The 71857-nt window shown below is 38.4% G+C and overlaps 10 protein-coding genes across 10 annotated transcripts; 2 read left to right on the top strand and 8 right to left on the bottom strand.

Annotated features, from left to right (window-relative positions):
* Positions 1-9428: 9428 nt before the first annotated feature.
* LOC127192872 (keratin-associated protein 20-2-like) lies at positions 9429-9608 on the bottom strand. The gene has a single exon (XM_051150220.1). The coding sequence runs from the start codon at positions 9606-9608 to the stop codon at positions 9429-9431; it is 180 nt and encodes a 59-aa protein (XP_051006177.1).
* A 10492-nt stretch (positions 9609-20100) lies between these two features.
* LOC127192873 (keratin-associated protein 20-2-like) lies at positions 20101-20633 on the bottom strand. Its single transcript, XM_051150222.1, has one exon. The coding sequence runs from the start codon at positions 20536-20538 to the stop codon at positions 20362-20364; it is 177 nt and encodes a 58-aa protein (XP_051006179.1). The 5' UTR covers positions 20539-20633; the 3' UTR covers positions 20101-20361.
* Positions 20634-24776: 4143 nt separating this feature from the next.
* LOC127192877 (keratin-associated protein 20-2-like) lies at positions 24777-25054 on the bottom strand. Its single transcript, XM_051150226.1, has one exon. It carries the CDS (start codon positions 25052-25054, stop codon positions 24878-24880), a length of 177 nt encoding a protein of 58 aa, XP_051006183.1. The 3' UTR covers positions 24777-24877.
* An 8649-nt stretch (positions 25055-33703) lies between these two features.
* On the bottom strand, positions 33704-33880 carry LOC127192874 (keratin-associated protein 20-2-like). The gene has a single exon (XM_051150223.1). The coding sequence runs from the start codon at positions 33878-33880 to the stop codon at positions 33704-33706; it is 177 nt and encodes a 58-aa protein (XP_051006180.1).
* A 6384-nt stretch (positions 33881-40264) lies between these two features.
* LOC127192871 (keratin-associated protein 20-2-like) lies at positions 40265-40444 on the bottom strand. Its single transcript, XM_051150219.1, has one exon. The coding sequence runs from the start codon at positions 40442-40444 to the stop codon at positions 40265-40267; it is 180 nt and encodes a 59-aa protein (XP_051006176.1).
* Positions 40445-43257: 2813 nt separating this feature from the next.
* Positions 43258-43718, bottom strand: LOC127192870 (keratin-associated protein 20-2-like). Its single transcript, XM_051150218.1, has one exon. It carries the CDS (start codon positions 43676-43678, stop codon positions 43499-43501), a length of 180 nt encoding a protein of 59 aa, XP_051006175.1. The 5' UTR covers positions 43679-43718; the 3' UTR covers positions 43258-43498.
* Positions 43719-51366: 7648 nt separating this feature from the next.
* LOC127192879 (keratin-associated protein 20-2-like) lies at positions 51367-51824 on the bottom strand. The gene has a single exon (XM_051150228.1). The coding sequence runs from the start codon at positions 51822-51824 to the stop codon at positions 51660-51662; it is 165 nt and encodes a 54-aa protein (XP_051006185.1). The 3' UTR covers positions 51367-51659.
* Positions 51825-56653: 4829 nt separating this feature from the next.
* LOC127192885 (keratin-associated protein 20-2-like) lies at positions 56654-56844 on the bottom strand. The gene has a single exon (XM_051150233.1). The coding sequence runs from the start codon at positions 56842-56844 to the stop codon at positions 56701-56703; it is 144 nt and encodes a 47-aa protein (XP_051006190.1). The 3' UTR covers positions 56654-56700.
* Positions 56845-65465: 8621 nt separating this feature from the next.
* On the top strand, positions 65466-65817 carry LOC127192876 (keratin-associated protein 20-2-like). The gene has a single exon (XM_051150225.1). It carries the CDS (start codon positions 65481-65483, stop codon positions 65655-65657), a length of 177 nt encoding a protein of 58 aa, XP_051006182.1. The 5' UTR covers positions 65466-65480; the 3' UTR covers positions 65658-65817.
* A 2907-nt stretch (positions 65818-68724) lies between these two features.
* On the top strand, positions 68725-69235 carry LOC127192878 (keratin-associated protein 20-2-like). The gene has a single exon (XM_051150227.1). The coding sequence runs from the start codon at positions 68775-68777 to the stop codon at positions 68940-68942; it is 168 nt and encodes a 55-aa protein (XP_051006184.1). The 5' UTR covers positions 68725-68774; the 3' UTR covers positions 68943-69235.
* The last annotated feature ends 2622 nt before the right edge of the window (positions 69236-71857 follow it).

Raw genomic sequence — 71857 nt, 5'->3', positions numbered from 1 at the left:
ACACCTTTAATCCCAGCACTTGGGAGGCAAAGACAGGCAGATCACTGTGAGTTTGAGGCCAGCCTGGTCTGCAAATTAAATCCAGGACAGCAAAGGCTACACAGAGAAACCATGTCTCATAAATTTAAAAAAAGCCAAATGCCAGGAATAGACTACTTCTTTTGCATTTTTGACCAGTGGAGTCCCAAAGATCACTAAATATTACAGATTACAGCCAAGGCTGTTTTTCTTTCCAGAACCTGACACTAAGACTGTTGCTGAAGACACAGTTGAATCACAGATCCTGGTGAGCTCAAACTTCCACTGATCTGGAAGATATATCCCGATCGCTGAGCGTTCTTAGTGCCATAAAGCCTTATGGACATGACTGGAAGATAAAATACATTATCAGTTTTAACTCACTGTAAACTCTGTGATCTACAACAATGACTGGTCTGTCAACTGACATGCCCATCTGTAATAGGGACATGAAGAGCTTGGGTGCAATCAACTCCTTTCAGATTGAATTTAAGTTTCATTTAAAAAGATGCAACCAATACATGGCACCATTATTCTGTGAGGAAGTTGTTGATGAGTAGGTCTGAGACCCAAGGGCGAGAACCTACTGGTAGTGTTCTGCTAAATAGTGTTGATATTAAGTGATCTTGTTTATACCCAAAGATTAGTGCACCTCTTAGCTTTTGTCAGAGACATGCCTATTTACATACTTATTTACAGTGGATAGTGATTATCACAGAGATCCAAAACTGGTCAAAATGCACAGAAGGAGAGTATGGGATAACCAGCCACAAAGAGGACACACATACACACACACATAGTGCTGGGAGAAAGAGGAGTAGATCACAAACATCTGAAGCACAATGGATCATTGATTTTTAGACAGGCCAAATCCATGTATAAATTCAAAGCAAGCTCAAGCAAGACAAATTCTCAACATTAAGTTGGATAATGGTCATAAATTCCTACTCTTTTTTTTTTTAATTTATTCTTGTTACATCTCAATGTTTATCCCATCCCTTGTATCCTCCCATTCCTCCCCCCCCCATTTTCCCATTATTCCCCTCCCCTATGACTGTTCCTGGGGGGGATTACCTCCCCCTGTATATTCTCATAGGGTATCAAGTCTCTTCTTGGCTACCTGCTGTCCTTCCTCTGAGTGCCTCCAGGGGACATGGTCAAACGTGAGGCACCAGAGTACGTGAGAAAGTCATATCACACTCTCCACTCAACTGTGGAGAATATTCTGACCATTGGCTAGATCTGGGAAGGGGTTTAAAGTTTACCTCCCGTATTGTCCTTGGCTGGTGCCTTAGTTTGAGTGGGACCCCTGGGCCCAAATCTGCCTATCATATTGTTCTACTTGTAGATTTCTAGGACCCTCTGTATCCTTTTATTTTGCTATTCTCCCATGCGTCTCTCATTTAGAGTCCCAATAGGATGCCTTTCCCTCTGTCCCAGTTTCCTGGTAAGTGAAGGCTTTCGTGGGACATGCCCCTTGGGCTAGTATGCAGATATAAGTGAGTATATACCATTTGATTCTTTCTGCTTCTGGGTTAACTCACTCATTATGATCATTTCTAGCTCAATCCATTTATCCACAAATTTCGGGAATTCCTTGTTTTTAATAGCTGAGTAGTATTCCATAGTGTATATGTACCACAGTTTCTTTATCCACTCTTCTATTGAGGGACATTTAGGCTGTTTCGATGTTCAGGCTATTATGAATAAGGCTGCTATGAACATGGTTGAGCAAATTTTCTTGTTGTGTGCTGGAGCATCATCTGGGTAATTTCCAAGGAGTGGAAAGGCTGGGTCTTGAGGAAGCCCTATTCCCATTTTTCTGAGATAGCACCAGATAGATTTCCAAAGTGGCTGTACTAGTTTGCATTCCCACCAGCAATGAAGGAGTGTTCCTCTCTCCCCACATCCTCGCCAGCATGTGGTGTCACTTGAGTTTTTGATCTTATCCATTCTGATGGGTGTAAGATGGAATCTCAGAGTTGTTTTGATTTGCATTTCCCTGATGACTAAGGAGGTTGAGCATTTCTTTAAGTGTTTCTCAGCCATTTGATACTCCTCTGTTGAGAATTCTCTGTTTAGTTCCAAGCCCCATTTCTCAATTGGGTTATTCGGTTTGGTGGTGTTTAATTTCTTGAGTTCTTTATATATTTTGGATATTAGACCTTTGTCAGATGTAGGGTTGGTGAAGATTTTTTCCCAGCCTGTAGGCTGTCGCTTTGTTCTCTTGACAGTGTCTCCTGCCTTACAGAAGCTTCTCAGCCTCATGAGGTCCCATTTATTAATGGTTGACATTAAGGCCTGGGCCGTTGGTGTTCTGTTCAGGAAGTTGTCTCCTGTGCCAATATGTTCCAGGCTCTTTCCCACTTTTTCCTCTAAGTGGCTAAGTGTCTCTGGTTTTATGTTGAGGTCTTTAATCCACTTGGATTTGAGTTTTGTGCAAGGTGACAAATATGGGTCCAGTTTCATTTTTTTACACATAGACCTCCAGTTAGACCAGCACCATTTGTTAAAGATGCTATCCTTTTTCCATTGAATGGATTTGGCTTCTTTGTCAAAAATCAAGTGACCATATGTGTGTGCATTCATATCTGGGTCTTCGATTCGATTCCACTGATCAACCAGCCTGTTGCTGTGCCAGTACCATGCTGTTTTAATTACTATTGCTTTATAGTACAGCTTGAGATCAGGTATGGAGATTCCTCCAGAGCACATTTTATTGTACAAGATTGTTTTAGCTATTCTGGGTTTTTTGTTTTTCCATATGAAGTTCAGAATTGAACTTTCAATGTCTTTAAAAAATTGTGTAGTTATTTTGATAGGGATTGCATTGAATCTGTAGATTGCTTTTGGTAGGATGGCCATTTTTACTATGTTAATTCTCCCGATCCATGAGCAAGGAAGGTCATTCCATCTTCTCAGGTCATCTTCAATCTCTTTCTTCAGAGTTTTGAAAATTTTTTCATACAAGTCCTTCACTTGCTTAGTTAGGGTAACTCCTAGATATTTTATATTGCTTGTGGCTAATGTGAAGGGTGTGGTTTTCCTAATTTCTTCCTCTGCAAGCTTGTCATTTGTGTATAGGAAGGCTACAGACTTTTTTGAGTTAACTTTGTATCCAGCCAATTTGCTGAAGGTGTTTATCAGCTTTAGGAGTTCTCTGGTGGAATTTTGAGGGTCACTTATGTACACTATCATATCATCTGCGAATAGGGATAACTTGACTTCCTCCTTTCCCATTTGGATACCCTTGATCTCCTTTTGTTGTCTTATTGCTCTGGCTAGAACTTCGAGTACTATATTGAAGAGATATGGAGAGAGTGGGCAGCCTTGCCTTGTTCCCGATTTTAGAGGAATTTCCTTGAATATCTCCCCATTTACTTTGATTTTGGCTATTGGCTTGCTGTATATAGCCTTTATTATGTTGAGGAAAGTGCCTTGTATCCCCGATCTCTCTAAAACTTTAAACATGAATGGGTGTTTGAATTTTATCAAATGCTTTCTCTGCATCCAAGGAGATGATCATGTGGTTTTTTATTTTCAGTTTGTTTATATGGTGGATTACATTGATGGATTTCCGTATATTAAACCATCCCTGCATGCCTGGAATGAAGCCTACTTGGTCATGATGAATGATATCTTTGATGTGCTCCTGTATTCGTTTTGCAAGTATTTTATTTAGTATTTTTGCATCTATGTTCATAAGAGAAGTTGGTCTGAATTCTCTTTCTTTGTTGAGTCTTTGTGAGGTTTAGGTATCAATGAGACTATGGCCTCATAGAATGAATTTGGTAATTTTCCATCCATTTCTATCTTTTGGAGTATCTTGAAGAGTATCAGTATTAGCTCACCCTTAAAGGTCTGGTAGAATTCTGCACTGAAACCATCTGGCCCTGGGCTTTTTTGTTTGGGAGACTATCAATGATTGCTTCTATTTCTGTAGGGGAAATGGGACTATTTACCTTGTTTATCTGTTCTTCACTCAACTTTGGCAAGTGAAATTGTTCAAGAAAACCACCCATTTCCCTTAGATTTTCAAATTTTGTGGCATATATGCCTTTGAAGTAGGATCTTAATGATTCTTTGTATTTCTTTAGTGTCTGTTGTTATGTCTCCCTTTTCATTTCTGATTTTGTTGATTTGGATACTGTCTCTCTGCCTTTTAGTTAGTTTGGCTAACGGTCTGTCTATCTTGTTGATTTTCTCAAAGAACCAGCTCTTGGTTTTGTTGATTCTTTGGACTGTTTTCTTTGTTTCCAGTTTATTAATTTTAGCCCTGAATTTGATTATTTCCAGACCTCTACTCCTCTTGGGTGTTTCAGTTTCTTTTTTTTCTAGGGCTTCTAGTTTGTCGTTAAGATGCTTATGTGCGATGTTTCCAATTTCTTTTTAAAAGCACTTAGTGCTATGAATTTTCCTCTTAGCACTGCTTTCAATGTATCCCACAAATTTGGGTATGTTGTTTCTTCATTTTCATTGAATTTCAGAAACTCCTTGATTTCTTTCTTTATTTCTTCCCTGACCCAGGTGTCATTTAGCAGAGAGTTGTTTAGTTTCCACGTACGTGTAGGCTTTTTGTTATTTCTCTTGTTGTTGAATTGCAGCCTAAGAGCATGGTGATCTGATAGGATACAAGGTATTATTTCAATCCTCTTGTATCTATTGAGGCTTGCTTTGTGACCTACGATGTGATCAATTTTGGAGAAGGTTCCATGGGGTGCAGAGAAGAAGGTGTATTCTTTCTTGTTTGGGTGAAAGGTTCTATAGATATCTGTTAGATCCATTTGACCCATGGCATTGGTTAATGATGTTATTTCTCGGCTTAGTTTCTGTTTCAATGACTTATCCTTCAGTGAGAGTGGGGTGTTGAAGTCTCCCACTATTATTGTGTGGGGATCGATGTGTAGTTTAAGCTTTATTAGCAGATCTTTTACAAATGTGGGTGCCCTTGTATTGGGAGCATAGATGTTCAGAATTGTGATGTCATCTTGGTTGACTTTACCTTTGATGAGTATGAAGTGTCCTTCCTCATCCCTTTTGATTAATTTTGGTTGAAAGTCTATTTTGTTCGATACTAAAATGGCTACGCCTGCTTGCTTCTTGTGACCATTTGCTTGGAATATTTTTTTCCAAACTTTTACCCTGAGGTAATGCCTTTCATTATGCATGAGATGTGTTTCTTGAATGCAGACGAATGTTGGATCTTGTTTATGTACCCATTCAGTTAGTCTGTATCTTTTTATTGGAGAATTGAGGCCATTGATGTTGAGAGATATTAATGACCAGTGACTGTTAAGAGTCTTAATTTTGATGTTGTTTCCAGTCGAGCGTTTGTGTAGTTGTGTTTTTGCCATGGGATAGTTATCTATTTCCTGGGTAGTTTTGGTTGTAGCTTGACCCTTTGGGATGGAGTTTTCCTTCTAGTACCTTCTGTAAAGCTGGATTTGTGGATAGGTACTGTTGGAATTTGTTTTTGTCATGAAATATTTTGTAGTCTGGCCTGGCATCTGTGTTCTCTCAGGGTTTGCAGGATCTCTCCAGGCCCTTCTGGCTTTTATGGTCTCTGCTGAGAAGTCAGGTGTAATTCTGATAGGTTTACCATTAAATGTTATTTGGCCCTTTTCCCTTGCAGCTTTTAATATTTTTTCTTTGTTCTGCATGTTTTGTGTTTTGATTATTATGTGGCGGGCAGTTTTTCTTTTCTGGTCAATTCTATTTGGTGTTCTTTAGGCCTCTTGTATGTTTATAGGCATTTCTTTCTTTATATTGGGGAAAATTTCTTCTATGATTTTGGTGAGAATAGTTTCTGGGCCCTGGAGTCTGATGTCTTCTCTTTCTTCAATGCCTATTATCCGCAAATTTCTTCTGTTCATGGTGTCCTTAATTTCTTGGATGTTTTGTGTCAGGAGTTTTCCAGATTTGGCATTTTCTTTAATGGTTGATTCAATATCTGTGATTGTATCTTCTAGCCCTGAGATTCGTTCTTCCATCTCTTGGATTCTGTTAGAAAAGCTCACCTCTGTGTTGCTCACCTTCTTCTCTGAGGTCTCCCGTTCTTGTTTTTCTTCTGTCTGTGTGTTTATCATTGAATCCATTTTCATTTTCAGATCTTGAACTGATTTTTTGATTTCTTTCATCTGAATTTTTGTGTATTCCTGAGTTTCTTCCATTGCCTCTTTATAGGTCTTCAGAGCTTGAACCGTTTTATTTATTTCTTTCATCTGGTTGTTTGCATTTTCCTGCAATTTTTCCAGTTCCACTCTATGTGCTTCTTTTATGTCTCTCACCTGTTTGTCTGCGTCTTCCTGTATTTGATTACGAATTTTATTTATTTCCTCCATTATCATCCTCATTACTAAGGATTTGAGGTCATTTTCTTGTATTTCTGTTGTATTTGCGTTCTCTGGGTTGTTTTCTTTGGGATAGTTGGAAACTGGAGATGCCATGTTGTTTTGGGGTTTTTTGCGTATGCTTTTTCGTTGTCCTTTAGACATCTTGCCGTCTTTGTTTTTGTTGGGTAGCTTCCAGAGTTGTTTGGAGGGTGTCTGACGATAGATTCACTTATTTTCTCACGATTTCCCTAGGCTGGGAGCTCAAAGCTTCACTGGTGTGGATGTTAGGAGGTTAGCCCTGTTGTTCTGGTCTCTCACAGCCAGTGATCTTCAGCCCCCCTGTGCTGTGGAACCTGCAACTGTTCTGGGTCTCTGAATGAGCGTTGGGTCAGGCCAAGGTATCCACAGCCTTTTGTGTTCCCTGCCAAGTCCAGCCAGGAACACTGGGCCCGAACCACGGGCTGAACTCAGCTAGATTCTCATGGCCTGAACTGTCTGCCGAGCTCAGCTAGGGATTCTGAGCCCAAAATGCGCACAGGGTCCAGCCAGAATTTTTGGGCTGGGACTACTCACCAAGCTCCGCTAGGGCCTTTTGGCCCAAAGTGCGTGCTGTGGTCAGTTATTGACTCAGGGCCCGAACTGACCACCAATCTCAGCCAGGAACTCTGGATTCAAACTGCACACTGTGTCCAACCAGAGTCTTAGAGCTGGTGGAACCGAGAGCTCTGTCCAGCCTGCGCCACAGCAGGAGAACTGCGGGTGCTCTGAGTTAGCACCAATGGTGGAACCAATTGCTCTGCCCTGACTGTGTCACTGCAGGGGAGCTGCCGCTGAGCTGAGGTGGTGCCTAGGGTGGAACTGAGTGCTTGGCCAAGCCTGTGCCACAGCAGGAGAATTGCGGCTGCTCTGAGTTAGCACCTGTGGTTCAACCAAGTGCTCTGCCCAGACTGTGTCACCACAGGGGAGCTGCCGCTGAGCTGAGGTGGTGCCTAGGATGGAACTGCGCACTCCACCAAGCCTGCGCCACAGCAGGAGACCTGCAGCTGCTCTGAGTTAGCGCCTGTGGTTCCACCAAGTGCTCTGCCCAGACTGTGTCACTGCAGGGGAGCTGCCGCTGAGCTGCGGTGCTGCCTAGCATGGAGCTGCGCCCTCAACTAAGCCTGCGCCACAGCAAGGGAGCTGTGGCTGAAGCTGAGTTAGTGCCTCGGGCAGAATTGCTTGCTGGGCTGGGCCAGTACCCGGGACTCTGGGGCCAAACTGTCCGCCGAGTCCAGTCTGGGTCCAAAGGCACCACGCGACCCAAATCCTGCCCCGAGTCCCCTCTCCCGCAGCAATTCCCACCAGCCACCACACCAATCACCTCCACCGGAAGGCTATGAGCTGCAAACCTCAGCCACCGCTGCTGGTGCCGCTGGTGCTGCTGGTGCTGCTGGTGCTGCTGCCTCTGCCACTCCAATCAGAGAAAATCCACACTCCTCCGGTGTGCAGGGGCACGCAGGTCCTCTGCACCCTGGTCCCTCCGAACCATGGAGCACTCCCGCTGCCGTGATGTCCGGACCTCGGTGTTCCTGGCTCAGAAATCTGTGCAATTCCCTGAATTGTTCACTGGAGCCTCCAAACACGGTCCACACTGCTCGCCGCCATCTTGAAAAAAACCTAAATTCCTACTGTTAACTAAGGTGATGTTTGATTTGATAGCTGCCAGTATGTGGACAGTGGGTTTCTTTAGGGTTGTAGCTCTGGATAGGTCCACCACGCTCCAAGTCACAGCTACCAATCCTAGAGATTATAGGCACTATAAATTGGACTTGACAAGTTTACAAAGAAATAAGTACACAAAGTAGGTAGGTATTAAGGGAGTTGTCTTGACAAGAGGTAGAGGCAACCACTAATTTTACCTAAATACAGCATACACAGTTCAAAGTTCCCTAATAATTACTGACAATGAGGAATCCATAGTGGGAAAGACTCTGCTTATTCTCAAAAATAATTGAATTTGACTTTTTAAAAAAGATTTATTTATTATGTATACAGCATTCTGCCTGCAGGCCAGAACAGATGGTTGTGAGCCACCATGTGGTTGCTGGTAATTGAACTCATGACCTTTGGAAGAGCAGTCAGTGCTCTTAACCTCTGAGCCATCTCTCCAGCCCCTTGACTTTAAACATACACACAGGAACAGTTAAAGAGTGAAGTTGGCTTGTGCCTATCTAAAAACTGCACAACAAGTCAATGCACACACTATAGCCAATAGCCAAATGTTATGTGGAATATCTACAAATAAAAAATGTGAAGAAAACCAATAGATGTTTCGTTGTTACAGAATTATCAGAAACCCTTCCCCCCCCCCAAAGGAGAATCTATAGATCACCAAGGGTAGATTTTCAAATTTTAACTGAAATTCACAGTGAGATTGTTCTCTACAGAGAAATATCTGCACTCCTAAATTCGTTGTGACACCACAATAGCAGCAACATGAAGATAATAAAAATGTCTACCAAAGGAAGAATGTTTAAAGAGAACATTTTCTTTCTGCCCTGTCTTTCTCTTTTTTCCTTTTCTCTCCCTCCTTCCCTCCCTTACTTTCTTCTTTCTTTTATAGTTGTCTGTCTGTTTGCCTGACTGTCTGTATATCATCTATCTAATGTATATGTTTTATTTATTTATTTATCGTTTGTTCATTTTTACTTTCTTTTCATCTTTCTTTCATCTTCTCCTTATCTCCTTTTCCTTTTATATATATTCACACATATGACACCAAAGACATATAAATATATAAACATTCATCCCACATTTAGGAAATCTATAGGAAACTATATTTTCAAGATAATAGTTTATTTAAAATCATACATGTTCATAACAAGCATAAGACTGGAAGTACATTTTTGAAGCCACTATGATGACAATGAATTGCTTCTCTGCAAATGTTCATGCAGTAAAATTAAAGATGAGGAAATAGATGAGCATGTGTTTTTTTTTTATTTTTCCTCAAATAATGTAGTATAAGGTTGGAACTTATGAAAGTATTAAAGGAATTCTCATGTGAAGAGAATTGGGATGAGTAGCTGCAGAAACTCCTCAGTAGAAGCCATAGGACCAGTATCTTCTACAGCACAGAGGGCGGCAGCAGCCATAGCCATAGCCACCAGAGCCACCGTAGCCACCATAGCCACCACAGCCATAGCCACAGCCATAGCCATAGCCTAGGCCACCATAGCCACAGCCCAAGCCTCCATAGTATCCACCATAGTAACACATATTGTCACGAGTGGAGTGTTCAGAGGAAGACAAGCAGTAGGTTCCTTGAGTCTGGGTGTCACCATCTGCCAAGGACCTTTTATACACCTGGAATGTTGTTGGAGAAATGACAGGCATTATAGTGTCACACATACCTGCATTGTGCTTCAGAAAACATCACGAGTGTTGTGATTTCCTGGACACACAATGCTGCATAGCTGAGATTATTGTGCTCCTACCTCATGATTGCAAAGCCAAATTATGGATTTGATATAACTTTTTGGTCTCTAGGTTTTTCTTCATGCGGTTTACAGATTACAGCACATAATTTTGTCAGATAATATAAATCATTACATAGTTTTTCCTTTTACAAATGTAACATCTTCATTACCTGAATTAAAAGTCATGTTTTTTATTCTTTTTATTTATTATAAATGAATATTATTATGAAGATTACTTTTCTTAAGTCATTCTCATGAACAATAAGTTAAATACTGGGTTTTCTTTTCTTTTTCTTTTTTTTGTCACTTGGTAGGTAGTTGCCATCTTATGTTAATGTGTTTAGATGTATTCCTTGGCAATTTGTTTTGTTACTTCTTTTACATTTAACAGAAAATATAAGACCATTTACATGCACAAATTATACGTGTTATGTATTTCATTTTGAAAGACCATGTGAAGGTTTGTAGGAGTAACTGTGAAAGGCATTGTGGTTGAGGGGTTGGGCCAAGTTAAGTACTTATAAATTTCTTTTTAAATTATGATCAAGCTAGTTTTGTAGAAAAACTGGAGACAATTAACCTTATGTTTATCCAGCAGCTGGGAAAATGAGTCAGCGGATAACATTAATTTCTGTACAAGCATGAAGACATTGTTAAAAATCCCCAGAGCCCATGTATGCACATTCCACTGTCCAGTAATACATGGGTAGAATACAAGAGGATTAATGTGACTTACATATTGGCAGCCTAGCAAACTGTTCCATGAAAGCCATAATCTCATGTGAATACAGTTGGTAGATAAAACAAAGAACATGACACCAAGGGTTCAAGCGGCAGCTGCACATTCATTCACTCACTCAAGCACATATGAGTATATACCACACATATACATGCCAAAAAAACCCACCCGCCTACATCCCTGCATACATATATACATGCATATCTACATGCATGTACACATACAAAACTTATGCATATATATATTCCTAATGGAAATTCAGTGGATAATTTCCAGAATATGCATACATAGGATGTAAACAACTTTATATGTCATTGTCAGTATACTTTAGTCAAAAACAAAGCAAAATAAATGAAAAAAATTAGCAAAAATCAATTTTGCAGAGTCTTTTAAAAGTTCAACCAAGCCATGTGCACTTTGTCTCAGTTTATCACTGATGAAGAGAATATTAGTATGAAAGGAGAAAAGCTTCACTGAAAGATTAAAACTTTGAACTTTTCACAAATTCACCAAAGCACATGTTGTACAAACTAAAATAATTGTAGCTATGTGTTTATTTAGGGAGTTTGAAAAGAGACAAGCTTATGTAAATGAGGTGACATGGTAAATGTAGGTTTTGGACAATTTTATAAAGAGATTTCCCTTTGATTTTCTAGTGTCTAACTTGAAATGTTTTGGACCCACAAATATTGTCAGTGGTATAATTGTTATCCTTAAATAGGAAAGCCAATCATTTCTTTCTTTCTTTCTTTTTTTTTGTGGAGGGGTGGTTTATTTCTTTGGTTTTTTTTCTAGAAGAATTCCTCTGTGTAACAGAGCCCTGGCTGGATTAGTACTAGCATTGTAGACCAGGCTGGCCTGAAACTCATAGAGATCCACCTGCTTCTCTCTCCCAAGTGCTGAAATTATAGGTGTGCAACCTTATGTCCCTTACAAAACCAGCCTTCTCTATGTAAATATGAAGAAATTTACTGCATTGGAAACCACATATAAAATTTTAAATGAAAGAAATAAACATAAGCTTGAATCTACAAAACTACTATGATCTTACATGAGGTATTGCAAAGAAATGCATATGTGAAGATTCAAATCTAACATCAGAAAATACAAAATATGTGACATTTGACTTTTATGTCTACATTAACTCAAAGGTCCATCTCTCCATATTCAGCTGCAATTTTCACAATTTCATAATTTTCACTTTTTGTTATCTCAGTTTTTTCCTTTTCTTTCTTCCTTCTTCTTTCTTTCCTTTCTTTCTCTCTTTTCTTTTCAAGAAAGTGTTTCTCTGTGTAGCCTTGGCTATCCTGGACTCCTATGTGGACCAGACTGGCTTCGAACTCATAGAGATCCACTTGCCTCTGTCTTGTTGAGTGCTGGGATTATAGGTGTGATCAACCATGCCTTGTTATTTCATAATTTCTTAACAGTTGGATTATGTTCTCTTGTGTAAACATAACATAGTTTTAATATGCATTACTATGTAGTTGGACATCAGGACTATCTTTGTTTCCTGGATACACTGAATAGAGCAGCAATCATCATGGGTATGCAAGCATTATAGGACATAGTGGTATTTATGTATATGTACAAGCATGGCATTGCTGTATCATATAACATGTAGTGGATCTAAGATCTGTTTTTCTTTCCTGAGGAAGATCAACACATACTTTCATAATGGCTGCACCAGTTTGTATTCTCGTCCACTTCAAATAAATGTTTCCCCTTCTCAAAATACATACTAGCATTGTAATCATGTGTGCATTTCATCTTAGCCACTGTGACTGAGGTTAGAAGAAATCTCCATTTAAACAATGTTTCTCAAGCATTTACTTTTCATCATTTCAGAGACACCTGTATATATACTCACTTATATCTGGACACTAGGCCAAGGGGCATGTCCCATGAAAGTCTTCACTTACCAGGAAAGTGGGACAGAGGGGAGGACATCCTATTGGGACTCTAGGAGAGAGAAGTGTGGGATATGGGAAATGGAAGCATCCAGAGGGTCCTAGAAACCTACAAGAAGAACATTATGATGGGCAGATCTCGGCCCAGGGGTTCTGCTCAAGCCATGGCACCAACCAAGGATGATGCATGCAGTAAGCATCAAATCCCTATCCAGATCCAGCCAATTGACAGGATGTTCTCCACAGTTAAGTGGAAAGTGGGGACTGACTTTCACATGAACTGTGGTGCCCCATATTTGATCACGTCCCCTCGATGGGGAGGCCTGGTGGTACTCAGAGGTAGGATGGCAGGCTACCAAGAAGAGACTTGTTACCCTAGTATCATCCACAGCAGCAGGAGGTCCTCCTTAGTCACAGTTATAGGGGAGGGGAATAGGGTGAAAACGGGAGGGAGAGAGGAATGGGAGATTAGAAGGGATGGGATAACAATTGAGATTTAATATGAATATTATCAATAAAAAAGCTAGTAAAAAAAGAGACCAAAGTACACCATAGGGGAGGGGAATAAGGGAAAAATGGTAGGGAGGGAAGAATGGGAGGATAGAAGAGATGGGATAAACATTGAGATGTAACAAGAATAAATTAATAGAATTTTCAAAGTAATAAGTTAAAATCACAATGGGATTGTTCCCTATAGTTAATTATAAAATAGACTTTAGAAAGACAGTGGGTGTTAGTGGACACATGAAGTAAGGAGAAGTCTGTACAGTGAGGATGTGTATTGTGACCCTCATTATAGAAGATACTGTGGAGGTTACAGCATATTTACAGAACTACTTTCTGTTAGTTCTTCAAATTTAAGTACCATACAGAAGAATTTGAGGTCAGAGAAATACCCATACTCGCAAACTCATCATGGCATCACAATTGCAGCACCATGAAGAGAACAGAACTGTCTACCAATAACAGAATGGTAAAGAGAAGGTTTCTCTCCACTCCTGCTCTTTCTTCCTTCCTTCCTTCCTTTCTTTCTTTTGTTTTTTGTTTCGTTCTTTGTTTATTTGTTTCTTTCTTTCTCCATTTACTGCTCTCCCATTTGTTCACAAAAAGTCTCACATTTACAACCAAACAGAATAAATTCACAAACATACAAATTGCATTTAGTTAAATAAAAACAGAAATGGGCTTTCAAGGAAATACTTTATTTAAAAGCATACATATACCCACACAATGGGAAGTGATGCAAACAGATGACATTTCACAGGAATTGTGAGGACAATGAAGCACTTGTTGCAAATATTTATTTAATCAAATTGAAGAGGAGGGATGGGGTGAACATGTTGTGTTTGATTCACTGTTCCTCAAGGATTTTAAATTAAAACTGGGTTTTACATGCTTATTTAAGAACATTTAAAGTGGAGAAAAGATGGAATGAGCCGCAATTTCCTCAGTAGAAGCCCATAGGACCAGTACCTTCTACAGCAAGTGGGCGGCCGCAGCCATAACCATAGCCACCATAGCCACCATAGCCATAGCCACCATAGCCATAGCCACAGCCACAGCCATAGCCTAGGCCACCAGAGCCATAGCCCAGGCCTCCATAGTATCCACCATAGTAACACATGTTGTCCGGAGTGGATTGTTCAGAGGAAGAGAAGCAGTAGGTTCCTTGAGTCTGGGTGTCACATCTGCCAAGGGCCTTTTATACACCTGGTTGTTTGTTGGGGAAACCACAGGCATTATAGTGTCACACACACCTGCATTGTGCTTCTGAAAATATCATGAGTGTTGTGATTTACTGGAGACACAAGGCTGCATAGCTGAGATAATTATCTTCCTTTCTCAGTATCCCATGGTCAAATAATCAACTTGATATAATTTTCAGGCATCTAGGTTATTCATCGTGTAATTTATTTAATGTGGACCATAATTTTGCCAGATGATAGAAATTATTACATAGTTTTTCTTTTAACATATGGTGGTTTTTTTTTTTTTTTGGTCCAATTTCTTACTGTTATGTCAGAATCCCCAAGACTGGGCATTTATAAAGAAAAGAGGTTTATTTTGGCTTATTGATTTGGAGCCAGTGAGTCCTTGGTCTAGAAGCCCTCATGGGTCCTGCGAGGGCTCCAGGCTGTATCAGCCCTTGGGTGAAGAAGGAAGAGTTAGTGGGCTCCTGTGGAAGAAGGATGAAGGACGGGCAGTCTCTCTGAGAGTTTACTGATACTTTTTTTATTTAATCACTTTTTTTATTAATTTATTCTTGTTACAGCTCAATGTTTATCCCGTCTCTTGTGTCCTCCCATTCCTCCCCCCTTCCCCATTTTCCCATTATTTCCCTCCCCAACGACTGTTCCTGAGGGGGATTACCTCCTCCTGTATATGCTCATAGGGTATCAAGTCTCTTCTTTTTTTTTTCTTTTTTCTTTTTTTTTATTAATTTATTCTTGTTACATCTCAATGTTTATCCCATCCCTTGTATCCTCCCATTCCTCCCCCCCCCTGATTTTCCCATTATTCCCGTCTCCTATGACTGCTCCTGAGGGGGATTACCTCCCCCTATATATTATCATAGGGTATCAAGTCTCTTCTTGGCTACCTGCTGTCCTTCCTCTGAGTGCCACCAGGTCTCCCACTCCAGGGGACATGGTCAAATGTGAGGCACCATAGTACGTGAGAAAGTCATATCACACTCTCCATTCAAATGTGGAGAATATTCTGACCATTGGCTAGATCTGGGAAGGGGTTTAAAGTTTACCTCCTGTATTGTCCTTGGCTGGTGCCTTAGTTTGAGCGGGACCCCTGGGCCTAAATCTGCCTATCATAATGTTCTACTTGTAGGTTTCTAGGACCCTCTGGTTCCTTTTATTTTGCTATTCTCCCATGCGTCTCTCATTGAGTCCCTATAGGATGTCCTCCCCTCTGTCCCAGTTTCCTGGTAAGTGAAGGCTTTTGTGGGACATGCCCTTTGGGCTAGTATGCAGATATAAGTGAGTATATACCATTTGAGTCTTTCTGCTTCTGGGTTAACTCACTCATTATGATCATTTCTAGCTCAATCCATTTATCCACAAATTTCAGGAATTCCTTGGTTTTAATAGCTGAGTAGTATTCCATAGTGTATATGTACCACAGTTTCTTTATCCACTCTTCTACTGAGGAACACTTAGGCTGTTTCCATGTTCAGGCTATTATGAATAAGGCTGCTAATGAACATGGTTGAGCAAATTTTCTTGTTGTGTGCTAGAGCATCTTCTGGGTATATTCCAAGGAGTGGAATAGCTGGGTCTTGAGGAAGCCCTATTCCCATTTTTCTGAGATAGCACCAGATAGATTTCCAAAGTGGCTGTACTAGTTTGCATTCTCACCAGCAATGAAGGAGTGTTCCTCTCTCCCCACATCCTCACCAGCATGTGGTGTCACTTGAGTTTTTGATCTTAGCCATTCTGATGGGTGTAAGATGTAATCTCAGAGTTGTTTTGATTTGCATTTCCCTGATGACTAAGGAGGTTGAGCATTTCTTAAGTGTTTCTCAGCCATTTGATACTCCTCTGTTGAGAATTCTCTGTTTAGTTCCAAGCCCCATTTCTCAATTGGGTTATTCGGTTTGGTGGTGTTTAATTTCTTGAGTTCTTTATATATTTTGGATATTAGACCTTTGTCAGATGTAGGGTTGGTGAAGATTTTTTCCCAGTCTGTAGGCTGTCGCTTTGTTCACTTGACAGTGTCTCCTGCCTTACAGAAGCTTCTCAGGCTCATGAGGTCCCATTTATTAATGGTTGACATTAAGGCCTGGGCCGTTGGTGTCATATGTTGGGTTTTTTTATTATCCACACACAATATCAGGTTTTATTCTATTTTTGTTATTTTTTAAATGAATCTATCTTGAGGATTAGGTGTCTTGATTATTTCTCATGAACAATAAGCTTATTATTGGCTTTTATTCATTTGTTATATTGTGGGTAGGTTTAATCTTTGTCATGTGTTTGAATTTATTGATAAGCACTTTGTTTCACAACATGTTGCCTATGAAATCAACAGAACATATAAGACCATTTACGTGCATAAATTATATGTCATGTGTTTCCGTTTGAAAGACCATGTGAAGGTCTTGTAGATGTTACTGTGAAAAGCATTATGGCTGAGGGGGTGAGCCAAGGTATTTGTAAACTTCTTTTTTAGTCATGGTCAAGTTAGCTTTGCAGAGGAACCATAATCATGTAACTTTCTGAGTTTACTCCACACCTGGGGAAATTCATCAGTGGGTAAGAATACTTGGTGTACAAGCATGAGGGCATTTAAAAATCCCCAGAACCAAAATAAAATGTTGGGCGTATTCACATTCTACACCCCAGTGCTCCAAGGGTAGAATACAAGAGGATTGCCAAGATGTACGATTGTTAGCCTAGGAAATTGTTTCACGGGAGAGCCAATCTCATGGGAATATAGTTGGCAGGTGGAGCAAAAAGAATAACACAGTGTGCTCACTTTGCATCTACACACATGCATTAATTTACACAAATACCTGTGTGCTAACACCACACACAGATATGACACAAAAATACCTGCCTACATACACAGATGCATACATATACACATGCATACATGTATGGGCACATTCACATCCTTATGTGCATACATACATACATACACACAGAGACACATGAGCATACATATATGACACATATGAAAATACACACACCTACTAACTGAAATCTTATGAACAATTGCCAGAGTATGCTTCAGCCTATGCATACATATCCTGCACACACATTTAGATAGAATGCCCCATGTACCTCACTCAAAAACAAAACAAAACAAAAAGCAAAAAGCAAAACAAAACAATTGTCTAGACTCTTTTAAAAAAGACCAAATAATCCTGTGTCCTTAATCTCAGTTTGTAGCTGATGGAGAGAATATTGATACAAAAGGTGAAAAGCCATCTTTCTAAGTTTTAAACATTGAGCTTTTCACAAATTTACCAAAATACATGTTGTATAAAATAAAAGATGTGTGATTAAAGATTTAGTTGGGGAGTTTGACAGAGACAAGTCTATTTAAATGATATGACATTATGGCAAATGGACAATTTCATGGAAAGATTTCCCCCTGATTTTGCAGTGTCAAACCTGAAATTCTTTGGACCCACAGACACTGTCAGTGGCGTTGTTATGATTCTTAGATAGTTAAACTAGCAAATTCTTTTTATTTTTGGCATTTTTTGAGACAGGATTGTGCGTGTGTGTGTGTGTGTGTGTGTGTGTGTGTGTGTGTGTGTGTGTGTGTGTGTAAGAGAACATTGGATGTCATGGAATTCACTTTGTAAAACAGGCTGGCTCCAAACTCAGAGATCCTCTTTGCTTCTGCCTCCCTAGTGCTGTAATTACAGGTGCGCATCACCATTGTTGGCAAAGAAAACAGTCTTACATATAGACATATGATGAAAGTGCCTGCATCTGGAAGCATACACAACATTTAAATGAAAGAAATATATATATTTACACACACATACATACACACATATATGTATAAATACACATATTTGTACCCACAAACCTACTGTGACACTGCAAGAAGTATTGCAAAGGGAACAGGTATTTGTAGATTGAAATCCAGCATCTACAAGATACAAGTCATGTGACATTGGATCTTAGGTCTGAATTAACTCACTGTTCCATGTTCGTCTATTCAGCTCCAATTTTCCCAATTCACTTTTGTCAAGAGCTAGATTGTTTTCCATTGTGTAAACATAACACAGTATTTTACAGCACGAACCAGTCCCCTCCCTCCTCTCCTCTCAGTCTCATCCTCATTCCCTCTACTCCATTCCTGGGTCTCCTTCTTGTCAGAGAAGGGGCCACTGAAGGGGTACCAACTGACCATGGCACCTTAAATCACAACAAGACTAAGTGCATCCTCTCCCACAGACAAGGCAGCACAGCAAGGGAAATGAAATCCAAAGGCAGGAAACAGAGAGAGATGGCTCTGTTGTTAGGGGATCCCCAATATGGAGGGGGTCTAGGACCTGCCTATGCAAGGATTTTGGTTAGTGGTTCAGTCTCTGTGAGCACTTGTGGACCCAGGTTAGTTTACTCTGGATCTTCTTGTGGTGTCCTTGACTCCCCAGGCTCCCTTTATCTGTAGATGGACACCAGGGCTGCTTCTGTTTCCTGGATACATTGGATGGAGCTACAATGATCATAGATAAGCAAGTACGCAGGACATAGGGACCTTTATGTATGTTCCCAATCAGGACAGAACTGGATTATGTATTAAACATATTTATAGGGTTTTTTTCCAAAAGAAACTCTACACCAATTTCTGCAGTGGCTGTACCTGCTTGTAGTTCTTTTTTTTTTTTTTTTTTTTTTTTTTTTTTTATTCTTGTTACATCTCAATGGTTTTCCCATCCCTTGTGTGCTTCCATTCTTCCCTTCCTCCCATTTTCCCATTATTCCCCTTCCCTATACGGTTCCTGAGGGGGATTACCTCCCCCTGTATATGCTCATAGGGAATCAGATCTCTTCTTTGTAACCTGCTGTCCTTCCTCTGAGTGCCACCAGGTCTCCCACTCCAGGGGACATGGTCAAATGTGAGGCACCAGAGTATGTGAGAAAGTCATATCACAGTCTCCACTCAAGTGTGGAGAATGTTCTGTCCATTGGCTAGTTCTGGGTAGGGGTTTGAGGTTTACCGCCTGTATTGTCCTTGGCTGGTGCCATAGTTTGAGCGGGACCCCTGGGCCCAAATCTGCCTATCATAATGTTCTTCTTGTAGGTTTCTAGGACCCTCTGGATCCTTTTATTTTGCTATTCTCCCATGCTTCTTTCATCTAGAGTCCCAATAGGATGCCCTCCTCCGTCCCAGTTTCCTTCTTAGTGAAGACTTTCATGGGACATGCCCCTTGGGCTAGTATGCAGATATAAGTGAGTATATACCATTTGAGTCTTTCTGCTTCTGGGTTAACTCACTCATTATGATCATTTCTAGTTTAATCCATTTGTCCACAAATTTCAGGAATTCCTTGGTTTTAATAGCTGAGTAGTATTCCATAGTGTAAATGTACCACAGTTTCTTTATCCATTCTTCTACTGAGGGAAACTTAGGCTGTTTCCATGTTCTGGCTGTTATGAATAAGGCTGCTATGAACATGGGTGAGCAAATTTTCTTGTTGTGTGCTGGAGCATCTTCTGGGTATATTCCAAGGAGTGGAATAGCTGGGTCTTGAGGAAGCCCTATTCCCAGTTTTCTGAGATGGCACCAGATAGATTTCCAAAGTGGCTGTACTAGTTTGCATGGTGGGACACTCATTATTTAAAGTCCTGTGGAGATTGCAAGACATTTCAGGAATTTACCTTTTTTAATTCTCCATAACTAAGTAGCATACAAGAGGACTCAATGTCAGAGAAATGTCCACACTCCCCAATTCATTATGGCATCACAGTAACTGGAATGTGAAGAAAATCAGATGCCACCACAGAGGAGTGCCAATGGGCAAAGTCCCCTTCTCTCCCCTCTTGCTCTTTTTCTCCTTTGCTTCTCTCACATTTATTCACAATCACACATTTATAACCAAGCAGACACGAAGTCACAAACATATATCTCAAGTTTAGTAAAGCAGTAAGAAAACAATATTTTCACAGAATTACTTTATTTTAAATTATACATATATATTCACAGAATGGCAGATGATGAAAACAGATAACATTTTCCAGGGTATTGTGATGACAATGAAGAGCTTTGCTGCAAATACTTATGTGATCAAATTAAAGAAGAGGAATAGGCTGGGTTTGTTGCATTTCATTTATAATTCCTTAGAGACTTCAAATGAAGGCTGGAATATATGGAGATATTTAAGAACATCTGAAGTGGAGAAAGTTGGATTGAAGAGTTGCTGAATCTCCTCAGTAGAAGCCATAGGACCAGTATCTTCTACAGCACAGAGGGCGGCAGCAGCCATAGCCATAGCCACCATAGCCACCGTAGCCACCATAGCCATAGCCACAGCCACAGCCATAGCCATAGCCTAGGCCACCATAGCCACAGCCCAGGCCTCCATAGTATCCACCATAGTAACACATGTTGTCAGGAGTAGAGTGTTCAGAGGAAGACAAGCAGTAGGTTCCTTGAGTCTGGGTGTCACCATCTGCCAAGGGCCTTTTATACACCTGGGATGTTGTTGGAGAAACCACAGGCATTGCAGTGTCACACATCTCTGCACTGTGCTTCAGAAAACATCACGAGTGTTGTGATTTCCTTGACACACAATGCTGCATAGCTGAGATTATTGTGCTCCTACCTCATGATTGCAAAGCCAAATTATGGATATGATATAACTTTTTGGTCTCTAGGTTTTTCTTCATGCGGTTTACAGATTACAGCACATAATTTTGTCAGATAATATAAATCATTACATAGTTTTTTCCTCTTACAAATGTAACTTCTTCATTACCTGAATGAAAAGTCATGCTTTTTTTCATTCTTTATATTTATTATAAATGAATCTTATCATAAAGATTACTTTTCTTAAGTCATTCTCATAAACAATAAGGTAAATACTGGGTTTTCTTTCTTTTTTTTTTTTGTCACTTGGTAGGTAGTTTCCATCTTATGTTAATGTGTTTAGATGTATTCCTTGGCAATTTATTTTGTTATTTCTTTTACATTTAACAGAAAATATAAGACCATTTACATGCACAAATTATACGTGTTATGTATTTCATTTTGAAAGACTATGTGAAGGTTTGTAGGAGTAACTGTGAAAGGCATTGTGGTTGAGGGGTTGGGCCAAGTTAAGTACTTATAAATTTCTTTTTAAATTATGATCAAGTTAGTTTTGTAGAAAAACTGGAGACAATTAACCTTATGTTTATCCAGCAGCTGGGGAAATGAGTCAGCGGATAACATTAATTTCTGTACAAGCATGAAGACATTGTTAAAAATCCCCAGAGCCCATGTATTCACATTCCACTGCCCAGTAATACATGGGTAGAATACAAGAGGATTAATGTGACTTACATATTGGCAGCCTAGCAAACTGTTCCATGACAGCCATAATCTCATGTGAATACAGTTGGTAGATAAAACAAAGAACATGACACCGAGGGCTCATGCGGCAGCTGCACATTCATTCACTCACTCAAGCACACATGAGTATATACCACACATATACATGCCAAAAAATACCCACCTGCCTACATCCCTGCATACATATATACATGCATATCTACATGCATGTACACATACAAAACTTATGCATATTCCTAATAGAAATTCAGTGGGTAATTTCCAGAATATGCATACATAGGATGTAAACAACTTTATATGTCATTGTCAGTATACTTTAGTCAAAAACAAAGCAAAATAAATGAAAAAAATTAGCAAAAATCAATTTTGCAGAGTCTTTTAAAAGTTCAACCAAGCCATGTGCACTTTGTCTCAGTTTATCACTGATGAAGAGAATATTAGTATGAAAGGAGAAAAGCTTCATTGAAAGATTAAAACTTTGAACTTTTCACAAATTCACCAAAGCACATGTTGTAGAAACTAAAATAATTGTATCTATGTGTTTATTTAGGGAGTTTGACAAAGAGACAAGCTTATGTAAATGAGGTGACATGGTAAATGTAGGTTTTGGACAATTTTATAAAGAGATTTCCCTTTGATTTTCTAGTGTCTAACTTGAAATGTTTTGGACCCACAAATATTGTCAGTGGTATAATTGTTATCCTTAAATAGGAAAGCCAATCATTTCTTTCTTTCTTTCTTTTTTTTTGTGGAAGGGTGGTTTATTTCTTTGGTTTTTTTTCTAGAAGAATTCCTCTGTGTAACAGAGCCCTGGCTGGATTAGTACTAGCATTGTAGACCAGGCTGGCCTGAAACTCATAGAGATCCACCTGCTTCTCTCTCCCAAGTGCTGAAATTATAGGTGTGCAACCTTATGTCCCTTACAAAACCAGCCTTCTCTATGTAAATATGAAGAAATTTACTGCATTGGAAACCACATATAAAATTTTAAATGAAAGAAATAAACATAAGCTTGAATCTACAAAACTACTATGATCTTACATGAGGTATTGCAAAGAAATGCATATGTGAAGATTCAAATCTAACATCAGAAAATACAAAATATGTGACATTTGACTTTTATGTCTACATTAACTCAAAGGTCCATCTCTCCATATTCAGCTGCAATTTTCACAATTTCATAATTTTCACTTTTTGTTATCTCAGTTTTTTCCTTTTCTTTCTTCCTTCTTCTTTCTTTCCTTTCTTTCTCTCTTTTCTTTTCAAGAAAGTGTTTCTCTGTGTAGCCTTGGCTATCCTGGACTCCTATGTGGACCAGACTGGCTTCGAACTCATAGAGATCCACTTGCCTCTGTCTTGTTGAGTGCTGGGATTATAGGTGTGATCAACCATGCATTGTTTTTTCATAATTTCTTAACAGTTGGATTATGTTCTCTTGTGTAAACATAACATAGTTTTAATATGCACTAATATGTGGTTGGACATCAGGACTATCTTTGTTTCCTGGATACACTGAATAGAGCAGCAATCATCATGGGTATGCAAGCATTATAGGATAGAGTGGTATTTATGTATATGTACAAGCATGGCATTGCTGTATCATATAACATGTAGTGGATCTAAGATCTGTTTTTCTTTCCTGAGGAAGATCAACACATACTTTCATAATGGCTGCACCAGTTTGTATTCCCATCCACTTCAAATAAATGTTTCCCTTTCTCAAAATACATACTAGCATTGTAATCATGTGTGCATTTCATCTTAGCCACTGTGACTGAGGTTAGAAGAAATCTTCAAATACTTTTGGGCTGCATTTTCCTGTTGTCAAAGATGCTGGCCATTTAAACAATGTTTCTCAAGCATTTACTTTTCATCATTTCAGAGACACCTGTATATATACTCACTTATATCTGGACACTAGACCAAGGGACATGTCCCATGAAAGTCTTCACTTACCAGGAAAGTAGGACAGAGGGGAGGACATCCTATTGGGACTCTAGGAGAGAGAAGTGTGGGATATGGGAAATGGAAGCATCCAGAGGGTCCTAGAAACCTACAAGAAGAACATTATGATGGGCAGATCTCGGCCCAGGGGTTCTGCTCAAGCCATGGCACCAACCAAGGATGATGCATGCAGTAAGCATCAAATCCCTATCCAGATCCAGCCAATTGACAGGACGTTCTCCACAGTTAAGTGGAAAGTGGGGACTGACTTTCACATGAACTGTGGTGTCCCATATTTGACCACGTCCCCTCGATGGGGAGGCCTGGTGGTACTCAGAGGTAGGATGGCAGGCTACCAAGAAGAGACTTGTTACCCTAGTATCATCCACAGCGGCAGGAGGTCCTCCTTAGTCACAGTTATAGGGGAGGGGAATAGGGTGAAAACGGGAGGGAGAGAGGAATGGGAGATTAGAAGGGATGGGATAACAATTGAGATTTAATATGAATATTATCAATAAAAAAGTTAGGAAAAAAAGAGACCAAAAGAACACCATAGGGGAGGGGAATAAGGGAAAAATGGTAGGGAGGGAAGAATGGGAGGGTAGAAGAGATGGGATAAACATTGAGATGTAACAAGAATAAATTAATAGAATTTTCAAAGTAATAAGTTAAAATCACAATGGGATTGTTCCCTATAGTTAATTATAAAATAGACTTTAGAAAGACAGCGGGTGTTAGTGGACACATGAAGTAAGGAGAAGTCTGTACAGTGAGGATGTGTATTGTGACCCTCATTATAGAAGATACTGTGGAGGTTACAGCATATTTACAGAACTACTTCCTGTTAGTTCTTCAAATTTAAGTACCGCACAGAAGAATTTGAGGTCAGAGAAATACCCATACTCGCAAACTCATCATGGCATCACAATTGCAGCACCATGAAGAGAACAGAACTGTCTACCAATAACAGAATGGTAAAGAGAAGGTTTCTCTCCACTCCTGCTCTTTCTTCCTTCCTTCCTTCCTTTCTTTCTTTTGTTTTTTGTTTCGTTCTTTGTTTATTTGTTTCTTTCTTTCTCCATTTACTGCTCTCCCATTTGTTCACAAAAAGTCTCACATTTACAACCAAACAGAATAAATTCACAAACATACAAATTACATTTAGTTAAATAAAAACAGAAATGGACTTTCAAGGAAATACTTTATTTAAAAGCATACATATACCCACACAATGGGAAGTGATGCAAACAGATGACATTTCACAGGAATTGTGAGGACAATGAAGCACTTTGCTGCAAATATTTATTTAATCAAATTGAAGAGGAGGGATGGGGTGAACATGTTGTGTTTGATTCACTGTTCCTCAAGGATTTTAAATTAAAACTGGGTTTTACATGCTTATTTAAGAACATTTAAAGTGGAGAAAGATGGAATGAGCAGCAAATTTCCTCAGTAGAAGCCATAGGACCAGTACCTTCTACAGCAGAGTGGGCGGCAGCAGCCATAACCATAGCCACCATAGCCACCATAGCCATAGCCACCATAGCCATAGCCACAGCCACAGCCATAGCCTAGGCCACCAGAGCCATAGCCCAGGCCTCCATAGTATCCACCATAGTAACACATGTTGTCCGGAGTGGATTGTTCAGAGGAAGAGAAGCAGTAGGTTCCTTGAGTCTGGGTGTCACCATCTGCCAAGGGCCTTTTATACACCTGGGTTGTTGTTGGGGAAACCACAGGCATTATAGTGTCACACACACCTGCATTGTGCTTCTGAAAATATCATGAGTGTTGTGATTTACTGGAGACACAAGGCTGCATAGCTGAGATAATTATCTTCCTTTCTCAGTATCCCATGGTCAAATAATCAACTTGATATAATTTTCAGGCATCTAGGTTATTCATCGTGTAATTTATTTAATGTGGACCATAATTTTGCCAGATGATAGAAATTATTACATAGTTTTTCTTTTAACATATGGTGGTTTTTTTTTTTTTGGTCCAATTTCTTACTGTTATGTCAGAATCCCCAAGACTGGGCATTTATAAAGAAAATAGGTTTATTTTGGCTTATTGTTTTGGAGCCAGTGAGTCCTTGGTCTAGAAGCCCTCATGGGTCCTGCGAGGGCTCCAGGCTGTATCAGCCCTTGGGTGAAGAAAGAATAGTTAGTGGGCTCTTGTTGAAGAAGGATGAAGGACGGGCAGTCTCTCTGACAGTTTACTGATACTTTTTTTATTTAATCACTTTTTTTTATTAATTTATTCTTGTTACATCTCAATGTTTATCCCATCTCTTGTGTCCTCCCATTCCTCCCTCCCCCATTTTCCCATTATTTCTCTCCCCAACGACTGTTCCTGAGGGGGATTACCTCCTCCTGTATATGCTCATAGGGTATCATGTCTCTTCTTTTTTTTTTCTCTCTCTTTTTTCTTTTTTTTTTTAAATTAATTTATTCTTGTTACATCTCAATGTTTATCCCATCCCTTGTATCCTCCCATTCCCCCCCCCCATTTTCCCATTATTCCCCTCCCCTATGACTGTTCCTGAGTGGGATTACCTCCCCCTATATATTCTCATAGGGTATCAAGTCTCTTCTTGGCTACCTGCTGTCCTTCCTCTGAGTGCCACCAGGTCTCCCCCTCCAGGGGACATGGTCAAATGTGAGGCACCATAGTACATGAGAAAGTCATATCACACTCTCTATTCAAATGTGGAGAATATTCTGACCATTGGCTAGATCTGGGAAGGGGTTTAAAGTTTACCTCCTGTATTGTCCTTGGCTGGTGCCTTAGTTTGAGCGGGACCCTTGGGCCCAAATCTGCCTATCATAGTGTTCTACTTGTAGGTTTTTAGGACCCTCTGGTTCCTTTTATTTTGCTATTCTCCCATGCGTCTCTCATTTAGAGTCCCAATAGGATGTCCTCCCCTCTGTCCCAGTTTCCTGGTAAGTGAAGGCTTTTGTGGGACATGCCCCTTGGGCTAGTATGCAGATATAAGTGAGTATATACCATTTGATTCTTTCTGCTTCTGGGTTAACTCACTCATTATGATCATTTCTAGCTCAATCCATTTATCCACAAATTTCAGGAATTCCTTGGTTTTAATAGCTGAGTAGTATTCCATAGTGTATATGTACCACAGTTTCTTTATCCACTCTTCTACTGAGGAACACTTAGGCTGTTCCATGTTCAGGCTATTATGAATAAGGCTGCTAATGAACATGGTTAAGCAAATTTTCTTGTTGTGTGCTGGAGCATCTTCTGGGTACATTCCAAGGAGTGGAATAGCTGGGTCTTGAGGAAGCCCTATTCCCATTATCTGAGATAGCACCAGATAGATTTCCAAAGTGGCTGTACTAGTTTGCATTTCCACCAGCAATGAAGGAGTGTTCCTCTCTCCCCACATCCTCACCAGCATGTGGTGTCACTTGAGTTTTTGATCTCAGCCATTCTGATGGGTGTAAGATGGAATCTCAGAGTTGTTTTGATTTGCATTTCCCTGATGACTAAGGAGGTTGAGCATTTCTTTAAGTGTTTCTCAGCCATTTGATACTCCTCTGTTGAGAATTCTCTGTTTAGTTCCAAGCCCCATTTCTCAATTGGGTTATTCGGTTTGGTGGTGTTTAATTTCTTGAGTTCTTTATATATTTTGGATATTAGACCTTTGTCAGATGTAGGGTTGGTGAAGATTTTTTCCCAGTCTGTAGGCTGTCGCTTTGTTCACTTGACAGTGTCTCCTGCCTTACAGAAGCTTCTCAGGCTCATGAGGTCCCATTTATTAATGGTTGACATTAAGGCCTGGGCCGTTGGTGTCATATGTTGGGTTTTTATTATCCACACACAATATCAGGTTTTATTCTATTTTTTGTTATTTTTAAAATGAATCTTATCTTGAGGATTATGTGTCTTGATTATTTCTCATGAACAATAAGCTTATTATTGGCTTATTATTCATTTGTTACATTGTGGGTAGGTTTAATCTTTGTCAATGTGTTTGAATTTATTGATAAGCACTTTGTTTCACAACATGTTGCCTATGAAATCAACAGAACATATAAGACCATTTACGTGCATAGATTATATGTCATGTGTTTCCCTTTGAAAGACCATGTGAAGGTCTTGTAGATGTTACTGTGAAAAGCATTATGGCTGAGGGGGTGAGCCAAGGTATTTGTAAACTTCTTTTTTAGTCATGGTCAAGTTAGCTTTGCAGAGGAACCATAATCATGTAACTTTCTGAGTTTACTCCACACCTGGGGAAATTCATCAGTGGGTAAGAATACTTGGTGTAAAAGCATGAGGGCACTTAAAAATCCCCAGAACCAAAATAAAATGTTGAGCGTATTCATATTCTATACCCCAGTGCTCCAAGGGTAGAATACAAGAGGATTGCTATGACGCACGATTGTTAGCCTAGGAAATTGTTCCACGGGACAGCCAATCTCACGGGAATACAGTTGGCAGGTAGAGCAAAAAGAATAACACAGTGTGCTCATTTTGCATCTACACACATGCATTCATTTACACAAATACTTGTGTGCTAACACCACACACAGATATGACACAGAAATACCTGGCTACATACACACATGCATACATACACACATGCATACGTACACACATGCATATATACACAAATGCATACATACACACATGCATACATACACACATGCCTACATACACACATGCATACATACACACATGCCTACATACACACATGCATACATACACACATGCATACATGTGCGGGTACATTCACACATACACACAGACACATGAACATACATATATGAGACATATGAAAATACACACACTACTAACTGAAATCTTATGAACAATTGCCAGAGTATGCTTCAGCCTATGCATACATATCCTGCACACACGTGTAGATAGAATGCCCCATGTACCTCACTCAAAAACACAACAAAACCAAAAACCAAAAACAAAATGCAAAAGAAAACAATTGTGTAGACTCTTTAAAAAAAGACCAAATAATCCTGTGCCCTTAATCTCAGTTTGTAGCTGATGGAGAGAATATTGATACAAAAGGTGAAAAGCCATCTTTCTAAGATTTAAACATTGAGCTTTTCACAAATTTACCAAAATACATGTTGTATAAAATAAAAGATGTGTGATTAAAGATTTAGTTGGGGAGTTTGACAGAGACAAGTCTATTTAAATGATATGACATTATGGTAAATGGACAATTCCATGGAAAGATTTCCCCCTGATTTTGCAGTGTCAAACCTGAAATTCTTTGGACCCACAGATACTGTCAGTGGCGTTGTTATGATTCTTAGATAGTTAAACTAGCAAATTTTTTTTTGGCTTTTTTTGAGACAGGGTTATGTGTGTGTGTGTGTGTGTGTGTGTGTGTGTGTGTGTGTGTGTGTGTGTAAGAGAACATTGGATGTCATGGAATTCACTTTGTAAAACAGGCTGGCTCCAAACTCAGAGATCCTCTTTGCTTCTGCCTCCCTAGTGCTGTAATTACAGGTGCACATCACCATTGTTGGCAAAGAAAACAGTCTTTCATATACACATATGATGAAAGTGCCTGCGTCTGGAACCATACACAACATTAAAATGAAAGAAATATATATATATATACACACATACATACACACATATATGTATACATACATATCTTACCCACAAACCTACTGTGACACTGCAAGAAGTATTGCAAAGGGAACAGGTATTTGTAGATTGAAATCCAGCATCTACAAGATACAAGTCATGTGACATTGGCTCTTAGGTCTGAATTAACTCACTGTTCCATCTTCATCCATTCAGCTCCAATTTTCACATTCCTGGGTGTCCTTCTTGTCAGAGAAGGGGGTGGTGCACTGAAGGGAACCAACTGACCATGGCACCTTAAATCACAGCAGGACTAAGTGCATCCTTTCCCACAGACAAGGCAGCACAGCAAGGAGATTGAAATCCAAAGGCAGGAAACAGAGAGAGATGGCTCTGTTGTTGTTAGGGCATCCCCAATATGCAGGGGGTCTAGGTCCTGCCCATGCAAGGATTTTGGTTGGTGGTTCAGTCTCTGTGAGCACTTGTGGACCCAGGTTAGTTTACTCTGTGGATCTTCTTGTGGTGTCCTTGACTCCCCAGGCTCCCTTTATCTGTAGATGGACACCAGGGCTGCTTCTGTTTCCTGGATACATTGGATGGAGCTGCAATGATCAAGGATAAGCAAGTATCGCAGGGCATAGGGACCTTCGTGTATGTTCCCAATCAGGACAGACTGGATTACGTATTAAACATATTTATAGGGTTTTTTTTTCACAAGAAACTCTACAACAATTTCTGCAGTGGCTGTACCTGCTTCTAGTTCTTTACATGCAAATGTGTTTCCTTTCTCCAAATCTACATGAGCATTTGTTTGGTCTGTGCATTTTTAGCCATTCTGACTGAGGTCAGAAGAAACCTCAGAGTAGTTTTGGGCTGTATTTTCCTGTTGTCTAAGATGTTGAACCATTTAAAAATGTTTCTCAAGCATGTATTTTTCATCAATTAAGAGAACCTGTATAGTTCCATCTATGTAATACTTGAGTAGTTTTTTTTCTTGATGTTTAGTTATTTTAATTCTTTCTTTATTCTAGATATTAACCTTCTCTCAGATGTATAGAAGTTAATGATGTTTCTGATCATTTAGGGCACTTTTCCTTGAATGGCGATGTTCTTTACTGTATAGAGATTTTTAGTTTTGTGATGTCACGTTTATATGTTGTTGACCCTTTGTCCTGAGTTACTGGTGTTCTTTCCCTGAAGTCTTTTATGTGGCACTGACCTCATGTGTTATACTCTGGCAGATTGTGTTTCACTGTTTCTATTTTATGTCCTTACCATGCAAGTTTAATTCCTCTAGCTCTTTTTAAAGGTGAAGATGGGGCAACATGCATGTGTCTGTATGAGTGATTTCAAGGATTAGACAGAATGTCATGGTATCTAGGGGTAAAAGTTACAATGAAACAAGAAAAGTTTAGTAGGGTAGTGGATAGGAATCCAGGAAAGGCAAGACGACTAATACTGAGGAACTCAGAAGAAAGTCATATGGAAATCTGCTTGCCTCTGCTGGAGTTTGATTTCTATCCATACTTATAATAGACCAACCTTATAACAGGATAAGAAGACCCACAGTGCACACTGCAGAACAACAACAACAAAAATTCCTAGTGCCAGGGAAAGGATACTCCTTTTAGAATTCTGGGCCAGCGGTGATGCATAGACATCCAATGGCTACAGGGTTTTGGCAATGCTATTGTTTACCCTCTGGAACATAAGAGTAAAACCCTATCGAGGAAGACATAGTTGAGTCACAGAACACAAAGTACTCAAGCTTGTACAGACCCTAAAGCTTCACCTCTATAGAATAGATTTCATAGTGCTGAATGGTAGTATGCACACTACTGGGGCTGGGTGGAACCAACATGATCAGCATTAACTAACTGTGGTTTTTATGGTTAAAGAAAAATGACTGGACTCTCAATATATGGGCACGGATTTAAGAGTAACATAACAGATTGGGAGTAATCTGCCCTATTCTGATTGAATGAGGTCTGCATGACAGATGAAACCCAACATGGAGTCATTGTTTGATAAGAACATGCAAATAGACTATAAGGGTGAAGCTACTGTTAGTATTCTGACAAATAGACTTGGTTTTCTTAAGACTCTTCACAATACTGTTATAATGTAGATTCATGAAGCTCTAAGCTTCAATAAGAGGCATGCATTGTTGCAGTAGATGGTGGTTATCACAGACATCCAAAACTGGCCAATATACAGAGTAAGGCAGAGGTATCCTCATATCTACTTGAAGAAACAATGGATGAATACAAGTAAACAGTGTTTTCCAGACATAGCAGGCATCTGTCTTTATAAACTCAGGCGGGTTGTGACAGCATGCACAAGACCTGTGCAAGACCAAGCCAGTACAATTTCCAACATGGTATCAGGTGGCCACACATTCCTATTATTAAGCAAGGAACTTTTGGTATTTGATAGCTGCCAGGAGGTGAAAAGTCAGTGTCCTTAGAGGTGTGGCCCTGGTTAGGTCATCTATGCTACAGGTGATCACTACCCATCCTAGAGAATATAGGCATCACAAATGGCACCTGATGAGTTCAAGGAAAAAAGAAAAAAACGAGGCCAGAAAGTTTCCTGAGCATAATGTGGTCAAGTCTCAGAACATAAGTGAAAACATGTAAATTTTATCCAAATATATGAGATTATCTATGAAACAATTAAAAAAGAATAAAAGGTGCAAAAATATTCTTTGCTCATTCTCATAAAATGTTGGGTATGAATTCAGAAGCTCAAGCACCAGAAAAAAAATAGAAAAGCCTTATTATGTCCATCTAAACAGTTCTGCAAACAGGAAAACACACATACTATTCTAAATAAAAAAACAGGAAGGAAAACAAAATATATGTGAAATATCTATAAGTAAACAAGTGGAAGAAAGGTAACTGATATTAAGATAATTAGATATTCATTATAAATATTTTTTCCTAAACAAATTCTATAGATGACCAAAGGTTGACATTCTACATTGTAATCCAAATTCACATTGAGATCATTCCTTATATATGTTAATGAAAGGGATATTAGGAAGAAAATGGGTCTTAGAGAACATGTGAATTAAAGGGAATCCTATACACAGTGAGAATGTGTACGTTGACATTCATTATTTATTTATTTATTTTACTTTTTTAAAATTTTATTTTATTAATTTATTCATATTATATCTCAATGGCTATCCCCTCCCTTGTATCCTCCCATTCCTCCCTCCCTCCCATTTCTCCCTTACTCCCCTCCCCTATGACTGTTACTGAGGGGGACCTCTTCCCCCTTTATATGCTCATAGGGTATCAAGTCTCTTCTTGGTAGCCTGCTGTCCTTCCTCAGAGTGCCACCAAGCCTCCCCATTCAGGGGATGTGGTCAAATATGAGGCACCGGAGTATGTGTGAAAGTCATACCCCACTCTCCACTCAACTGTGGAGAATGTTCTGTCCATTGGCTAGATCTGGGTAGGGGTTTGAGGTTTACCGCCTGTATTGTCCTTGGCTGGTGCCATAGTTTGAGCGGGACCCCTGGACCCAAATCTGCCTATCATAATGTTCTACTTGTAGGTTTCTAGGACCCTCTGGATCCTTCTACTTTGCTATTCTCCCATGCTTCTCTCATCTAGAGTCGCAATAGGATGCCCTCCCCTCTGTCCCAGTTTCCTGGTTAGTGAAGACTTTCATGGGACATGCCCCTTGGGCTAGTATGCAGATATAAGTGAGTATATACCATTTGAGTCTTTCTGCTTCTGGGTTAACTCACTCATTATGATCATTTCTAGTTCAATCCATTTGTCCACAAATTTCAGGAATTCCTTGGTTTTAAAAGCTGAGTAGTATTCCATAGTGTAAATGTACCACAGTTTCTTTATCCATTCTTCTACTGATGGACACTTAGGCTGTTTCCATGTTCTGGCTATTATGAATAAGGCTGCTATGAACATGGGTGAGCAAATTTTCTTGTTGTGTGCTGGAGCATCTTCTGGGTATATTCCAAGGAGTGGAATAGCTGGGTCTTGAGGAAGCCCTATTCCCAGTTTTCTGAGATGGCACCAGATAGATTTCCAAAGTGGCTGTACTAGTTTGCATGGTGGGACACTCATTATTTAAAGTCCTGTGGAGATTGCAAGACATTTCAGGAATTCACCTGTTTTTAATTCTCCATAACTAAGTAGCATACAAGAGGACTCAATGTCAGAGAAATGTCCACACTCCCCAATTCATTATGGCATCACAGTAACTGGAATGTGAAGAAAATCAGATGCCACCACAGAGGAGTGCCAATGGGCAAAGTCCCCTTCTCTCCCCTCTTGCTCTTGTTTCTCCTTTGCTTCTCTCACATTTATTCACAATCACACATTTATAACCAAGAAGACAGGAAGTCACAAACATATATCTCAAGTTTAGTAAAGCAGTAAGAAAACAATATTTTCACAGAATTACTTTATTTTAAATTATACATATATATTCACAGAATGGCAGATGATGAAAACAGATAACATTTTCCAGGGTATTGTGATGACAATGAAGAGCTTTGCTGCAAATACTTATGTGATCAAATTAAAGAAGAGGAATAGGCTGGGTTTGTTGCATTTCATTTATAATTCCTTAGAGACTTCAAATGAAGGCTGGAATATATGCAGATATTTAAGAACATCTGAAGTGGAGAAAGTTGGATTGAAGAGTTGCTGAATCTCCTCAGTAGAAGCCATAGGACCAGTATCTTCTACAGCACAGAGGGTGGCAGCAGCCATAGCCATAGCCACCATAGCCACCGTAGCCACCATAGCCATAGCCACAGCCACAGCCATAGCCATAGCCTAGGCCACCAGAGCCATAGGCCAGGCCTCCATAGTATCCACCATAGTAACACATGTTGTCAGGAGTGGTGTGTTCAGAGGAAGACAAGCAGTAGGTTCCTTGACTCTAGGTGTCACCATCTGCCAAAGGCCTTTTATACACCTGGCTTGTTTTTAGGGAAACCACAGGCATTGTAGTGTCACACATACCTGCATTGTGCTTCTGAAAACATCATGATTGTTTTGATTTACTGGACATAGAAGGCTGCATAGCTGAGATATTTGTGCTCCTTCAGGATCCCATGGTCAAGTAATACATATGATATAATATTCAGGCCTCTATTTCCTTTTTCATGGTGATATAAATCATTACATTGTTTTCTTCTTTGTACATATGTTGGGTTTTCATTACACCAGAGAAGTTCTGTTTTTCCTTCCTCTGTTATTTTATATGTATCTTATCTTGAGGATTATATTTCTTAAATAGGTCTCATGAATAATAAGATAATAATTGGTTATGTTTTCCTACTATTGGGGAGTTGCCACCTTAAGTTAATATGCTTGGATTTATTACTAAGCATGGTACATGAAGGTTACAATGACTTACTGATTGTCATTCTAGCTACATGTTCTATGAGAAAGCCAGTCACATAGGAATACAATTAATAGTGAGAAAAAAACATGTCATAATGTGTTCTTCTGGAATCCTAACATAGTCTTTATCTACTGAGACAAATTTGTACTTTCACCATATGCATGCATACACAAAATGTATGTACATACATACATACATACGTACATACATACATACATACATACATATGTTCACACACATGCACATACTCAAAGAAATTCTATTATGTTTTATTACATCTTGCTTTAAAATCAAAGAAAATTAAGACTATTTATATGAATAAAATATAGGTGCAATGTATTTCCCTTTGAAAGCCCACGTGAGAATCTTGTAGGTGTAACTCTGAAAGATAATTATGGTTGATGGAGAACCAAGGTAAGTATTTATCCATTTATTTTGAAATCCTGGTCAAGTTAGCTTGCATAAAAACTATATACATACAACTTTTTGAGTTTAGCTAAAGTTAAGTGTACAACTACTTGCTCTGCAATCATGAGGACTAGTTAATATCCCCAGAACACATGTAAATATTTGAGTGTATTCACATTCCTAGATTCAAGTGTTACGGGGTACGATACATGAGGATTACAATGCCTTCGTTATTGTAGACCTAGCTCCGTGTTCCATGAGAGAGCCAATCTCATGGGAATACAGTTGGTAGATAGAGCAAAGGACATGATGGAGTGTGCTCATTTTCATCGCCACATATTTATCATCTACTGAAACCCATTTGTGCTTACATCACGTACATACTTGACACAATGCATTCATGAATGTATATATGCATACGTACGTACGTATGTATGTATGTATGCATGTACAAATAGACATTCACATATAGGTACCTACCAACTGAAATTCTATGAACCATTGTCAGCCTGTGCTTTAGAATATGCACACATAGCAGTAAATTTCAAACCTTTCATAAATTTACCAAATATGTTATATAAAATAAAATACGCATAGTTAAGCATTTAGTCAGAGAGTTTGAGACAAAGACAACTCTATGTAAATGAGGTGACATCATTGGAAGCAGAGCTATTGGACACTTTCCTGTGATTTATCTCTGATTTTACAGTGTTAAACCTGAAGTTCCTTTGAACCACAAATATTGTCAGTGGTATAACTGTGATAATTACATAATGAAACCAGTCATATGTATATATCTAAGAGGAAAGTGCCTTAATCTGAAATGTAAATAAAAGGAATAAACCTCAATCCACAAAACTTTTATAACATTCTATGGGGTATTCCAAAGAGAATGCATATTTGAAGATTCAAAGATAACACCTACCAAATACATGACATTTGAGTTTTAGGTCCCAGTTAACTCACTGCTCCATCTTCATCTATTCAACTGCCATTTTCACTTTCGTTAACAGTTGTGTTATGTTCAATTGTGTAAATGTGACATTGTCTTAATATACATTTATCTTTAGGTGGACACCAAGGTTGTCTCTGTTTCCTTGATATATTATATAGAGCAGCAGTGATTGGACAAGCAGATTTAGTAGGGTATAGAGACCTTTGTGTATGTGGAGAACTGGGCCACGTAGTAGATCCAGTTCTAGGTTTTGTTTGTTTCCTTCTTCTTTTTTTAAATCAGTAAACTCCAAACCATTTTCCACAGTGGCTGCACCAGTTTATACTCTCAACAACTACAAATAGATATTTCATTTTTTCCACATCCACACCAGCATTTTTAGTCAGTTGTGTTTTTCATTTAAGCCATGTTGACTGAGGTAAGAAGAAATTGCAAAGTAGTTTTTACTTGTATTTCTCTGGTGACTAATGATAATATTTAGAAAAATGTTTCCCCACATGTGCTTCCATCAGCTGCTGGGTGGAGCCACTCAGAGTTTAGCAGTTCTAAGCTTCCATCCACAAGCATAGCCGAGTATTGTCAATAGTACCAGGTGTTGGCTGTCTCCCATGCAGCTGATGGAATGGCGTGTGTAGACCCACGCCAAAAATTGAATGGAGTTCAGGGAGTCTTGGGCAAGAGTGAGGGGAAGGATGGAAGACTCAGAGGTGACAGGAGGTTAGACAAAGCCAGCTATCCAGGAATGAGGAGCAGTGCTGTGGAAACTGGGGCTCCAGCCTGGGACCATGCATAAACTGGACCTGGACCCTCTGCACAAATGTAGCTGATGGGCAGCTCAGTCATCATGTGGATCCCCGTGTGAGGGAAGTGGGGGGCTGGCTGTGACATAGACTCTGTTGCCTGCTTTTTTGTTGCTTTTCCCCTGGTGGGGCTGCATCTGTGGGCCACCGAGAAAGGGGATGCCCTGTGTCCTGATGCAGCTTGACATGCTGGTGTGTGTGTGCGTGTGTGTGGGGGGGTTATCCCTCTCTGGAGAGTAGAGGAGGAGGTATGGAGGAAAGAAGGAGGGAATGTGAGAGGAGGAGGGGTGATACGTCCATGATATAAAGCAAATAATTTAGAAAAAATATTTTAAAAGCTTCTCTGTCATTTATATTTCTTCATTTGAAAGAAGCCTGTTTAGTTCAATCCTCTACCTAATAATTAGGTTCTTTGTATTCTTAAGGTTAGGTTTCTGAATTCTTTTCATATTCTAGAATCTAACCTTACTATTGATGTAGGGAAGTTAGAGCTTTACCTGTAATTGATGGAGCCTCTTTGCTTGAAGGATGGTGTTGTTTTCCATACAGAGCGTTTTAGTTTCCTAAGGTCACATTTATATGTTGTTGCATTTAAGTCATAAGTTATTTCCTAAAGTACTTCCCTGCAGTAGTAAATATATTTATTATAGTTTTTCACATTTCACTGATCAATTCCTCTATTTTTAATGTCAGTACCATGCTTTTGTTGCTATGGCCTTGTAGATATCAGTATATTAGTAAAAGCCCATGTGCATATGTCTGTGAGGGGTGCTCTCAAAGGAGTTGAGATAGAATGCTGTGGTATTAAGGGGTAAAAGTTATACTGGAGTGAAAAGGGTTAAGTATGTTGGTGGATGAGAATGCAGGAAAGGAAGGATAATTAACACTAGGGCCTTATAAATAAAGTGTATGGAAATCTGCTTGACACTGTAGAAGTCTGCATATCCATATTCTGTACACATGCACATGGCATGTTACTAATATTTTGATATCTATAAAATTATTAACAACAAACATGGTAGTTACATACATACATACATACATACATACATACATACATACATACGCACATACATACATACATACATTCTTTTTCCAAAACTGAGTTACTTTAGAGTGGACCAACAATACCCATAGTAGACACCACAGGCTAACAAATGAAAGCCAAAGAACAGGTTACCTCTTTTTTAATTCTTGATGAATAGGATCCCATAGACATGAAAATATTACATGCTATTGCTAGTGTTGTTTTTACTTCCAGAACCTGACAGTAAGACCCTGTTGCTGAAGACATAGTTGAGTCAGATACTGGTGAACTCAAGCTTGCACTGACCTGGAAGCTACATCCCGACCACTGAGCTTTCTTAATGTTGTAAAATGTTATGTGCACTAGTGGAAGAGAAAATACTTTATTGGTTTTCACTAACTGCAAGCTCTGTGATCTAAAAAGTAGCTGGTCTGTCAATCCAGATGCCCATCTGTAATAGGCACAAGAAAAGCTTGGGTGTAATCAACTCCTTTCAGATTGAATTTAAGTTTCATTTCAAAGATGCTAGCAGTACCAGGCATCATTACTCTGTCAAGGACCCCGGGATAGACAGCTCTTAGATCCAAGGGGAGTGTTGTGCTAAATAGTCTTGCTATTAAATGATATTCCTATACCCATGGATTAGTGCACCTCTTAAGTTTTTCCAGAGATATACCTATTTACATGCCTATTTACAGTAGATAGTGATTATTACGGAGATTCAAAACTGGTCAAAATGTACAGAATGAGACTATGGAATAACTAGCCCCAAAGAGGTTTTACACACACACACACACACACACACACACACACACACACACACACACACATACAGACACACACACATATACACACACACACACACATTGTGGGGAGATTGAGGAGTAAATCAAGAACATATGAAGGGATAATGGATTGAGAAGGCCAGTTAAATGTATAAACTCAAAGTAGTTGTGACAGCAAGCTCAAGCAAGACAAAATCCCAACATGAAGTGAGAAAGAGAACACTAATCCCTACTTTTAATTAAAGAGATTTTTGCCTGTAATAGCTACAGCATGTGAAGAGTCAGTTTCCTTAGGGATGTGGCGCTGGGTAGGTCCACTGTACTCAAAAGCATAGCTACCCATCCCAGAGGTTATAGACAATACAAATTGGACTTGAGTTTGGGCATGGTGTTGCACTCCTGTAATCCCAACACTCAGTGAGGCAGATTCAGGCCAATATTACTGTGAGTTCAAAGCCAACCTGGTATACAAAGAGAGTTCAGGACAGCCAAGGCTACACAGAGAATCCCAGTATATATATATACATATGTATGTATGTATATATATATATATATATATATATATATATATATATACACACACACACACACACACACACACACACACACACACACACACACAACAAATAAAAGAATGAAAGAAAAGATAAGAAAAGAAAAGAGAAAGAAAAAAGTATACAAATTTGATCAGACATAAGGGGGCTTCTCCTCAGTACAGGTAGAAAAAAACATTAATTTTATCTAAATAGAATGTAGAAAGTTCTCTAATAACTAATAACATGAAGAATCTATGAAAAAGATTCATTGCTTAGTCTCATAAATGATTGAATGTGCTTTAAAACCACAAGCAAGAACAATCAAATAGTAAAGTCTGCTCGTGAACATCTTCTGTGTAGCAGAATAATCCACACACTATATGAAGAGTAGTAAGTCAATAACAAAAATTTATATGGAATATGCTCAAATAAAAAATGTGAAGAAAATAAGTTGGTGTTACAGTTGCTACAGAATTACCGGAAAGCTCTTTTTCAAAGAGGAAACTACAGATCTCCAAGGGTGAATTTTCAGATCTTAACTGGAATTCACAGTGAGATTATTCTCCACAGCTGTTATTAAAATAAGTATTGGAAAGCAAAGGGTGTTAGAGAAACACATGAAGTTAAGGGAATCCTGTGCACACTGGGAATGCATGTGGTGACACTCTGTAGGAGGAGGCACTATGGCTAGTCGTCCCAGAATAGTTAGATAATTAACTTGTGATAATTCTTAACTATTTCCTAGCAGACAAAATTATTTGGTCTCAGGGCAATATCTGTACTCCCAATATTCATGGTGACACCACCACAGCAGCACTATGAAGATAATAAAAATGTCTACCAATAGGAGAAAGTTTAAAGAGACCATTCTCTGTCCTTTCCATCTCTCTTTGCTTTCCTACCTTCTTCCCTCCTTCCCTCCCTTCCTTTCTTCCTCATTTTCTCTCTCATCAATTATCTTTCATTCATTCTGACTTTACTTACATATCTTTTTCTCTTCTCATCTCCTCTCAAGTTTATATACATATACACTTATGTAACCAAATAGATATAAACAAATACATTCATCCCACATTTAGGAAAACTATAGAACACTGTATCTTTCAAGAAAATACTTTATTTGAAAGCATATGTGTTCATAAAAAGAGTAAGCCAGCGAGTGGAGCACATTTTCAGTTACTGTGATGACAATAGCCCCTCTGTAAATGTTCATGCAGGAAAATTGAAGATGAGGAAATAGGTGAGCATGTATATTATTTAATTTTCCTTGAGTAATTTAGTATGTTGTAACTTATGAAAGTATTAAAGGAATTCTGATGTGAAGAGAGTTGGGATGAGCAGCTGCAGAAACTCCTCAGTAGAAGCCATAGGACCAGTATCTTCTACAGCACAGAGGGCGGCAGCAGCCATAACCATAGCCACCATAGCCACCATAGCCACCATAGCCACCACAGCCATAGCCACAGCCATAGCCGTAGCCTAGGCCACCAGAGCCATAGCCCAGGCCTCCATAGTATCCACCATAGTAACACATGTTGTTGGGAGTGGAGTGTTCAGAGGAAGACAAGCAGTAGGTTCCTTGAGTCTGGGTGTCACCATCTGTCAAAGGCCTTTTATACACCTGGGATGTTGTTGGAGAAACCACAGGCATTGTAGTGTCACACATCTCTGTATTGTGCTTCTGAAAACATCACGAGTGTTGTGATTTACTAGACACACAGGCTGCATAGCTGAGATAATTGTGCTCCTACCTCATGATCCCATGGTCACATAATAAATATGATATAACTTTTAGGTCTCTTTGTCATTCTTCATGCAGTTTTCTGATCACGGCACATAATCTTGTCAGATAATATAAACCATTACATAGTTTTTTTCCTTTAATGTATTTTGGGTATCATTATACTAATGAAAGAAGGTCAGTTTTTCCTTTTGTTTTGTTATTTTAAATGAATCTTATGAGCATTATGTTCTTAAGTAATTTTCATGAACAATAAGCTAATTATTGGGTACTTTTTTGTTACTTGGTAGATAGTTACCATCTTCTGTTAATGTGTTTGGAGTTATTATTAAGCACTTTTAAATTACAGCTTGCTTTTAAAATCAACAGAAAATATTATACCATTTATATGCATAAACTATGCATGCTATGTGTTTCCATTTGAAAGGCCATGTGAAGGTCCTGTAGGTGTAATGTGAAAAGCGTTATGATTGGGGAGGTGAGCCACGGTAAGCATTTGTAAACTTCTTTTTTAATAGTGATCAAGTTAGTTTTGTAGAGAAACTGTAGACATGCAGCTTCATGAATTTATCCAAGAACTGGGGAGATGAGTCCATGGATAAGAATACTTACTGTACCAGCATGAGGACCGATTAAAAATGTAGGCTCAAATTTCTTAACAATTATATTTTATTATGAACTTGTTAACCGAGAGTACCTAGCTTATAACCCAACTAACCTAAACAATAGGAAAAGGAGATTAAAGAATACAATAATGAAATGTAAGGATATCAGTTCCAAAGAATGATTCTCCTGGTGTAGTCAGTAGGATTTCTTCTGCTGGAACCTGGAGCAACTGGAACCCAGAGCCTCAGTCGGAGCCCTGAGCCACGAAGCTGTCCCTTGAGTGGTTCTCTCTAGGAGTGTCCCGAAGGGGAATGATGAGCAGCTATAACTATTCCAAGTCTTCAAAGGCCCTGCCTTCTGTTTTTGGCTCACATTTATATCTCCTCTCAGAATTTGTTCAAAGATTTTTAAAGCTGGTTAACAACCAGTCTCCACTACACGGTAGTTTGACTTCTAAGGGGATAAACATTACCTGCTCTCTCACAAATCTTTTTCTCATCCCACACTTGTGATCTAAACAAAAAACATGTTTATCTCTCCTTCATAAAAACCCATCAGCCCATGTAAAATGATGGGTGTATTCAATTGTACACCTAAGCACTATACATGTAGAATACAAGAGGATTATTGTGGCCTACTGATTGTCATCCTAGCAAATTGTTCTCCAGAAGACCTACTCTCATGGGGATAAAGGTGGTAGATAGAGCAAATACCATGACACATGTGCTCATTTGGCACCTGTGCACACTCATTCATTTACTCAATTACCTGTGTGCTAATATCACACACATACATGACACAAAAAGTACATACAACCATACATACATACATACATATGCAATGCACATGCATATAGGAAATTCATGCAGATACACATACCTATTCCCAGAATATACTTCAGAATATGCATACATAGCATGCACACAATTTTAGGTAGAATCCATAGTATATTCTCTCAAAAGCAACAAGAAAACTCATAAAAATTGTGTGGACTCTTAAAAAAAAAAGAAACAGGCTATGGCAGGTCAATATTGACTATGCTATACAAAAAATAGCAAGTCAAAAATCAAAATTCCATGTGAACTATCTACAAAGACTGAAGCATGAAGAAAATTAATTGATATTAAAATAATCAGAGAATCATCCTACATATTTTTCAAAAAAAAACCTTCAGATGACCAAAGGTGAATTTTCAAAATTGTAACTCAAAATCAGAATGAGATTATTACTTATAATATTTAATAAAATGGATATTAGAAAGAAAATAGAAGCTAGTGAACAGATGAGCAAGGAAAGCCTTACACAGTGAGGATGTGTGTGGTGACACTCACTATAGATGGGACTGTGGGGATGGTAATATATTTCCAGAAGTACTTTGTGCTAGTTCTCCAAACTTAAGTAGCAGACAAATGGGTTAGATCACAAATTCTTAGTGACATGATGATAACATAAATATGAGGATAGTAAAAATGTCCACCAACAGAAGGATCTTTTTCCTTTTTCTCCCTTTTTTATTATAACTCATTCAGGTTCCTTCTCAATTTTTACCCCCTCACTTGTGCCTTCATGTTCCCTCCTGCGTCCCTCTCTCTTTGGTCCTATTCCCGTCTCTCTGACAGAAGGGGACCTCCTCCATTAGGTCTCATCCTGACAGCCTGCTTCCCCTTCCTCTGTGTGCCTCCACACCAAGGGCAAGTGATCAAATCTGGGGCATTAGAGTTCATGTCTGAAGCAGTCCTGCTCTCCCCACAACCATGGAGAATGAGCTGGCCACTGGCTAGATCTGAACAAGAGGTCTAGGTTTGCTGCTGCGTGCATTGTCCTTAAGTTCCCTTCTCTCTACCCTCTTGCTCGTATTTATTCTTTTCTTTACTACTTTCACATTTATTCAAACACAATCACACATTTACAACCAAACGGATAAAATGTCACAAACATACATCTCAAAATCAGTAAACCAATAAGAGAAAACAATTTAAAAACAAATTATTTACAATTATATGTATTTATTTATTTATATTTATATTCACATAATGGAAATGGATAAAAAGGTCACATTTCACAAGGCATTATGAAGAGCTTTGCTTCAAATATTCATGTGATCAAATTGAATAAGAAGAATGGGGTCGGTTTGCTCTGTGTTTCTTTTATTATTCCTCAGAAAGTTTAAGTTAAGGTTGGAATTTATGAAGATATTGAAGAACATCTGAAGTAGAAAAAGATGATATGAGTAAGTTCTGCTCAGTATGCACCATAGGACCAGTACCTTCTACAGCACAGTGGGCGGCAACAGCCATAGCCATAGCCACCATAGCCACCATAGCCACCATAGCTACCACAGCCATAGCCACAGCCATAGCCATAGCCTAGGCCACCATAGCCACAGCCCAGGCCTCCATAGTATCCACCATAGTAACACATGTTGTCGGGAGTGGAGTGTTCAGAGGAAGACAAGCAGTATGTTCCTTGGGTCTGGGTGTCACCATCTGCCAAGGACCTTTTATACACCCGGGTTGTTGTTGGGGAAACCACAGACATTGCAGTGTCACACATATCTGCACTGTACTTCTGAAAACATCACGAGTGTTGTGATTTACTAGACATCCAAGGTTGCATAGCTGAGATAATTGTGCTCCTGCATCAGGATCCCATATTCAAATAATGGATATGATATAATTTTAAGGTCTCTAGGTCATTCTTCATGTTGTTTATGGATTACAGCATATAATTCTGTCAAATAATATAATCATTTGTTTTTAATCTTTTAAAATCTGTTAGGTTTTTATCACCCCTATAAAGTGTCACTTTTTCTTTCTATTATTGGCTATTTAATTAGTTATATGGTGGGTAGTTTCCATCTAGTTAATGTGTTTGGATTTATTGTAAGCTCTTTTTTTTTTCATTACGTCTTGCTTATGAAATCAACAGAACATATAAGACCATTTACATGCATAAATTATATATGTCATGTGCTTCCCTTTGAAATACCATGTGAAGGTCCTGTAGATATTACTGTGAAAAGCATTAAGGTTGGGGTGGTGGGCCAAGGTAAACATTTGTAAACTTCCTTTAAAATCGTGGTCAAGTTAGTTATGCAGAGGAGCCATAAACATTAACTTTACGAGTTGATTCAACACCTGGGAAAATAAGAATACTTGCTGAACAAGCATGAGGGCATTTTAAATATCCCTAGGACCAAAACAAGATGTTGCGTGTATTCACACTCTATACCCCAGAGCTACATGGGTAGAATACAAGAGGATTGCTATGATGTACTGATTCTCATGGGAATACAGTTGGTAAAAATAGCGAAGAGCAGGACAGCGTATGCTCATATTGCAACTGCACACATGCCTTCCCTTACATAAATACTTGTGTGCCACCAGCACCACATACATGACACGTTTCTTCATTCCTTACATACATGCATCATACATACATATGCACATGCAATACACATATGAAAGACATGAAGATACGCATACCTCCTCACAGGAAGTCTGTGGATAAATAGGCAGAATATGCTTCAGAACATCCCTATATAGCAGATACGATACATGTACCTACTCACAGAAATTCTATGGATAAAAAGCATGCACACATGTTGAGATGGAATGGCCAGTATACCTCCTTCAAAAACAAAAACAGAACAAAACAAAACAAAAATAATCATATAGGCTTAAAAAGACCACACAAGCCACGTGCCCTTTGTCTCAGATTGTAGCTGATGGAGAGAATAGTGATATGAAAAGTGAAAAGCCATCTTTCAAAAGATAGGCAGATTTGGGCCCAGGGGTCCCGCTCAAACTAAGGCACCAGCCAAGGACAATACAGATGGTAAACTTTAAGCCCCTACCCAGATCTAGCCAATGGTCAGAACAGTCTCCACAGTTGAGTGGAGAGTGGGATATGACTTTCTCACTTACTCTGGTGCCTCACATTTGACCATGTCCCCTGGAGGGGGAGACCTGGTGGCACTCAGAGGAAGGACAGCAGGTTGCTAAGAAAAGACTTGGTCCACATAAAATATTTGTAGTTAAACATGTAGTTAAGGAACCTCAAGTCACAGCAGGACAAAGTGCAACCTCTTCCACTGAGGCCAAACAAGGCAGCACAGCTAGGGGAAAGGGATCCAAAGGCAGGAGACTGAGAGAGATAGCCCTTACTCCCATTGTTTGTGGACCCATATGATGACCATGCTGCATATCTGTTATATATGTTCAGGGGATCTAGGTCTTCCCCATGTAAGGTCTTTTGTTGGTCTCCATTTATGTATAGATGGACATCAGTGCTATCTATGTTTCCTGGGTATATTGAATAGAGCAGCAATGATTATGAATAAGCAATAATAATAATATATACAGACCTTTGTGTATATTCCTATCCATGATATAGCTGGATCATGTATTATTATTATTATTATTATTATTATTATTATTATTATTATTATTATTATTATTATGTTTTTTAAAAGGAAACTCCACACCAATTTTTGCAATGGATGCACGTTTGTACTCCTTCATGTGCAAATATGCTTCCTTTCTCCTAATCCACACCAGAATTTGTTTGTACTTTCTTTTTAGCCATTCGGTCTGAGGTCAGAAGAAACCTCAAAGCAGTTTTGGGGTGTATTTCCCTGTTGTCTAAGATGTTGAACCTTTTAAAACTGTTTCTCAAGCATGTATTTTTCATCATTTAAGAGACGCCTGTATAGTTCCGCCTATTTATTACTTGGGCAGTAATTACTTGAGATGTAATATGAATTAATAAATAAAATAAAATAAATCTGGAAGAATGTCAAAAAATGGATTAACCCAGATAATTTTTTTGTGTGCCTATTGTGAAAGGTGTCATTTCTCTAATTCTTTTTCAGCTGTTTGCCTTTTATTTATTTTTATTTTTTTGTATTCCCTTTTATTTTTTAAAATTTTTTATTAATTTATTCTTGTTACATCTCAATGGTTATCCCATCCCTTGTATCCTACCATTCTTTCCTCCCTCCCATTTTCTCCTTATTCCTTTCCCCTATGACTGTGACTGAGGGGGACTTCCTCCCCCTGTATATGCTCATAAGATATCAAGTCTCTTCTTGGTAACCTGCTATCCTTCCTATGAGTGCCACCAGGTCTCCCCTTCCAGGGGACATGGTCAAATATGAGGCACCAGAGTACGTGTGAAAGTCATACCCCACTCTCCACTCAACTGTGGAGAATGTCCTATCCATTGACTAGATTTGGGTAGGAGTTTAAAGTTTACTGCCTGTATTTTCCTTGCCTGGTGCCTTCATTTGAGCGGGACCCCTGGGCCCAAATCTGCCTATCATAATGTTCTACTTGTAGGTTTCTAGGACCCTCTGGATCCTTCTACTTTGCTCTTTTCCCATGCGTCTCTCATCTAGAGTCCTAATAGGATGTCCTCCCCTCTGTCCCAGTTTCCTGGTAAGTGAAGGCTTTCATGGGACATGCCCCTTGGGCTAGTATGCAGATATAAGTGAGTATATACCATTTGATTCTTTCTGCTTCTGGGTTAACTCACTCATTATGATCATTTCTAGTTCAATCCATTTATCCACAAATTTCGGGAATTCCTTGTTTTTAATAGCTGAGTAGTATTCCATAATATATATGTACCACAGTTTCTTTATCCATTCTTCTACTGAGGGACACTTAGGCTGTTTCCATGATCTGGCTATTAATAATAAGGCTGCTATGAACATGGTTGAACAAATTTTCTTGTTGTATGCTGGAGCATCTTCTGGGTATATTCCAAGGAGTGGAATAGCTGGGTCTTGAGGAAGCCCTATTCCCATTTTTCTGAGATAGCACCAGATAGATTTCCAAAGTGGCTGTACTAGTTTGCATTCCCACCAGCAATGAAGGAGTGTTCCTCTCTCCACATCCTCGCCAGCATATGGTGTCGCTTGAATTTTTTATCTTATCCATTCTGATGGGTGTAAGATGGAATCTCAGAGTTGTTTTGATTTGCATTTCCCTGATGTTTGCCTTTTATATAATGGAGGGCTACTGATTTTTTAAGATGTTGATTTTGTATCAGGCCACTTTCCTGAAGGCTTTTATCAGTTGTAGAAGTGTCTTGGTAGAATTTTTGGGTCACTTATATGTGCTATCATGTCATCTGTGAATAATGATATTTTGATGTCTTCTTTTCCAATTTGTATCTCTTTGATCTCCTTTAGTTGTCGTATTGCTCTAGATTGAACTTTAAGTACTATATTGAAGAAATATGGTGAGAGTGGACAGCCTTATCTTGACTGTGATTTCAGTAGAATTGATTTATGTTTTCTCCATTTAGTATGATGTTGGCTATAGTCTTGTGTATACTTTCTTTACTATGTTTAGGTATGTGCCTTTTATCCCTGATCTCTCTAAGATTTTAAAAATTAAATGGGTGTTGGATTTTGTCAAATGATTTTTCAGGATCTAGTTAGATGTTCATGTGGTTTTTTTCTTCATTTTGTTTATATGATTAATTAATTAATGGATTTCAATATATTGAACCACCTCTGCATGCTTGGGATGAAGCCTACATGGTCATGGTGAATGAAAATTTTGATGTGTTCTTGGATTAATTCATGGTCATATTATTGAGTATTTTTGTATCAATGCTCATAAGGAAAACTGGTCTGAAATTCTTTTTCTTTATTGGGTCTTAGTGTGGTTTAGGCATTAGGATGACAGTGGCTTCAAAGAATGAGTTCAGTGATCTTCCTTCTGTTTCTATTTTGTGGAATACTTTGAAGAGAATTGGTATTAGCTCTTCTCTGAATGTCTGGTAGAATTCTGTGCTGAATCCTTCTTGCCCTGGGAGACTTCTGGTTAGGAGATATTTGATGATGTTTCTATATCCTTTGGAGATATATGATAAATTGTTTATCTTCAAATTACCACCACAGTTCTTCACAGAACTGGAAAGAACAATTCTCAACTTCATATGGAAAAGAAACAAAAACCTCAATAGCTGAGACAATCCTATACAATAAAAGATCTTCTGGATGTATCTTCATCTTTGATCTCAAGCTGTACTATAGAGCAATAGTAATAAAAATTGCATGGTACTGACATAGAAACAGACAGGTAGATATTATAATCCACAGACCTAAAGAAAGTAAATAACAAGGAAGACCCTAAGAAAAATGCTTAGTTCTCATTCAGAAGGGCAAACAGAGTAGGCACTGGAAGCAGTTGAAGAAAAGGAACAGGATGAGAGCCTACCTTAGAGGTCCTCTTAAAGACTCCACCCAGCAGAGGATCTAAGCAGATGCTGCAACTCACAGCCAAACTTTGGGGTGATATGTAGGGGATCTTATGGAAGAGTTGTGGCACAAAAGAACCTGGAAGGAATAAGAGCTCTACAAGGAGACCAATGGAGCCAATAAATATTGGCAGGGAGGTGGGAGGTAGGAGCTGCAGAGACTTGATGCAACAACCTAGACTCTTTGCTTAGATGTAGAGGAATGGCAGAACAGTTAACTTGTGGGTCCCATAATATGGGGAGTAGGAACTTCTTCTGACATGGACTCTGTTGCCCAGTCCTTGATCACTTACACCTGGTAAGACAGCCTTGCCAGACCACAGAAAGAGAGAGGATACAGGTTGTTCAGATGACACTTGATAGGCTGAGGTCAGATGACAGGGGAGGAGGGCTTCCCCTCTTTGCAGACTAGGACAGTGGGGGAATAAGGATGAGGGAAGGAAGGAGGATCTGGAGGCGATGAAGTATGGGGCTATAATTGAGGAGTAAAGTGAACAAATTAAACATAAAAATAAATGTATTTAAAAATGTAACATAAGAATAAAATGGAGTAACCCTGTAAAGTGGCAACAAGACCCATCCTAGGCATTGTAGGCTGACAAAGAAACATCCCAGTGCCAGGAAAAGGTTATGTCTTTTTGAATTCTGGGCCAGTTGTGTCCATAGACATGCAAAATTACAGGCTATTGCCAATGATATTGTTTACCTTCTGAAACATGAAAGAAAGGTCCCATTGATGATGACATTGTTGGGTCACTGAACATGAAGAACTCAAGCTTGCACTGACCTCAAAGCTTTACTTTGACTGAGAAGATTTCATAATGCTGAATGGTCATGTGCACACTACTGGGGAAAACACATGATCAGTTTTAACTGCGTATTCTGTTGTAAAGAAAGTGACTAGACTATCCATACATGTTCACAGCTTTAAAAGGAACATGAACTGATCGGGAATAATCTATGCTTTTCTGAGTAAATATAAGTTCACATGACAGATGAAACCAAACCCAAAGCCATTAGTTGGGCAAGAATCTGAAAATAGACACTAAGGGAAAAGTTACCAGCAGTATTCTGACAAATGGATTTGGTTTTCAAAAAGACTCTTAATAATAATGTTATACCGTTAGATTATCACAGAGATACCAAACTGGTCAATATACAGAATAATAGTGTTGTATTCTCATCTGTTCTTGAGGAAACAAAGGGTGACTCAAGGAAAGAGTGTTTTCTAGGCACAGCAGGCAGCTGCTTTTATGAACTCAGAGAGACTATGACAGCATGAACAAGCCCTGTGCAAGCTCAACACTGAAAATGTCCAACATGGTGTCAAGAGGAAGGAACACATTCCCACTTTTAGGAAAGGTGCTATAGCTGTTTGATAGCTGTGAGGAAGTGGAGAGTCTGTGCCTTTAAGGGTGTGGCCCTGGCTAGGTCAACTATACTTTAGGTGATAGATATCCATCCTAGAGAATATAGGCATCGTAAATCAGATTTGATGAGCTTAAGAAAACAAAAGGAGGACACAAAGTTAGTTGGGCATAATATGAACAAGTGTCTGAAGGAAAAATATATGAATTTTATCTAAATATGTTGTATGAGATTTTCTTGGAACTAGTAAGAAAAACAATAAAAAGGATAGAAGAGCCTTTGCTCATTTTCCTAAATGGTTCAGTGTGAATTCAGGAGCTCAAGCACCAGAAAAAAAGAAAACTCTGATTATTCTCATCTAGAATGTTCTGCCTATCATGAAAATACACACATTATTCTTTATAAAAGATTGGAAGTAAAAAAACCAATATTCATGTGAAATATGTACCCAAAAACAGCATGAAGAAAATTAATTGATATTAAAACAATTACAGAATCGTCATAAATATTTTTCTTTTTTATTCCTTTTAAAATTTTTAATTTTTTCACTTTACATTCCAATTATAGCCCTCTCCCTCATAGTCTTGAGTTCTACCTTGCTCCCCTCATCCTCTATCCCTCCTTCCCTCCCCTAGTCCTCACAAAGGGGGAGCCCTCCTCTCCTGTCATCTGACCTCAGACTATCAAATCTCATCTGGACTGCCTGCATCTTCTTCCTCTGAGTCCTGGCAAGGCTGACCCATGATGTGGAAGTGATCAAGGCGTGGGTACCAGAGTTCATTTTCCCTATATTATGGGACCCACAAGGAGACTGTACTGCCTACCTACTATATCTGAGCCAGGGGCCTATGTCCTCACTATGTATAGTGTTTGGTTGGTGCATCAGGGCCCTGTCTCGATCCTGATTTGTGAGTTCCATTGTTCTCCTTGTGGAGCTCTTGTCCACTCCAAGTCCTTCTATTCCCCAAGTCTTCCCTAAGACTCTCTGTGCTCCACCCTGAAGTTTGGATGTGAGTCTCTAAAGAAAATCTACAAATGATGAAAACTAAACTTTCAAAATAATAAGTCACAATGAGATTATTCCCTATAGTTAATAATAAAATAGACTTTAAAAAGACAGTGGGTCTTAGGGAACACATGAAGTAAGGGGAAGCCCGTACAGTGAGAATGTGTATGGTGACTCTCATTATAGAATATACTGTGGAGATTGCAGGATATTTACAGAAACAGTTTGTGTTGGTTCTCCATATTTTAGTATGTCAGAAAAATATCCAAACTTCCAAATTCATTGTGATACCACAAAAGCAGCAATATGAAGATAATGTCTACCAATAGAAGAATGAATGGTTAGAGACCAAGTTTCTCTCCCCAATCTTGTTCTTTCTTTTTCCATTTGATTCTCTCACAGTTTTTCACTAGAAAAATCACACATTTACAATGAAACAGAATAAATTCACACACATAAATCTCACATTACTAAAAAAAGAAATGTGTTTTCAAGTAAATATTTTATTTTACCATATATGTATATATTCACATAATGGGAAATGATACAATCTGGTCACATTTGAAATGCATTATGATGGCAATGAAGAGCTTTTATGCAAATATACATGCAATATGTTTAACGAAGAGGACCAGGCTGGGCATGTTATATTTCATTAATTATTCCTGAGAGTGTTTAAATTAAGGTTGGAATTTATGAAGATATTTAAGAACATCTGAAGTGGAGAAAGATGGCATGAGCAGCTGCAGAAACTCCTCAGTAGAAGCCATAGGACCAGTATCTTCTACAGCACAGTGGGTGGCAGCAGCCATAGCCATAGCCACCATAGCCACCATAGCCACCATAGCCACAGCCATAGCCACAGCCTAGGCCACCATATCCATAGCCCAGGCCTCCACAGTAGCTGCCATAGTAACACATGTTGTCAGGAGTGGATTGTTCAGAGGAAGACAAGAAGTAGATTCTGTGAGTCTGGATGTCACCATCTGCCAAGGGCCTTTTATACACCTGGGATGTTGTTGGAGAAACCACAGGCATTGCAGTGTCACAAATTCCTGTACTGTGCTTTGGAAAACACCATGAGTGTTATGATTTATGACACAAGGCTGCATAGCTGAGATAATTTTCCTCCTATCTCAGGATCCGATGGGAAAAAATAGACGATATAATTTTCAGGCATCTAGGTTATTCTTCATGTAGTTTCTTGAATGTGGATTATGATTCACATTCAATCATTATATAGTTTTTAAAACATGAGTTGGGTTTTTACCATCAACACAAAATGTTTTTATTTTCTTTCTATTTTTCATTTTAAATTAATCTTACTTTGAGGATTATGTTTCTTGATTCTTCCTGATCAAGGTTATGATTGGCTACATAATTTGTTACTTGGTGGGTAGTTTCCATCTATGTTAATGTGTTTGGATTTATTGCTAAACACTTTTTTTTATTACATCTTGCTTTTATCATCTCAGAATATATATTATTTATATGCATAAACTATGCATGTTATGTGTTCCCATTTGGAAGCCCACATGAAGGCCTAGTAATTGTTAATTGTCAAAGGAATTATGGTTGAGTGGGTGAGCCAAGGTAGGTATTTGTAAACTTCTGTCTATATCATGGTCAAATTAGCTTTGCAGAGAAAGTATAGACACGTAACTTTATGAGTTTATCCAGCATCTCAGAAATTCATCAGTAGATAAGAATACTTGCTGTACAGGCATGAGGACATATTTAAAAATCTCCAGAACTCATGTAAAATGTTGGGTGTATTCACATTTTACGCCTTAATGCTACATGGGTAGAATGCAAGAGGATTGCTATGATGTACTGATTGTCAGCCTAGCAAATTGTTCCATGATAGAGCTGATCTCATGAAAATAAAATTTGGCAGATAGATCAAAGAGCAGGATACAGTGTGCTCATTTGTCAATTACACAATCCATTCATTCAATCAAACACCTGTGTTCTAATACCACACACATACATAACACAAACATATCTACCTACATAGAATCATGCTTACATACATACATATGTGCCATACACATACACATATGAAACACATGCAGATATACATAGTGACTCAATGAAATTCTATGGATAGTTGCCAGATTATACTTCAGAATATGCCTACACAGCATGCATCCAAGTTTAGATTGAATGCCAGAATAATACTCCACTCAAAACAAAAAATACAAAGCAAAACCAAAAACCAACCCAAAAGCCATTGTATATGTTCTTTAAAAAGCAACCAAACAAGCCATATGTACTTCATCTCAGTTTATTGCTGATGGAGAGAATATTCGTATGAAAGGTGAAAAGCCATCTTTGAATGATTTAAACTTTGAACTTCTCACAGATTTACAAGATATAATTTTGTAAAATAAAATATTTGTAAATAGTGTTTGACAAAAAAATAAGTCTATGTAAATGAGGTGACATTATGTATAATTTCATGAAAAGATTTCCCTTTGATTATTCGGTGTCCAACCTGAAATTCTTTAGAACCACATATAGTTAATGCTTTTCCTGAAAATATAGGGCCCCTTTTACCTGAATGGTGGTGGTCATTGTTATACAGATCTTTTTAGTTTCATGAGGTCACATTTACATATTTTTTCCACTTCTCGTTCCTAAAGTACTTTCCTGTGGTAACAAGTTTATATATTATACATCTCCAGATTCCATTGATTAGCTCATTGTAGAGAGACTATCTTGTATATTTCCTGGATGCAATACCTGTGAATTAAAAAGCCCATGGCAATGGGAAATGGAAGAAAGAAAGTTGGGCATCTGTGAGTCCAAAAGGATTCTGCGGTAGAGCCAGGTTCAGGGGATTAATCAGACAAGCTGTGTGGGGGACAGATGCATGATACCTGAAGAGAGGTAACTAGACACATGCCAGAACTTAGAAGAAAACAAATAGGTTATTAAGTTGTAAACTAGTCAGAGAAGAGCCTAGATGTATGGCTTAGGTACTTGTAAGTGTATTTTGAGTCTCAAAAGTCTCTATTATGAGAGCTTGGATCCAGGATGGAAAAACAAACCCAACTTATTCATCTATTTTAAAAATTAACACCATCATGTTTATTTTTAGAGCTTTGTAGATGTCAAGATATTAGTTAAGGTCCATGTAGATTCATCTGTGTGTATTGCTCTCAAAGGACTTGAGATAGAATACAGTGGTATCAAAGGGTAAATTTTATAATGGAATGAGAAGGGTTAAGTAGCTTGGTGTTTGAGAATCCAGGAAAGGAGGGATAACTAACACTGAGGACATTACAAAAAAGTTGTAGGAAATCTGTTTGTCACTGTAGAAGCTTCCATATAATATACATATTCTGTACATGCACATGGCCTTCTATTAATATCTTGATCTTTACAAAGCTGCATTAATAAATGCTATGGTTTTGATAGTAGAAATAGATGCATTGATTGATGGATTATGATATACATATATTGACATACATTCATGTATTTTCCTTTTGGAAATTCTTGAAGTGAGATTCATAGATCATCAAATATTACATGCTACTGCCAGTGCTGTTTTTTCTTATTTTGAGAACTTGACACGAAGACTGTTGCTGAAGACATAGTTGAGTCACAGATCGTGATGAGCTCAAGCTTATATTGACTTGGAAACTACATCCTGGCCACTGAGATTTATTAGCGCTATAAATTGTTTTGTACACTACTGGAAGATAAAATACTTTTTCACTTTTAAGTAACTGCAAACTCTGTGATCTACAAAAATGATTGGTCTGTCAATGCACATGCTCACCTCTAATAGGGACATGAAGAGCTTGGATGCAATCAACTCCCTTCAGATTGAATTTAAGTTTCATTTCAAAAGATGCAACCAATACCTGGCACCATTATTGGGTCCAGAACCTGTGGACAGGCAGGTCCTAGTTGTTAGTGGTAGAATCTACTTGTAGTGTTCTACTAAACAGTGTTGCTATTAAATGATGTTTCTATATCCATAGATTAGTGCAGCTCTTAATTTTTGTAAGAGAAGTACCTATTTACAGTTGGTGATGGTTACCATAGAGATCCAAAGGTGGTCAAAATGCACTGACAGAGACTATAGAATCATCAAACTCAAAGAGGAGGGAGGGGAGAGAGAGAGAGAGGGAGGAGAGAGAGAGAGAGAGAGAGAGAGAGAGAGAGAGAGAGAGAGAGAGAGAGAGAGAGAGAGAGAGAGAGAGAGAGAGAGAGAGGTTGGGGCCAGATAGAAGAGTAGATAAAGAATATTTTAAAGGACAATGGATCATATTTTTTAATACAGCATCCCAGTTTCATGTATGAACTTATAAGAGTTATGAAAACAGCTCATGCAAGACAAAATCCCAATATGAGGTGGGAAAGTGGTCATTAATTCCTACTTTTAACTAAGAAGCTGTTTGATTTGATAGCTGCCAGCATGAGAAGACAGTTTCTTTAGGGATGTGGCCCTTGGTAGGTCTACCACACTTCAGATCATAGCTACCAATCCTAGAGGTTATAGCCACTATAAAATAAACTTGATGAGTTAAAGAGAAAAAAAGTACACAAGGTTGATCAGTAATAAGGGGTTTGTCATGAAAGAATATAGAGAAATCCATTATTTTATCCAAATAGAGCATACAAGATTTTCTAAGAGCTAATAACATGTGGAATACATACTGAAAATTATTCTTTTCTTATTCTCCTAAATGACTTAACATGAGTCCAAAAACACAAGCAAGGAAAATAAAAGAGTAAAGTCTGCTTATGCCCATCTAAAAAGTTCTGCGTACCAGGATAATCCTGTACCAAGAGTGGGAAGTCAATAACAAAAACTTATATGGGATATTTACAAAAATATGAAGAAAATAAATTGATGTTATAATTGTTAAAGAATATTCATAAGTACTTTTTCAATGGAGAATCTACATATCATAACCAAGAGTTGCAATAAGTTGGTTCCTATAGTTGTTATTATAGATATTAGAAAACAAATGCGTGTCAGAGAACATACGAAGTTAAGGGAAGCCGGCACGTAGCCGAAACGTGTGTGGTGACCTCCCATAGAAGGATAGTCTTCCTAGAGTATTCAGAGAATTAACTTGTGATGGTTCTCAAATTTTTTCATAACAGACCAAAGAATTTGGTGCCAGATAAATATCTCCATTCCTGGATTCATTGTGACATCACAATAGCAGCAATATGAAGGTAGAAATGTCTACCAATAGAAGAATGTTTAAAGAGAACATTCCGTGTCCACTATCCTTTCTCCCTCCCTCCCTCTATGCCTCTTCCCATCTCTCCTCTCTCCTTCTTCCCCATGTCTTTCTTTCTCTGTCCTTATTTTTCATTTGTCCTTTTTTCTTTGGTTCTTTCTCTCTTTCTTTCTACCTTGCTTCATTTCTCTCTCTCTCTTTTTTTTAGGTATTTCTCTAATTTTATTTCCTTCCTTCTTTCCTACCTTCCTTCCTATCTTTTTTTTTGTCCTCAACTTCTCTCTCATTTAGATGCAATCAATATATTTAACCAAATTGATATAAATACATAAATATTGATAACACCTTTAGGAACACTACAGAAAACCAGTATTTTCAAGGAAATAGTTTATTTAAAAGCATATGTGTTCATAAAATGGGTAAGAATTCAAGAATTTTCCAAGCAAATATGAAGACAATGCATAGTCTTTCTGCAAATAATCATGCAGTAAAATTGAAGATGATGAAATAGTTGAGCACGGTGGAACTCATGACATTAATTAAGAACTTCTGATGTGAAGACAGTTGTGATGAACAGCTGCAGAAATTCTTCAGTAGAAGCCATAGGACCAGTACCTTCCACAGCAGAGTGGGCGGCAACAGCCATAACCATAGCCACCATAGCCACCGTAGCCACCATAGCCACAGCCATAGCCATAGCCTAGGCCTCCATAGTATCCACCAAAGTAACACATGTTGTCAGGAGTAGACTGTTCAGAGGAAGACAAGCAGTAGGTTCCTTAAGTCTGGATGTCACCATCTGTCAAGGGCCTTTTATACACCTGGGATGTTGTTGGGGAAACCACAGGCATTATAGTGTCACACACACACCTGCACTGTGCTTCAGAAAACATCACGAGTGTTGTGATTTACTGGATACACAAGGCTTCATAGCTGAGATAATTGTCCTTCTATGTCAGGATCATAAAGCCAAATGTAAAAATGTATTGTGAAATTCTGGTTCTACTTTCAAGACTGCCTCATTCTATATTTAACTTATTAGATATTTATAAATGTAGTTTTTGGTACAATTCAAATAAATAAAATATTTTCTGTTTTTTAGTATTTGCTTGTTTTTAAATATTTTATATAAGAAGATGTTGTTTGGCTAATGTAGGATAAATCTTACAGGAAGACTATATTTTCTGAGTGTTGCTTATGTTATTAACTCTGTGGCCATGTACAACTTACATAAGTATAGTTTAGATTTATTCTGAACTCAATGATTTTATGTATCACTTATTTCATGTATGTATCACTTTTATATCTCCAGAAAAATCAATGGACACTTTTTTTGATAATAAATTATATATGTTGTTGTATGTTTTTTGTCCTCCCACATGTAAGTGGTAGATATATATCTGTAAAAAAACTCAGAGTTTACTTGCCTGGTACCTCCCCAACTTTTTAATTCTAATGAAGTTCAGAATATTTTTCCAGAAACATCATTGGATGACTTTTTTTTTTATATTTTTGTATATTTTCTGGAGCTATACCCAAGTTCGCAAACACTTAATAGTATCCACAAGGCCTTGAATTCTATTCCTAGCTTTCTTCCAGCCCCTGTATATAAGTGTACATACTCTAAAATGGACCCAATAGAGCTAAGCCTCAGTTTGAATCTGAACTATGCAGTATTAATGTAAACAGGGGTAAGAATCAGAGGTAAGATACAATTTCATTTAGTTTAGTTTTTAACAAATAATTTAAAATCTGTTTTATAAAGTGAATTAGATACAGTGACAAGTAAATCTCAATGACCTAGGTATGGCATCTCACACCTGTAACACTTGCCTTCAAGAGGCTAATACACAAGCTGCATACTGACTTCTTTGCCAACCTATCTACAAATCCGGTCTCATAAAAATATAGAATAATAAGTTTGACAGTAAAATAGAGATATCTATACAGTTGAAATACACTCTGCACCAAGGTGACCATCAGAGGATTTCTTAAGAAGCACCTTACATTCTTACTGTACTGTGCCTAAGTACCAAATTTCTTGAGATACCTCAATTTCTCTGGTAGACCTTGGGTCTTTGAATATAAAATCAATCATAGATGTGTAAATACTAGTAAAAAGTCTATTCACCTTATTTCCTCTTATTCTTATAATCTTTTAACACCTAGTTAGGGAAATAAGAGTAAAATGTGTGTGTCTGTCATTTATATCTATATAATCTATCTATCTGTCATCTATCTATCATCTATCTATCTATCTACATATCTATCTTCATATCTGTCTATTATCTATCTATCTATCTATCTATCTACCTACCTACCTATCTATCTATCTAACTATCTATCTATCATGTATATATCATCTATCCATCCATATAAACCTTCAGAGCTAATTTTATCCACTGTACATTACTTAAAGCCTTAATATATGCAATCATAATGGATGTTTTGATAGAGAAGGTTCACAGTTACAGAAGATATTTTATATGAGCAATTAAAGTAGAGATCATTAACAGATGTTAACTCTAGTCTTTTAAAATATTTCGTTCAGCTCATGTTGATATATAGTAGTGAAGAAAGGTTCAGGTCTGTAGAATAACCTTTATGTCTTCTTCATCAAGATTGCCCAGTTTTACCATTCACAGCATTTTACCATTGCTCATTTCATTGTATATTCTGCCACTTCTATCATTTTACTGATGTCATCATGTATCACAAACCTACAGATGTTACTGTCCCTCATGTGGGTTTCATAGAGGCATCACATTGACTTTCCAATTACAGGGTTGGGGGCTCCTCCAACAAATCTCTGGGTTTTTTTCTTGTTGCCACTTGCCTTCAGACTGTGGAAACTCCTTCCTCCCTCCCTCCCTCCCTTCCTACCTTCCTTCCTTCCCTCTCTCCTTCCCTCTCTCTGTTTATTATTCTCTCAAATATTACATCACAACTGCAGTTTCCCTTCCATCCTCTCTTCCTAGTCCCTCCCCCATCATCTCCCTCTCCCCAACATAGACTCCTCCATTTCCCTTCAGAAAAGGGCCAGTCTCCAAAGGACATCAACCAAACCTAACATACCACGCTGCAATAAGGCTAGGCACATTCCCTCAAATTAAGGGTGGAATGGGTAACTCAGTAGAAGGAAAAGGGTCTCAAAAGCAGGCAAATGAGTCAGAGACAATCCCAGTCTCACTGTAAGGAGTCCCACAAGAACACCAAGTGTCAAAACCACAATATGTATGAAGAGGACCTAGGTCAGACCCATCCAGGCTTCCCGATTGTCACTTCAGTCTCTGTGAGCCCGTGTGTGTGTGTGTGTGTGTGTGTGTGTGTGTTGTCCTTGATTGCTTTGTCTCCTACAGTACTCTTTCCCCTCTTCCATAGGGTTCATAGAGAAATAGGATTATTTTTCATTATTTTCTTCTCTCAGTTGAGAACAGAGATGTAGACATTAAATGATGTATCGTACTGAGAGATATTTGTTCATAGTAATCTAAACCAGCAAGTAGAGAAAATTTTAAAAGTTTCTTTAAAAGAACAACTATAGTATTTTACATGTCACTTACTACAAGGCTTGGGGTCATGTGACCAAAGAAGAGATCCTTGGAAATATAAAGGACAAATATAAAGAGTAAGGCTTAGCCACCATCAGGGCACATACAAATTATTCTGCAGGTAATCTTTTGCATGTATTTTGTAATGTAGTATAGTATTTTTATATTTGACTCAGGATAATTATTCATTAATCTTATTCTAATGGAAGAGAGCTATCCAATTGAAGTGATGTGTGTGAATCACACCGCGGTGCTTTTCTTATAGTGAGAGAAGGGTTGAAAGAAGGACGGGCTACGGTGCATCTGAGCCTTCCGCTCCATAGTGATGAACTGGGTCACCTCATTACCCACCACACAGACTGATTGCACACATAAGAACAAAATATGCATTCTCTAAATGCATGTGCTTATATCTAGAAAGTTTTCTCTTAACTGCTGGGAGTTGCATGGCTTAGGGACTGACTTAATTGAGGTGATGAGAAGAGAGAAATGTCAGGTATACATAGGCACATATAGAGAAAATATGGAACTGTGTGGGCCCTATTCTCTGATTGACACTCAACAACAGCTGCTGAGATAGCATGTCAGAGGAGGAGATAGATGGCTTATCTTGGCATGGAGCAGTCTCCAGTCTCAGGTGTCAGAGATGCAGTTGTTACTTTCTGCACACACTGTCAACATCTGCTCTTGTACCAGGGGAAGGCCTTATCATTCCTCTGAGCCTGGCCCAGGGAAAGCTTTGTTGTTCCTATGGGTCTGAGGCACTGCGATCATTGATGACATGGGTGTGTTCATGATCATAAAATACACATTCACTCAGGAGTTCAATCACTCCTGCATCTAATTGTGAAAAAAAAAAAACCATGAACGTGAAATGTGTATTAAACAGAGAAAATTGAAAAAGCAAGATGAAGGTTTCCAATATAACTTTTATTTAAATAAAACAAAATTTTGTCTTTGAAGCTGTTTAGTTTCAACAAATGCCAAAGTGAGAACTTCTCAAATTGTAACATTTTTATGAATGCTAAAATCTTATATAGGAAGCATGCTAGGTCTGAAGCACCATGTGTTAGGAATAACATAGCACTACAGTGTTTTGTTTTTACTGTTCAGCAAGGCAAATAAGTTTATGTCATGAGTGGCCATTAAGAAAGTGTAGAAGGCAGTAGGAGAGGCTACTACAGGCTGAGTAGCTCCAGAAGCTCCTCAGTAGAATCTTGTACAGCAACATGGGGACAGATGTCATATCCATACCTGCCCCAGCCATAGCCCAGGCTGCCATAGCTCAGGCCAACATAGTAGCATCCATAATGACTCATAGTTTTCAGAGTAGAAGGGCTCAATTGAGCAGATTCCAAACTTCTTTGTGAATGCCACCAGCTGCCTATAACACTTTCCATGGCCTGAAAAGCAAATGACAGCCAGGTTTCAACCTCATGCTTTACATGAACTCACATTTTAAGGATGCACAGTTTATTAAGAACACGGATGTCTTCATAGTTAAGAATCCTCTTGACATTATGTTGGAGTCTCAACAACCCAAAGAGAAACAGGAAAATGTGTGACATATGAATGCCCAGTCATGAAGTGCTATGCTCTTGTTAGCCTAATTTCTATGACAAATTGCACTGGAGGCAAATTCTTCTCATGCTTTTTACTCCATTTTGTTATACACTTTTCATTTCACAGCAAGATGTGCATTTAGGATTTAATAGTGTCTCTGCATGGAGTTCATGACTAGAGACATTAATATAGCTACAAAGTTACCAATATACCTATTTACCATTAATGCATAAATAATTGTGTTCTCTAGATAAGTGTTTGCCATGTCTATTTTATGCAGAATGTCTGTAATTGCCTTTGTTTTCTTACTGTCATTTCTTTCACCTTGAAATTTGTTAGGCAGTATCTTACTAGTTGGTACCTAGGTGACTTTACTACTGAACTACGGGATTCCAAGTACATCTTTGTTAATGATCCTAAAAATGTGTGCTTCCTCTGTTGTATAAATGGAGAACTTTGTAAATCTGAATACCACATTATTGTCTGTGTTCTGTTCAAGACTGAGATATTGATCACGTCTCAATTCCAATCCAAGTACAGATATGAGATTTTCCACATACACTTACATAGGTCTAGTGTCTTTATTAGCATTTTTGATGCTCTTGAGAAGTTAAATGCCAAAGGTAGAGAACAAGGGCCAACCTATGTCCCGGCACTTATAGGAGATAGTGCTGCCTATTACAGATGTAACTTTCCTATTACATAAGGTCTGCTGCCTCCTAAGTAACATTATTTTGCATGTTTTTTGTTTTAGTGGATATTGCTCTTTTTTTTTCAGGATGAACATAAAATATATATTTTATGTTAAACATTAGCAGTGAATAATATGAACATGAATTCAATGCAAAAGTCATAAGCCAAAAAGAAATTTAATGAGGGAAGTAAAAAGTACAAAATAATATGAAATAATCCAATCTTTTGCTTGTATATGGCAGAGGTTCATATTGGTAAGTTGGTACAGAGTCCTCAGATGCTTCACAGTTTCACCATAGTCTATGCCATAATCTCAGCTGGTATTGTAGACATGTTAAGAGTTACTTTAGGATTTATTTGCATATTTAAGAGAAACAACAGCTCAGAAAACAATGAAAAAGAATAAAGTCAGAATCTTTGCAGCTCTCAACTTTAAAACAGTATAAGACTAATAGAGTTGGGGGTTTGTGAGTTTAGAACAACAATATACTACTGACTTAGAATTCAACCACATTAGATGTATTATTAATTGATTTTCATGAAGAAATTTTGATGGAGAAAGAGAATAATTTTTTATTAATTTATTCTTGTTACATCTCAATGTTTATCCCATCCCTTGTATCCTCCCATTCCTCCCCCCCCATTTTCCCATTATTCCCCTCCCCTATGACTGTTCCTGAGGGGGATTACGTCCCCCTATATATTCTCATAGGGTATCAAGTCTCTTCTTGGCTACTTGCTGTCCTTCCTCTGAGTGCCACCAGGTCTCCCCCTCCAGGGGACATGGTCAAATGTGAGGCACCAGAGTATGTGAGAAAGTCGTATCACACTCTCCACTCAACTGTGGAGAATATTCTGACCATTGGCTAGATCTGGGAAGGGGTTTAAAGTTTACCTCCTGTATTGTCCTTGGCTGGTGCCTTAGTTTGAGCAGGACCCCTGGGCCCAAATCTGCCTATCATATTGTTCTACTTGTAGATTTCTAGGACCCTCTGGATCCTTTTATTTTGCTGTTCTCCCATGCGTCTCTCATTTAGAGTCCCAATAGGATGCCTTCCCCTCTGTCCCAGTTTCCTGGTAAGTGAAGGCTTTCGTGGGACATGCCCCTTGGGCTAGTATGCAGATATAAGTGAGTATATACCATTTGATTCTTTCTGCTTCTGGGTTAACTCACTCATTATGATCATTTCTAGCTCAATCCATTTATCCACAAATTTCGGGAATTCCTTGTTTTTAATAGCTGAGTAGTATTCCATAGTGTATATGTACCACAGTTTCTTTATCCACTCTTCTACTGAGGGACACTTAGGCTGTTTCCATGTTCTGGCTATTATGAATAAGGCTGCTATGAACATGGTTGAGCAAATTTTCTTGTTGTGTGCTGGAGCATCTTCTGGGTATATTCCAAGGAGTGGAATAGCTGGGTCTTGAGGAAGCCCTATTCCCAGTTTTCTGAGATAGCACCAGATAGATTTCCAAAGTGGCTGTACTAGTTTGCATTCCCACCAGCAATGAAGGAGTGTTCCTCTCTCCCCACATCCTCGCCAGCATGTGGTGTCGCTTGAATTTTTGATCTTAGCCATTCTGATGGGTGTAAGATGGAATCTCAGAGTTGTTTTGATTTGCATTTCCCTGATGACTAAGGAGGTTGAGCATTTCTTTAAGTGTTTCTCAGCCATTTGATACTCCTCTGTTGAGAATTCTCTGTTTAGTTCCAAGCCCCATTTCTCAATTGGGTTATTCGGTTTGGTGGTGTTTAATTTCTTGAGTTCTTTATATATTTTGGATATTAGACCTTTGTCAGATGTAGGGTTGGTGAAGATTTTTTCCCAGTCTGTAGGCTGTCGCTTTGTTCTCTTGACAGTGTCTCCTAATAATTTTTTAAAGAAATAGTACTGTTATGTCTAGATATTCTTAAAGAAAAATTCATTAGTGTTACTTTTATGTTCATGGCTTTGATTTCTCTTGGAGTTAAATCTTTTGCTAGAAAAAGTACATATTAACAAGTCGTATATGTGAATATACAATTGAATAATGGAATGAATATCCTAAATTTAGCCATAAAATGTCCCATGACTAAGTTTTATAGACTCACATACCAGAAACATTCTGCTTTGTGGTAAAAATGTAGTAATATGATCTTCTTGAAGAGCCAAAATAGTATATTTCCTATTGACAGCTATTCAGTTTCCTCTCCTCTTTCTTTTCTCCCACATGTATCTACTGACAGGTGGCTACACTCCCCAGTTAACCTGCTGGGAGCATCTGTGCCGGATTCTTCATCTACAAGTCTTAGAAAGACTCAGAGCTACAAGGTTGGCAGATGCTACATCATTTTATTTGTATTAGCAAAAATTACATGAGCTTTGTCAAGTGTTATTTTTTTAAGTATGTTATGTTCCCAGCAGCTATGAATTTATGTAGAAATCCTAATGTACTTCTCAAAGCTTCCTTAGTCAAATAAAACAGCAATGGATTTGAAAAATCAAATGAGCTTCGACCCATGATTGAATATGTATTTATTTATCTGGGCTAAGCCATTATGTTCTAAAAATAACATCTCTTCTTAACCAAATCTTAACCAAATGCAATGTAAGATTGTACTTAGCAATGTAGTCATGTATGTGAGGAATCACTGAGACACTTCTGCACAGAAACATGAGTGACAGTTCAATGATAATCTGTATTGAAGCAGTAACATAAATGTTGGATAGGAGAGTGGTACCCGAAGTGATGGTAGAAGATGAATGTCCATGACTTATGGAAACATAAATGTACAAATTACCACAAAAGCACTTTCATCATATTAATTTTAATTTTTCATCTTTAAATTTTTTAAAAAATATAGTTTATTAATTTATTCATATTACATCTCAATTGTTATCCCATCCCTGTATCCTCCCATTCTTCCCTCCCTCCCATTTTCCCCTTACTCCCTTCCTCTAAGACTGTGACTGAGGGGAGAAATTTTAATTTTTCTTAAAAGATAAGCCTAAGGAAGAGATACTCCAAATAGGTCTATATTTAATGAAAGTGCTTTCAAAATGGAGAAAAGGAAATGTGCCACTACCCCCCATTAAAAAAAGGCTTAAAAGGAGATAACTATCCTAATGGCTTGAATCATCTGATGAGATCTATCCAAAGTAAATACAAAGAAAACTAGAGTGTTGAAAATAGAACAAGACTTTTATTTGTTCAAAATAATTCAAACGCATTTATCTTCTGAGAATTTCATAAGTGTATACAGAATTTATATCATTGTGACCTGTTTTCTGTCCTCTCTGATTCCTCCCATGCCCAACCCCATTTCAAAGCCCCATGATTTGACCATGGGATCCTGATATAGGAACACAATTATCTTAGCTATGTGGCCTTGTGTGTCCAGAAAACCACAACACTCTCATGGTGGTTTTGGAAGGTATATTTCAGAGATGTGTGACACTGGAATACCTGTGGTTTCTCCAACAACATCCCAGGTGTATAAAAGGCCCTTGGCAGATGGTGACACCCAGACTCAAAGAACCTACTGCTTGTCTTCCTCTGAACACTCCACTCCCAACAACATGTGTTACTATGGTGGATACTATGGAGGCCTGGGCTATGGCTCTGGTGTCCTAGGCTATGGCTATGGCTGTGGCTATGGCTGTGGCTATGGTGGCTATGGTGGTTATGGTGGCTATGGTTATGGCTGCTGCCGCCCACTCTGCTGTAGAAGGTACTGGTCCTGCGGCTTCTATTGAGGAAGTTCTGTAGCTGTTCAACACAACTTTCTTGACATTACAAGTTCTTAAAATAATCTTAAATTAAAACCTTATACTAAACTCTCTGAGGAAAAATAATCCAAACACAGCATGACCAGAATGCAAAGAGGAACTTCAGTATCTTCATAATGCCTTTGAAAAATGACCCCACTGGATGACCTAGTGTATTAAAGTAACTTACTTTTAAATAAACTATTTAATTAAACTTATTGGTTACTTTGGTTTTATTTAATAATTTCCATCAATATAAGATTTATGTCTGTGTATTCCTGTCTGCTTAGTCACAACTCTCTCTCTGTCTCTCTGTCTCTCTGTCTCTCAGTCTCTCTGTCTCTCTGTCTCTCTGTCTCTCTGTCTCTCTGTCTCTCTCTGTGTGTGTGCATGTGTGTGTGTGTGTGTGTGTGTGATGAGTAGAAAGTGAGGGAAGAGTAAGAAAAGAAGGAGAGAGGGAAGCATTGCCTTTGAACATTCATCTATGGATAGATATTTGAGTTGTCTTTACATCTTTCTTATAGTGAGTAATGTCTCAATGACATCAGTAGTAGAGATATTTTCATGAAGACAAATCCTTTTTGTTTTCTAGATAAATTTTAAAAAATTGTTTTATTAATTTATTCTTGTTACATCTCAATGGTTATCCCATCCCTTGTATCCTCCCATTCTTCCCTCCCTTCCATTTTCCCCTTATTCCCCTCCCCTATGACTGTTCCTGAGGGGGATTACCTCCCCCTATATATTCTCATAGGGTATCAAGTCTCTTCTTGGTAACCTGCTGTTCTTCCTCTGAGTGCCACCAGGTCTCTCCCTCCAGGGGACATGGTCAAATGTGAGGAACCAGAGTATGTAAGAAAGTCATATCCCACTCTCCACTCAGCTGTGGAGAATGTTCTGACCGTTGGCTAGATCTCGGTAGGGGCTTAAAGTTTACCGCCTGTATTATCCTTGGCTGGTGCCTTAGTTTGAGCGGGACTCCTGGGCCCAAATCTGCCTATCATAATGTTCTACTTGTAGGTTTCTAGGACCCTCTGGATCCTTCTACTTTGCTATTCTCCCATGCTTCTCTCATTTAGAGTGCCAATAGGATGTCCTCCCCTCTGTCCCAGTTTCCTGGTAAGTGAAGGCTTTTGTGGGACATGCCCCTTGGGCTAGTATGCAGATATAAGTGAGTATATACCATTTGAGTCTTTCTGCTTCTCGGTTAACTCACTCATTATGATCATTTCTAACTCAATCCATTTATCCACAAATTTTGGGAATTCCTTGTTTTTAATAACTGAGTAGTATTCCATAGTGTAATGTACCACAGTTTCTTTATCCATTCTTCTACTGATGGACACTTAGGCTGTTTCCATGTTCTGACTATTATGAATAAGGCTGCTATGAACATGGTTGAGAGAATTTTCTTGTTGTGTGGGTTGATCATTTTTAAATTGTCTGTACAATTGTTCTTTAGAGGAGACAGTACACAACATTGCACCTAACATTTTGTGCATACAAGAAAAAGTTCCCTTCATTGAAGCTATTCATGAAAACGAATGTTCAGGTGTGTGTGTGTGTGTGTGTGTGTGTGTGTGTGTGTGTGTGTGTGTGGTGTAGTAGCAGCAGCAGCAGCAGCAGAAGGCACAACTATATAAGCAGTGGATGGGTGAGTGTGTGTAGAGCCAGGGAAGAATTTGTCCTGTTCTTGCTCTACAAACTTAATTCCCATAGATGGACTTTCTTCACTACCCAGCAGCCTGTGAGCATTAGGAGTCCTCCAATTTCTTATCCCTACAGCATTGATGTGAAGATATGAGGCTTTTTTACAGGAGTGCAAAGGATCTGAACTAGGTGCTTATGTGTTCACAGCAGCTGCTCTAACTTGCTGATCTCTCTCCAGCTGTCTGTTAAACTGATAAGGTGATGACACTGCTCTCCTGCAAACCATGTGTGCTCTAGTTATAAAACAGTAAAAGACTAATCAAAGTTGACTTTGGGTTACTCACACAATTGTAGTGCATTTCACAGTGACATCAATAACACCACTGCTTTGGATCACAAAGAGAAACATGGAGCAAATGCAGTTTCTGCACATAAATTGGTATTTTATTTTCTTATGATTTTAAACAACATTCAGGAGAATAGTGTGCTCAGGAATGCCATCAAATTACAAATAACATAACCAACAATTAACTTACTGTTCATGGGAAATATGGAAGAAATGTACTCCTCTAGGAAAGATTGATTCCAAATAACAGAACAAAATAACAGGAAAGAAAACACAAAGACATTCCATCGGGTAATGAAAAGTGAACACATGTAAAAATGAGAAAGCAGAAAACTATTTAATGAAATATAATTTGACATAATTATATCATGCATTCTTTTGACTAAATAAAAATTTGCTCAAAGATTTTTCCTGCATATGGACTTTATTCATAATAAACTACATACCATAAAAACAGTAAAGAAACAATCAGGAAAGACATTTGTGAAAATATATTAAACATATTTAGCTCATTTGCACTTGGGAAAACTGAAGAATATACTTTCTATCCTATGTAGATGAGTCTAAAGTTTAGAACTAAATCATTCTCTGTTGTATCTTGTATATATTAATTTTTAAAAACCCAACATTCTAGACATTAAAATACTGCTTGCCTATACCTCTTACTAAAGTATAAGAAGTATTTGTATTCCTTTTCAAGTCTTTTATGAGGTTATAGTTTCAGTTAGGCTTAAGTCGGTTATGAGTTAAGAAACTGTTTTAAGGTCTAGAAAACTGTATTTTTTAAAAGTCAATAACTACAACATACAGCAGAATGATTTAGGCTCAAAGATTTAACAACTGAATCAGGATGCGCAGTTTGACCACGGGATCCTGATGGAGCACAATTATGTCAGTTATGCAGCTTGGTGTACTAATAAATCATGACACTTGTGCTGCTTTCTGAAGCACACTGGAGGTGTTTGCGATGCTGCAATGCCTGTGGTATTTTGCTAACAACTGCTCAGGTGTATAAAAGGCTGTTGATGAATGGTGGGCTCCAGACTCAAGGAACTTACTTCTGCCTTCAACTGATCACCAATAGTAATTCATTGCTACTTACTGACACCATGTGTTACTATGGCAGCTACTGTGGAGGCCTGGGCTGTGGCTATGGTGGCCTAGGCTATGGCTATGGCTGTGGCTGTGGCTATGGCTATGGTGGCTATGGTGGCTATGGTTATGGCTGCTGCCGCCCTCTGTGCTGTGGAAGGTACTGGTCGTATGGCTTCTACTGAGGAATTTTTGCAGCTTCCCAGCCTGTTGGCTATAACCTGCTGTCTTACTGGAAGTGCCTACAAGTTTCCTCACATCAGAAATTCCTAATTTCAAATTTCCAATTAATCTAAACAGCCTGAGTACAACAGTCCCGTCTTACTTCTCACCTTCAGTTGGACTGGATGAGAGCTTGCAGAGAAGTTACTTATTGTCTACCTAATCCCTTGTAAAATGTGAGCCAGCTGGACTGTCAACTTTAGTGTAAAAAAAGTGCTTTTCAATAAAATATTTCATTGAGAATATTTTTCTCATACTTGCATTTAAATGCCTCCATCTTTCTGAGATGTATGTCTTTGAATTTTTGTCTAGTTTGTCACATACATGAAGTTGCTTTTGGACAAATGGCAGAGGAATAGCAGAGGGAGAGGGAGGAGTTAACAAAAGTAGGAGGAGAGGGAGATATTTCTTTTCAACATACATCTATCTAGAGACATTTGGGATGTTCGCCTATTCTTTCTTTATTATTAAACAATACAAAATTGGCTTTTATTTATAATTAATTAAGCTTCATTTTACTGTTAAATAGAATTGAGTTTGATGAAGGGTTATTTCCTCCACTTTTTAAAATATATTTTTGTTTTCACTTTCATTAGGTTTTTTTTTTTGAGAATTCTATACAATATAATTTAATCGCATTCACTTTGAACCTTTCTCCTCCCAAGTCCACATGCCCTTCTCTACCCATCCAACTTTGTGTACTCTTTTAAAACAAAACAAAACAAAACACCCTTAAGATCAAATAGAGTTTGTTCTGCCCATGTAAATTTGGTTATATGGCCATCCACTGCAGCTGGGTCTACCCACCGAGGACTGTGTCCTTAAAGGACACTGACTCCTCTTCTTTAGAAACCATCAACTATCAATAGATACTTATCTGAGGGTGAGAATTCATGATCACTTCTATCTCCATGCCGGGATTTTGTTAAGCGTCAGTCCAAGGAAGTCTTGTGAATGCTGTCTCAGCTACTATAAATTCATATGTACAGCTGTCCTGCCTTGTCCAGAAAATGTAATTTCCTGACACTCACACACCGCTTTATGAATAACAATCTTTCTATTGCTCTTCTTATTCTTCAACTATCTCTGATAGTTGGGAAGATAGGCTGTGGTAAACATGTCGTGTTTGGGATAGGCATCCTTAGTCTCTTATTTTCTGTACTATGATAATTTGTGAGTCTGTCTGTGTTAATCAGAAAAAAATGTTTCCATGATTAGAGTTGACTGTACACTAACTTATGGATATAGTGATAAGGCATCAATAGTCATTACACCCACATCTTTTCTATCCTGAGAAACATCTTGATGAATTTGGTAGTTGCAGTTATATCTTTGAGACTATATTCTTTTGTCTGCTAGTTAAATTTTCAGAACTACTGTAAGTAATTTCTATGACTATTTGGGCAGTAGTCTACAGCAATGGCTTCTGCAATGGCTGTCATCATGTACATCCTCAGTGATTTCCAGAGGATTTTTTTCCTACACATGTTCTCTAATATCCATTTTCTCCCTATAGCCATCTCACTAGGGGGAGTCAGCTGATGTCACACACAAGGCTCTTCACCTTTTGAATTATTTCTTTGTGAATTTCATACAGTATATTTTGATCATATTCACCCCAACTGCTCCCATATCTACTTTTCCCTTCCCTCGCAACCCAGCTTTGTGGGTTTTTTTAATTCAATAAGTGTCATGTGTACTGCCCATATAGTCACGGTTATGTGTCCTTCACTGGAGGGTAAAGGGGCTGTACCCTTTAAGAAACCAACTCTTCCAATGCCATCAGCTTTCAAATTGCCAGTAGCTCCTTATATGTAGGTAGAACTTTACACTTGCCTCAACTTTTTGTGATGGAGTTCTGTCAGGCATGTGTTTTGCGTGTGCAGTTTCAACTGCTGTTAACTGATATGTGAAGCTGTTCTGCCATGTCCAGAGAAGTTTCCTTTTTATCCATCTACAGATTTTGGCTCCTAGAACTTTTTTTTGTTCCTGCCATAGTAATCTTTGAACCTTGGGGAAAGAATATTAATATAGATATCTCACTTACACTGGCACATTCTGCAGTATGTTATCTGTTGCACCTTGGCATGGGTCTCTGTGTTGTTAGCTACCATCAAAAGAAGTTTCTCTGAAAAGAGTGTAGAGATGTACTAATTTATAGGAATAACGATGTCATTGAGATTCAATTTAATATCATGACCGTTTAATAGAGTAATAGTACTAGACTCTTCCTTAGGGACTATGACCTATCTAGCCACAGGTTCTTAGACGCAATAACAGCTTAATTATTTAGGAGTTAAGATGTTTTTAGGTCTAGATAGGTGTTCTAAGTTGATAATGACAACATGTGATGGAGATTGATTTACATTCAGAAATTTAGATGCACCAAGATAGAAAAGATGTCTTCTTCAAGGCTGTCAAATACAAATAGCCAAAACACTAATATAATTTCTGATTGTGTCATGGTTCTTTTGCCTATATATATGTGTGTGTGTGTGTGTGTGTGTGTTTGTGTGTGTGTGTGTGTGTGTGTATAATAATATAAAAGTATGTGTAGAAAATAAAATAATTGAAGAAAGAAATTAAGAAAACAACACCCTTCACAATAGCCACAAATAATTTAAAATACTGTCCTGAACTTTAACCAAGCAAGTGAAAACCTGTATGACAAGAACTTTAAGACTATGAAGAAAGATACTGAAGAAGATATCAGAAGGTGGGATGATCTCCCATGTCTGTGGATTAGTAAATGGCCATATTCCGAAAAGCAACCTGCCGATTCAATGCAATTACCATCAAAATTCCAATGCAATTCTTTACTGAATGTTAAAGAACGATTCTCAACTTCATATGGAAAAACAAAAAATCCAAGATAGCT

The sequence above is a fragment of the Acomys russatus genome, chromosome 8, assembly GCF_903995435.1.
Source record: "Acomys russatus chromosome 8, mAcoRus1.1, whole genome shotgun sequence".
Taxonomy (NCBI): Eukaryota; Metazoa; Chordata; class Mammalia; order Rodentia; family Muridae; genus Acomys; species Acomys russatus.
Note: the sequence above shows the minus strand (reverse complement) of the source record. Positions and strands in the feature narration are given on the sequence as shown.

Bases quoted from the DNA above. Each gene is read 5' to 3' on its own strand.
- LOC127192872 (XM_051150220.1), bottom strand. From the start codon at position 9,608: ATGTGTTACTATGGTGGATACTATGGAGGCTTGGGCTGTGGCTATGGT.
- LOC127192873 (XM_051150222.1), bottom strand. From the start codon at position 20,538: ATGTGTTACTATGGTGGATACTATGGAGGCCTGGGCTGTGGCTATGGT.
- LOC127192877 (XM_051150226.1), bottom strand. From the start codon at position 25,054: ATGTGTTACTATGGTGGATACTATGGAGGCCTGGGCTATGGCTCTGGT.
- LOC127192874 (XM_051150223.1), bottom strand. From the start codon at position 33,880: ATGTGTTACTATGGTGGATACTATGGAGGCCTGGCCTATGGCTCTGGT.
- LOC127192871 (XM_051150219.1), bottom strand. From the start codon at position 40,444: ATGTGTTACTATGGTGGATACTATGGAGGCCTGGGCTATGGCTCTGGT.
- LOC127192870 (XM_051150218.1), bottom strand. From the start codon at position 43,678: ATGTGTTACTATGGTGGATACTATGGAGGCCTGGGCTGTGGCTATGGT.
- LOC127192879 (XM_051150228.1), bottom strand. From the start codon at position 51,824: ATGTGTTACTATGGCAGCTACTGTGGAGGCCTGGGCTATGGATATGGT.
- LOC127192885 (XM_051150233.1), bottom strand. From the start codon at position 56,844: ATGTGTTACTTTGGTGGATACTATGGAGGCCTAGGCTATGGCTATGGC.
- LOC127192876 (XM_051150225.1), top strand. From the start codon at position 65,481: ATGTGTTACTATGGTGGATACTATGGAGGCCTGGGCTATGGCTCTGGT.
- LOC127192878 (XM_051150227.1), top strand. From the start codon at position 68,775: ATGTGTTACTATGGCAGCTACTGTGGAGGCCTGGGCTGTGGCTATGGT.